General features: G+C 36.0%; 7 protein-coding genes and 2 long non-coding RNA genes across 9 annotated transcripts in view; 4 read left to right on the top strand and 5 right to left on the bottom strand.

Annotated features, from left to right (window-relative positions):
- Nucleotides 1–14,092: 14,092 nt before the first annotated feature.
- On the top strand, nt 14,093–15,066 carry LOC110855433. The gene is made up of 4 exons (XR_002548475.2): nt 14,093–14,369; nt 14,447–14,668; nt 14,728–14,871; nt 14,940–15,066. It is a non-coding gene; the product is annotated as an uncharacterized LOC110855433 (long non-coding RNA).
- Nucleotides 15,067–15,077: 11 nt separating this feature from the next.
- Nucleotides 15,078–15,667, top strand: LOC118437204. The gene is made up of 3 exons (XR_004835942.1): nt 15,078–15,146; nt 15,216–15,375; nt 15,454–15,667. It is a non-coding gene; the product is annotated as an uncharacterized LOC118437204 (long non-coding RNA).
- A 4,329-nt stretch (nt 15,668–19,996) lies between these two features.
- Nucleotides 19,997–23,655, bottom strand: LOC110855410 (carboxypeptidase B). Its single transcript, XM_022103832.2, has 9 exons — nt 23,504–23,655; nt 22,902–23,111; nt 22,641–22,722; nt 21,678–22,062; nt 21,159–21,316; nt 20,924–20,983; nt 20,763–20,847; nt 20,229–20,351; nt 19,997–20,127 (listed from the first exon to the last, which is right to left on the bottom strand). Exons 1-9 carry the CDS (start codon nt 23,587–23,589, stop codon nt 20,075–20,077), a joined length of 1,242 nt encoding a protein of 413 aa, XP_021959524.1. The 5' UTR covers nt 23,590–23,655; the 3' UTR covers nt 19,997–20,074.
- A 1,022-nt stretch (nt 23,656–24,677) lies between these two features.
- LOC110855203 lies at nt 24,678–25,439 on the top strand. The gene is made up of 3 exons (XM_022103619.2): nt 24,678–24,742; nt 24,816–24,971; nt 25,060–25,439. Exons 1-3 carry the CDS (start codon nt 24,691–24,693, stop codon nt 25,437–25,439), a joined length of 588 nt encoding a protein of 195 aa, XP_021959311.1. The 5' UTR covers nt 24,678–24,690.
- A 298-nt stretch (nt 25,440–25,737) lies between these two features.
- On the bottom strand, nt 25,738–26,651 carry LOC110855447. Its single transcript, XM_035856040.1, has 3 exons — nt 26,438–26,651; nt 26,164–26,365; nt 25,738–26,097 (listed from the first exon to the last, which is right to left on the bottom strand). Exons 2-3 carry the CDS (start codon nt 26,257–26,259, stop codon nt 25,789–25,791), a joined length of 405 nt encoding a protein of 134 aa, XP_035711933.1. The 5' UTR covers nt 26,260–26,365; nt 26,438–26,651; the 3' UTR covers nt 25,738–25,788.
- A 1,771-nt stretch (nt 26,652–28,422) lies between these two features.
- On the bottom strand, nt 28,423–31,863 carry LOC110855259 (carboxypeptidase B). The gene is made up of 9 exons (XM_022103675.2): nt 31,707–31,863; nt 31,144–31,353; nt 30,990–31,071; nt 30,045–30,429; nt 29,342–29,499; nt 29,210–29,269; nt 29,049–29,133; nt 28,665–28,787; nt 28,423–28,573 (listed from the first exon to the last, which is right to left on the bottom strand). Exons 1-9 carry the CDS (start codon nt 31,790–31,792, stop codon nt 28,521–28,523), a joined length of 1,242 nt encoding a protein of 413 aa, XP_021959367.1. The 5' UTR covers nt 31,793–31,863; the 3' UTR covers nt 28,423–28,520.
- Nucleotides 31,864–34,159: 2,296 nt separating this feature from the next.
- Nucleotides 34,160–35,813, bottom strand: LOC118437279. Its single transcript, XM_035856205.1, has 3 exons — nt 35,611–35,813; nt 34,941–35,213; nt 34,160–34,345 (listed from the first exon to the last, which is right to left on the bottom strand). The coding sequence occupies exons 1-3, from the start codon at nt 35,644–35,646 to the stop codon at nt 34,160–34,162; spliced, it is 495 nt and encodes a 164-aa protein (XP_035712098.1). The 5' UTR covers nt 35,647–35,813.
- Nucleotides 35,814–39,376: 3,563 nt separating this feature from the next.
- On the bottom strand, nt 39,377–43,895 carry LOC110855201. Its single transcript, XM_022103618.2, has 4 exons — nt 43,713–43,895; nt 42,916–43,185; nt 41,313–41,783; nt 39,377–40,950 (listed from the first exon to the last, which is right to left on the bottom strand). The coding sequence occupies exons 1-4, from the start codon at nt 43,779–43,781 to the stop codon at nt 40,441–40,443; spliced, it is 1,320 nt and encodes a 439-aa protein (XP_021959310.1). The 5' UTR covers nt 43,782–43,895; the 3' UTR covers nt 39,377–40,440.
- A 22,554-nt stretch (nt 43,896–66,449) lies between these two features.
- LOC118437278 (TRPM8 channel-associated factor 3-like) overlaps nt 66,450–66,621 on the top strand; it is a 6,100-nt gene continuing 5,928 nt past the window's right edge. Inside the window, exon 1 of the mRNA XM_035856203.1 lies at nt 66,450–66,501. Within this exon, the coding sequence (XP_035712096.1) occupies nt 66,450–66,501 (52 nt within the window). The remainder of the gene's footprint in view (nt 66,502–66,621) is intronic.

The following is a 66,621-nucleotide window of genomic DNA, read 5'->3' as shown; positions in this document are numbered from 1 at the left end:
AGTTCAGGGTAGAATTTCTATGCTAGGACATTTAAAGATTTTTGAACGATCAGGTTTAACTGCAACTTCAGTGTTTGTATCTTAAGTATCTTGGATCTTGGTGCAGACTAACTCATCGTCATAATTTTGAAATACTTTTAAATTTGTCTAAAAGTCAGGATGGTTTAGGCTTGCTTTATTAAAAATTTTAGTATGACATGGCAGTATGTCTAAATAATTTGTGTAATATCCAGTATATGATATACCTGTTTTATTCATTATTGACAATTATTTTTTTAATTATTTATTTCCAAAAACAATTTCCCGGCTTACAAGTTAAATATTGTGTAAACAAGTGGCGTGTATTGTACCTATTAAGTTAAGTCATTTAGTATTTGGGTTTACGGTATACCAGCCCACTGCTACCATCTACGTTTAAGTGTTCCAGTATGTCCCACACGGACACAGTATTGTTTGCCTATTCTTCATTAAACTACTTCCAATGAACCATCCACTCTCTACAATGTGCACAAACCAGGCAGCTACTAACCCAATTCTCAACATCGAAAATAACATCGCTAGGTGTTTGGAAGATATGGGTTTATTCTTCTTTGATGAGTGAACTTCACTATGACCCCCATTATACTTTTTGTTTCCTTGACGTATAGCACGTACTCCTGCTGCATCAACATATCTTTGCCACCTTCTAGCCCAAAATGAATAAATCCCTGATTCGTGTAAACATCCCAAGAAATTCCCAAACACTTGACCGACCCTATTTCTTGTTGAAATCCATACAGATCTGAAATTTACGAGATGATGGTCATCGTTATTGAGTACGACAAACCTGCCAGTTTCCACAAGCAATGTCGTGAAGGTTCTCAAATTTCCAGAATTCTGCAAGGCTATAAACTTCTGCGATATACGGGTAGAATCGACGAACCCATGATAAGCGAGTGAAAGAATGGTCTTATCAAAAACAGATCTGTCATCAACGCTTTTCACTGTCTCAACTATTTTTTTCCCGTCAACTGTAAATTGGTCAACCCTCTCAATCAATTCATCCACCCTGGTAGTAAATATACCATACTGATCCTTAGGACGTTGAAATGTATAAACCTTAATCCCGACAATTTTCAAAAGCTCAGGCAAATTGTTCGGCAAGCTAGGCTTAACCGTGGTCATTAACACAGAATAAATCAAATTTGAATAGGAATAGGTTAAGACTATCATCATCGTTGACCACGTTACTATAATTAGTGACCCTACTTTGATCTTACGTCTCAAACTATTCTGAAAAATCTTGTTTGTTTGTAACAAGGAAATAGAAAAAATAAAGAAAATAATTGAAAATAGATGCGTCCATTTTTCTTCAAGTAGGGCCCACAGTGCCACTGAAAGAAGTACCCCAGTAGAGACGAAGGTTATCCAAACGTAAGTGTTAAACGGTTTCATGAGATTTAAATTTATCCCTAGCTCAGATTTGTTGATAAAAACGGAGTAGAATAGACCATCATGAGTTTCCGCATGTGGATGAATATCAATCCAGTTTGTTTTAATCTTTCTACCAGAGATATCATTCAATTTTAAATTCTGAACGGGGATTAGTTTATCCCATCTCTCAAGGTCAGTTAGGAATACGGAGACGTTTGTTTCCAGGATAAAATGAAACAGTACGCACACTTTAGTTGGAAGGGCAAAAAATTCTCCAGTTCCCAAACGATATCCTGAAGGTGTATCGCTACAGTATTGGACATGAGACCGTCTTATCAATTCTAGTCCACCCCAAAACGTCCCGCCCGCGGTGATATATTCAGGCAGTGAAACGTACTGATTGCTTAAATCACGATTAATGGGTCTTCGCAGTATTAGCGTTTGTTGTAATTCAGATGTATTGCATGTTGACGTGCTAAATAATTGTACAAACCTTGACGATGTTAAACTGTATACACGATGTATGTCAAGGGCTGAATTTTTGATTTCAACGAAAAGATTCTGGGTAGTTGAAATCCCTCTAATGCTCTGGGGAATTGTATGCAACGAAGATGGATTTTGAGACGAACGGGAATACACAAAAATACGAAATCCTAGATGGGTTTTGGTTGGGGAAGATATAATAAAATCTACAAGGTTCGGGAAGGTCGTTATAATAGCGTCTAAATTAAATAATTCAGCAGTGCAGGTGTTACAGATTCCCCTCCTGGAATTTACAACTAGAGAAAGTGATTGGCTACTGGTCAAGTTGAAAACATGCGTGTTTAACAAAGGAGCAGTGATGCACCGTTTATCTAGCGGAATGTCGTAAAAATTGATAAATTCTAAGCAACAAAGTTCGAAGATCTGTAGAAATGGGCAGAAGGCCAACATTTTCAGCGGTTTTTAGTCAGTTGTTATTCCAATATTGTTTTGCCTTATATATGGCATCTTTTATTGGTGGGCAAATTGAGAATAGTAAATCAAAATTTAAGTACTTTGTTGTTGTTTTAACATGCCACACGAAGGATGTCAAAACGTTGAATAAATTTATGGATTGAGTATTTTTGTTCGTTTATAGGCGAAAAATTATAACAAAGGATATAAGTGGATTTAATTCAAACTTTATGGATATGTAGTACATAACAACTTGAGAAGAATCTTCACCTGTGCCCAATTGTGTTTTTGCTCTTATAAAACAAAACTGTTTTTAATCCCTTAATCACACCCACCGAAAACATGACTAGTGCATGAAATTATACGAAAAGCATTTCAGTACAAATTGAGAAACGTTGAAATTTATTTATTTTGCATATTCGATTGATTAAGAGACCGGTGAGCTAATGTATAATGCTTCATTCATTATCCTAGCATTAGTATTTTAGCAAGCTATTTTCAATTTTTTAGGTGAAAAATTAACGAATTTTTTTGCAAGAATTGCAAAAATTATAACTCGACGATTTTCATAAAAATCTTTACAAAAACGTATTGTGTTATAAATATATGAAACTTGATGTCTTTATTTTGTTCGTGATGAACATAAAGCATCGGTGATTTTGTCATATTTTCTATCTAATCAACATTATTTACTTATAAATGTAGGTAATGTAACTATTTCAAAGAATCCAAGATTTTAATGGGAATTTGGAAAATTAATGTACATCGTGTTCATTTTAATGCATTCTCGTGCATTTCATGCATTCATGTGTATATTATACGTTTTCATGCATTTCATGCGTTTACACATATCCATTTTGTGCACTTTAATGCATAAAAATAATATTTTGCGCATAACAAAAAACACTAATGCCCAATCCATTAATCGATCCGAATATATGTAATTTGTTGTGAAACTCCTTAAATTGGTGGAAAAATTGCAATTGGCTTCAACGTAGAAGAAAGGCTTGGATATGCGCCCAATTTCATACGAACGCTAATTCAGTCGAAGTGTAGTTAATTTTATTCGACATTTAAGTGACCTTGTGAACAAGGTTAAATATGTATGCCGAAAACACTTGAGGTGATTCAATTTTAGGCTGCGAACTGTATGCCTATATGAATAATGCGCTAAGAATTACCTTGGAATGTGCTTGTCCCCCAGGGAAATGTGTTAAAATTCAGTCTCTTCAAGAGCATGCTAAATTAGCTAAACAATTCGCCAAACAAATCCAATTTTGCTCAGACTTTCATAATTTTTACACCTGTATTTATGTAAGTTTAATTGCGGGGCCACGTTATTTTTAATTGATCCACGAGTTAAGCTTTTTATACAATAAATGTATTCAGAAATAAATATGAATGAACGAATGAAATTTTGGTCACAAAATCTCGATAAGGACTTGTTTTTAAAATGACTGGCTTACGCAATAAATATGTAAAGGCTCAGTTTTTGTTTTCTTTAAAAATTTATTGGCGTTTTGTTAGTATTGATTTATTAATGAAATTTAATTGATTAGTACATTAATTAAATTATTTAAATTTGTGCGATGTTTTATTTTTTTATAGATAGGCTTGAACTGCAGTCTAGACTTCCATTTTTTGAATTATAATCAAAAATGACAATTAATCAAATCAAATTTAATGTTCAGTGTTACCACATGAGTGAAGCCAGTACTTAATGATTAGTAAGTAGCTTAGCTAATTATGTTTGTTTGAAATTTAGGGGAATTTATAAGATATGCAACGTAGAAATCGCGTGTTGAACCACACTATAAGATATACAGAGGTTAAATCCTGCCCAGTCTCCAATGTCACGGCTCTAGTAATAAAAATATTATCGACACCGGGGGCAATTTCACACCCTATAAAAACCATTTGTTACTATTTATGGTATTACCACCCGGTAGAATCGCATAGTACCTCTGCCGGTAAGAATGCCATCAAAGAATTATTTAGAACGTAATTTTAAAGTGTTCAGTTTTGCATTTTTAAAACTTGTGAAGATTTTAATTCTGTTGGTTTTTGAAACTTTCATTCTACAGTTTTGTTACTTTAAATGAAAGAAAACTTTGAACAGTTTATCGAGAAGAATGACCGCATTTATTTTGACGAAGTGAAGATAAGGTTTGCTTCTCTTTGAATGATAAATACGAACGCATACTTATATAACCACTTTAAGCAAATTTATTGGTAAATTAGATTGAAATTTATGAGACAATTCACGTCAATCCATTCTGTTAAAAATTTATCAAGATTTGCGTTTTACAGAGTTGTACTAACAATCGTAACCACTATCTAATGTCCACATCACTTCAACAATCTCCGACTGTGCGATAAGCACTATTACATAAACAAGTAAATATGTACATGTTTATGTCGTTACAGGGCCCGTTTAGGGGTCAGGCAACCTAGGCAACTGCCTAGGGCGCCAAATCCTAAAGGGCGCCATGAGGCGCCCAGCTGTACACTAGATAAAAACGACATTTGCGAAAATTGATAAATGATTTTCTTATATTCGTAAAGATAGAATGGTCAGTAGAAAACTTATAAAAAATGTTGTGAAACGGTCTGAGGACTATTTGATAAACTTGACAAACAAGTATTGTCGTCTACAGGCAAGCTCCTAAATTTGGTAGAAGCAAATTGCTGAAAACTCCAAATTATTCCCAGAATTTGAGGCGCCGCGCGCTCAAAGGTAATTGTGTATACGAAGGCGCACAAAGAATTCTTGCAGTCAAAAACAGGTTAATTTATATTAACCAAACTGGTCCAAATTTAAAAACTGTAAAAGCAGTTTTAAAAGTTCACAGATATGCATCTCGTATCCCCAAAACAATTCGCAACACACATAATTATTAACTCATCGAGTTCTTACTTGGCCCGTGAAGGGGATAAGAAGGCCGGACAGTTGAGGGCGCTAAGGCGCCGCTGAAAATATGAGCGTGAGGTGCGAATTTTAAACTGCTTTCCGGGCAAAACCTTGATTTCTCATAAACGTAAACTTTTCGAACCTTAGCGTAAGTTCAAAAATGCGAAAATATGATTCTATGAACAGGCTCCGAAATTTGGGAGGGCAACCAGAACAATTGCACAGGGCTCCAAAATCTGATGGCGCCTCGAATTTTTCAGCCAAGTGAAAATTTTTCAAAACGCTGTAAACTATCCAGTTTTATTCCGATTTCAAAAAAACATGTTTGCTGATAATGTCATTGAGTATTTGTAATATACAAAACCCAACTTTTACAAAACTTTTGATTTTTAAAAGACTTTTTATTTAAGGTTTTTTATTTTAAAATTTTGGAACTATCTAGCATGAAGTTTGAATAATGTTTGGAAACGTATTTTTTAACTGCTAGAAAATAATTATTTTCATTTTTGAAATCAGGTAATAATTTAATGGTTATAGCGTTTAAAAAAATAGATTTTTATTTAAACATCATTCTAGACAGACCTTAAAACTCTCAGACGACCTGAACTAACAAAAATAAAGACTAACGCGGAAAATATTTTAGATGTCCATAGTTCTGACTCAAATTTGGTATTCGTCAAAAATTTGAGGTTCAATCAGTACTGAACCGAACGGTACCCGAACCGTACATTGTTGCGTAATGGGTGGGGTTCGGTCAGATTAAAAAGAATCAAGGTAAGTTCCGGTGAAGTTCGGACACGGTTCGGTCAGGTTAAAAAAATTGAAAGTACGGTTCAGTTAAGGTAGTGTGAATTTTCGTGCACGGTGCAAGTTAGGGCTGACAAATTCAAATACTTCGAATTCGAAAAATTCGGATTTCTACTATGTACTTCGAAATCCGGATTTCGTTTAGAAAGGAATCCGGCTTTCTTTTATTGTTTTATTGTTTTGTTTTATTGATATTATTCCTACAAAGTTTTTGCTTTATATCCAACATCAAACTCAAGTTTTTTGTAATGTCGCATTTTTTTCATTTCGTCAATTGAACAATACGATCAGAAATTACCTAGGAAACAAGATCAGAGAATTTAATTTCTCTAAAAAAAGCTGATATTGTAATTGAATGTGATAACGCAACTATCTATACACATCTGGCATCTGCCCGATGTGTTCAAATGTCAAGGAAATCGATACTACTTAATAATAAGAAATTCAAATCCGGATTTCTGTCCAGATGAAAACGTATAATCCTAAATCCGGAGTTGAGAGCGAATTTACCAGTCCTAGTGTGGGTTCGGTAAAAGTTAGAGTAAGGTGCGGCGGGATTAAAACAAATAGGTATAAGGAATCATTCATATTTCCGTGCAAGGCTCATGTTCGGGGCCTTGGAGGGGCGCCAAGCTTAAAAATGTTGATCTTATGCTAATTTTAAATCTCTATGACTTTTGCCGTTTCCCTATGATTTTAAACATCTTGGACTTCAAACGCCAACAAAATTCGAAATTTTAAGAAAATTCCAAAATTAGACTGTTATGTTAAAGACGGTTCCCGTTTTTCACAGAATGGAAACCTGGCTATTTCAATACTTAATAAATTTCAATTTTCGCATGGATAGTAAAATAATCTGCATTTGTCCAGAAAACCAAAATATCCCAAATGTACTGAAACTTTAATTTCCTATCACAGTTCGTCATATTTTAATTACTTTCGCCGAAAACAATCAATTTAATTTGGGGTGTCCTTGTTTTACTGGCCACCTGATTTTGACATATTCTTAAATAAGTCCAACGCCTTTGCACCAATTTTAACGAAATTTTGCGACAAGACTACTAGGAACCGTAGTACTTAAGGGCGAAAGAAACAGCTATACATTCCGAAGGGCTTTTGAGACATTGGAAAAAATGTTAGGTGTCCTTGTTTTACCGGTCGCAGTGTACATACGTAGGTGCGTTTAAGTACTTAATTGAATCGCTGTCATATAGTATCATAATAATATAAACATATTATTGCATTATTATTGTGTACCCATATTATAGTATCTTAATAATATAGTATCATATAATATGTTGAAAAATGGAACTTGCTATGTAATGCGTGATTAAACGCTGGATGTACAAATTATAAATATAGGCACATAAATATACGTACATACTATCAAATTTTTAGACTTCGGCACTTCATTTGCGTGGTTTGACGCATTTTCGAGAGATAGTTTAAGTCAACATGGAAATCGACGAAAATGGCCATACTGAGATTTTTGTAAATAAGGTGCAAAGCTTAAATACGAAGATATGACATACATACATGCATACTTAGTTGTAAAGGCTCAAGTGTCAGTAATTTAGAGGGCTACAACTTTTAGCAATACAAATTTCTGATTTATTGCATTTAAAAGCCAGTTAAATTTGAAGTTGGAAGCATTATTTAGTTTTCAAAATTTCATCCTTTGCTTCAATACAACGCTGAAGACGAGACGACCACTCCTCGATGGAATTACGCACAGATTCTAGGGACATTTTGTAGCATTCCGGGGTAAGAAATTTTTTCCAAGCCTCCGCACTTCTACGGGGCTTAAAACACACCTTTACCCCAACTTTAACCATTTTCCATATTCCGGTGATTCAAACCCAGCAAGGATGATGACCATTTCTGATTGGAGATAAAAACCGGACTTTGGTTTTTTAACTACGCTCGGGTCACTCTAAATTTGTGCTGAGTCCTGCTCAGAGATCCCATCGATTCCATTGAATTGGATTTCACTTAGGGGATGTATCACGGACTCAAAAACATATTTTAAGAAATTTAATTGACCTACCACCCCCCAAGTTTCAGCAATATGTAGAGAAATTACCCCAATTAGCTCCCACCTGCCAAAATCATCAAAAAACCTGGATAATGTGACTTTCTGACCTTTTGTCTATATCGGGTGATGTCTCTGACCGATTTTGCGTAGATTAGGACAACTCGCTTGTTAAAAGAATTTTCCGATCTGAAAATGTCTTCTTTTGTAAAAAGAATCCTGCTTTTTTTGAGCGTACCGCTTGAGGTGACTCATGCATTCATTTAATCTGGTTTTCCTTTGGGGTACGATCAGGATGTGGCTAGTACCACATTTCAAAGCCTTAAGCCTAAGCTTCAATTTGAGCACTTATTGGAAAATTTTCATCGACACTGTCAGAAGTGAGGCCAGTTTCCGTTGGAATTTCGTGAATTTCTTCGGATTCCATGCTTGAGAGGCTTCACGATGTGTGTGGCCCTTGGAGGTTTTCAAAAAATTATTCTTTGACTGTTCCTAGTCGATTCGGTCCCCATGAACCTTTTTGTGTTCCGTTGGGCTAAATTATAGTTCACCTTTGACTTTTTCAACATATGTCAAATTCACTATTTTTCTTAGATTTCTTTTTGTGAAAAGCTATCGCCGCCCGCTTGTCTTCAATTTCCTATATATTTATCCAGATGTTCAAAAATTACAAAGTCCATAGTGAATCATAATGTAAATCGCATGGGCTTTCCAATGCACGTATCCGTTTTTAATTCTGACAGGTAGTTTTCGAGAAATTATCTGGTGACTCTTGATCCTTTACAACTAGGTATTAAACGTTAAATCAGGTTAATGGTTTGCCCGGATGGTGAAAGTTGTGGAGAATAGTTACGCATCAAACAAAGTGTACATAACTAACGTCGGAAATTACTAATTAATAACATATTTAACTACAAAGTCTCGAGTACTACTATCATAGGTTTACAAAAGCTCTGAAATTTGTACTCCTGTATTCAGGTTTTTTAGCTTGAATTTACACCTATGCATTTACGAATACAGAGTTTTAGTGGAAGAAATAAAACGTTAATGAAATGTGACGACGGTAGTAAAATACATATTCACTGACCGGTTACGTAACGACAGTATGCACTTAGGGAAATTAATACCAAGGCTGAAATGATTACTCTTCCCTAAATTGACTAGGTACTTAATATCTCAAAATAATATATTAGTGATAATAATAATTACTATAATATGTCTGATGCAATAAAGTTAGCTCCAATTTTTGTAGCCAACGCCTGAGACCTGGTTACTAAAAAAGCTTCGGCGTCGCGGAACCATTTTTTTGCCCTGTCGTATTTATGTAGTTAAGCACTGTAGAATTTGGTTTTGTAAAGAACCGGATTATTTAGGTAGTTCTAATATTAGTATTCAATCACGCTGTGAAACTTGGGAAAGTGATTGACTCACTTTTTGTTGCAATTGCAACATCTACTCTCTCTTTTCCTGACCAACGGGTATAATCTAGGTTAGAAATAGGTACGAAAACCATATATAAGCAACAACAAGCGAGACGGAGAACAACGAGCCTGGGAGATGGACTCAAGAGGAGAATCTTGCTGCTGCTGCCATTACTTTGTCCAACACTCAGTCGATTAAGAATAAAACCTGTCCTGACTTTGTCTCACCAAATCTCACCCTGCCTACGTTCCTCCAATTTATTTTGCGATGCACAACAACGACGGCGATCAACTTGTCCATCATCTCTTCCCCCCCCTAGCCGACGAAGTGGGGTCATTGTTAGTTCATTACATTGGTACCCACGGCTACATCGCCCTGTCATAGGGTGAAGAACCGCACCCCCTGTCTTCCCCCCCATCCCCACATCGGTGTGACGGACTGTAACCCAGGTACGTAATAAACTTTTTAAATGCATTCTTAAATACTCCACTCTCCCCACCTCCACCATTTGTCGCCCCACGATTGGTCCGCACCCAGACAATTCTCATACGCCCCCCCATTAGAACAACTAAGACGTGCCGGCATATTTACAAATAAAAACTTAGAAAACTGAAAAAAAGAGAAACAGATGTGACAGGTAGTCTCGCGTCAAGGGTCGCTCCCTCATTATATTGCACTTTTGTTAGGACATGCCATGCCCCGACTGTACAGCGGGTTGAATTCATATAGGCCAGAGTAGCCCCCTTTTTTGTTGTTCGCCAGTGAGCCGACCTTTATGCATATACATACCGCCGTAGAGCGATTATGCATATACATACCGCCGTAGAGCGATGATAGGCCAGAGTTGCCCCCCTTTTGTCCGCCATTGAGCCGACCTTTATGCATACATATACCGCCGTAGAGCGATGATAGGCCAGAATAGCCCCCTTTTGTCCGCCAGTGAGCCGACCTTTATGCATATACATACCGCCGTAGAGCGATGATAGGCCAGAGTAGCCCACCTTTGTCTGCCAGGCACTCAGGGCAAGGTATATTATTCAACGGTAAAACGCCGTATCATAATAATTTTGGCAACAGAGGGGACTAACCTCCTCACCAGGGCCCGAATGCCCAACAATATAATTTCGATAGCATAGGAGATATAGGAAATATAAGTGCAGAACCCCCAATCTGCCACCGAAATAATAATAATGATAATAGAAAATTTAAGGGCAGAACCCCCAATCTGCCGATTACCATAGGAAATATAAGTGCAGAACCCCCAATCTGCCAATCACGATAGGAAATATAAGTGCAGAACCCCCAATCTGCCACCGAAATAATAATAATGATAATAGGAAATTTAAGGGCAGAACCCCCAATCTGCCGATTACCATAGGAAATATAAGTGCAGAACCCTCCATTTGGGGCTTATCCATATTTTACGTCATCAAAAATTCTCGATTTTATCACCCACCCACCCAACGTAAACATTAAGGGATTGGGATTTTTAACATGGGAAAAATAGGAAGACCAAAACCACCCACCCACTAAAATGATGACGTAATATATGGACGTTCCCTTGCCAACGTAATCATAATAATGATGCAAGGAAATCTCAGGATGGTAAACTCATGCATATGCTGGAGATGGGGAAGAGAGTCATCGACCCCCTCAACAACACAACTACTAGTCATGCAAAAACACCATATAACCGCTATTTAATAATTCATAATCCAGACCCGATAATACCCCCATTCCAGCGGACCTTCGTATAATTGCCCCATTACCAGGTTTAACTCGAGTTCACGGAACTCTTCGCCTAGTTTGCATTTTTCCAGATCTCAGGCTCCCCCGCCATTGACTCAAGCCAAACCCCACCCAAATCCATTACGTCATCCCACAACCAACGAATTTCCTGCCAAATCTGTATACACTGGGTCATTCTGCTGCCTACCGATGCCAGCAACAAAATTTATCGCTCACATCACCGTTCCATCTTGGTTAATTGACCCCACTCTCAAAGATCACCACTCGAAACCATTTCCTTTTCTCGAACTCTGGCTTATTCCCAAATCTTTAAAACCTTTTTTTCCATCTCGGGCACAAGGCCCACACACGGACGATCAACCTCACTTCAGTTTTTCGGGCCTAACCCATACAAACACTACATTAAAAAAAACTACTTAAAAAGATATATTAGTTGCATATCTAGACATAGTTAAAAAGTGCATTCCTGTCTAACACACGATAGTGTATCATACAGTATGCAGATTTTTTTTCTCTTCCTTCAGGTTTAGCTCATATACAAAATTATCTCTCTCCTAGGTGTCATTTTATACCTATATGTAAGCATATTCCACCAATAAAAATTGTTCGTACACCAGAGGCTTGCCTCAGTTGCACGAGACAATTTTTCTGGTTCCCGTGACCCCTCTTCTAGATATATATAGGATAACGTAAGTTAGGGTATTTGAAAACTCATCGTAGAATTCTTTTTGCATTTTTTAAAAATATACATTACCCATAATTAGACAGACATTAGTCATTTTCAGTCCCTTAACTCAACCCTTCATAGCTACTTCTTATCTCCACGTCATTTCCTTACCCAAATTCAGTCTCCTCAACAATCAATATTTCAGGAACCAATTACTTGGCTCAGAAATTTGCTCGTTATATAGTTATACATTCTTCCTTAGTTATAAATACTAACCCCGAATTTAAAAAATTGACTACCAACCCCATCCGACATCCCCGAAGTCACCCCGAATTTCCAAAAACTTGACAACCAACCCCATAGAACACCCCGAAGTCACCCCGAATTTCAAAAATTTGACTACCAACCCTATCGGACATCCCCGAAATCACCCCGAATTTCCAAAAACTTGACAACCAACCCCATAGAACACCCCGGAGTCACCCCGAATTTCAAAAATTTGACTACCAACACCATCGGACATCCCCGAAGTCACCCCGAATTTCCAAAAACTTGACAACCAACCCCATAGAACACCCCGGAGTCACCCCGAATTTCAAAAATTTGACTACCAACCCCATCGAACGCCCCGGAGCCACCCCGAATTTCAAACACTTGACTACCAACCCCGTGGAACACCCCGGAGTCACCCCGACTTTCAAAAACCTGACTACCAACCCCCCAAAACAACCCGGCGTCACCCCGACAGTTTCATATCAACGCTACAACCCGACAAACCGCTCCAACATCATGTCCCATTCGTATGCAATAGTTTTTACGGCCTCATCGCCGCACGTCCCCATACGCCGCCACGGCGACATACGACGCAACACCCCCATACACACATTGAAACGACACGCAGCCGCGCTGACAGCCCTTAAAAACAATTGACGCAGCCGCCAAATCGATCGGCGTGAACCTCTGGTTTCCTTTCTCCCTGATCCACTCACCCCGGCTCTCAAATCGATTTCAACCTATTTATTTAAGCCAAACCAGCTGTGGACTCTCCATCACCAACCGCGTCAGACGGCGAAATTCTACCGAAATTCCTCGCATCACCAAGCAAAATAATTTTAAAATATTACTAATTTGCTACTCTAAAAAATATCATGAATTTTCCGACCCAGCCAAAAACAATAAAAAAAAATATATAAATATATATATTTGAAAATTAATTTCGAAGATGAAGTTAATAAATTTGGTAATTTCGGTATATTTCCATACTATGTTAAGAATTAAGATTTACAAAATCCTATGTCTAATAATAATTTGGCAAATTATGCTCAAAACTTGTAACATAAGTACTCCTTATTGTCAAACTCTGTTAAAATAACACTATTTTAAAATCGCTAATAATTGTAAACAACAATAATGCAGACCAAGCAAATCTAACATTTTATTTCTGGACCGGGGCCCGGTCTAAGAAAGCCGGATATTGTAAAGAACCGGATTATTTAGGTAGTTCTAATATTAGTATTCAATCACGATGTGAAACTTGGGAAAGTGATTGACTCACTTTTTGTTGCAATTGCAACATCTACTCTCTCTTTTCCTGACCAACGGGTATAATCTAGGTTAGAAATAGGTACGAAAACCATATATAAGCAACAACAAGCGAGACGGAGAACAACGAGCCTGGGAGATGGACTCAAGAGGAGAATCTTGCTGCTGCTGCCATTACTTTGTCCAACACTCAGTCGATTAAGAATAAAACCTGTCCTGACTTTGTCTCACCAAATCTCACCCTGCCTCCGTTCCTCCAATTTATTTTGCGATGCACAACAACGACGACGATCAACTTGTCCATCATCTCTTCCTCCCCTAGCCGACGAAGTGGGGTCATTGTTAGTTCATTACAGTTTAGCAGTCAGCCAGTCCGCTAATATATACGAAAATTTCCGATACCAGAGCACATATGGAACACTTTCATTTGCCTCTTCTTCAAGATATTTAAACCAAGAAACCAGGCCATTTCTAAAATCTGTACACAACATGCGGCCACTAATCCATTCCTCCATAGATAAAATTGCATCATGAGCTGTATATAAGAAAGTGGTTTCTTCTTTCGTGAAGAATGAACTACTCGACGAGACTGCGAGGGTGGGAGACCACCCTCGCAGTCTCGTAAATTCCCTGTTAATTTAATTCCCTGTTAATTTATCTGTTGTCTCAATGTCGCCAAAAAAATATTACATAATTGAATTCCCCCCTGATAAATACAATTCAGTGCCTGTGGAGCTTGTTCCAAGTCACTGGGTTATCCCCGCAGAGAAAGTTTGTCTCTGGCCACCAAACTCTGGGCCAAGTATTAGAAATTTGATAAAAAAAGGGCACTGCTATTCCTGATGTCAAGTGGGGAAGAGTTAGCTACGCCAGGATTATTGGGAATTACGGTAAATAGCTATTTAATTCAAATTATGAGAAGTCATTCCAATTATTTTACATTTACTAACAAATATCATTATTTTAGATGATTATGAAGTTGCGACAAAAAAACTTCAAGTAGCCGAGGACACTTCCAACTTGGAAAGTGAAACAGAACCAGAAAGCAGATTAAGGAGCAAGAAGATAATTCCCGATATTCAGCCCAGCAGCACACGAGGGGATGTAACGTCTTCATCCGATGAGGAGGATAGCGACGCGAACAAAAACAGTCCTCCGTCTGGCTCACTTCTGGATAATTTGGAGCTGGGTAGGCTTATAATACTGCCACAAATATTTTATACTAATCATTATGGTGATGCTTTTTAGACCAACCATTGAGCATTCCTGAAATAATTCCCGAAACTGAAGAGCAAAGCAATCTACAAGTAGGAAATCAAGTTGAAACTGGAGACACCTCTTTTGTTGTTGTAAATTCGCAGGAGTTAAATGATTTACGGCTGTTGATTTCAAGTTAGTACAAGCAAAATAATTTTATTAAAATTGATGTATTATGTTAACGCTTTGTAATCACGTTGCAGGGACAACGCAAAGTGTGCTAACTTTGTTGGAAAAGCAGGCTGAAGACATTAAAGACATTAAGGCTTTACTGATTAATGTGAAACAAAGGCCGGATGGTAGGAAGGCTCCCAATTTCAGTGCCATTCCAAAATTTTCCCCTCGACAACGAGGTAGCACTGGCGGAGTTTGAATCTTGGCTCGAGGTGGATTCAAATCGCGAATTACTGGTACGATTTAATCGAGATATTTTACATGCATAATTAAACTTTAATGTCTTTCCTTATATTTGATACTAGGTTGAATATTTGGCATTTTCAACTGCGACACAGATCGAGGCGAGGACTAGAAAAATCTTGAAAAAATTATTTACGAATGAATTTGGCAGGCGAATTAATTTTACGGGTAAAGGAAACAAGACATCGATGAAAAACCTAAAACTATTGGAAGTCGTAAAAGGTAAAATATATTCTAAAATGAAGAAAATTTTCTAATTGTTGGTCTCTATTTAATGTTTAATTGGATTGCAAATTTCAGAAACCGTGCGAAACGTCTTTACAGTTGAGTCCGTTCCCGATCCCAAAAATCCCAGCGGCCGTATTCCCACCGATGATATAATTCAAACTGCAGCAATGAATTGGTTTCGTTCTTCAAAAAGTAGGTGCAACGACGACGCTCCCTCGGGAATTGCATCATAATCATGGATCGAGATGGAAAATCACCGAGAAACATTAATCGAATAATTGCAAAACGGGTTAGAGAGAATCTCACTCGTACAAAAAACATACCTGCTATTAGTAATAATCTTAAAATTAAGATTATTAAGATTATTATTACGTAAATTTAGATATATGTGATTCTGTCGTTGAGGATAGCGATTCAGGTAGTAATATTAGCAATAATGATAGAAGCAGTAATGTTATCCATAATAGTGACGAGCCATTAGTTTCCGATTCACTAAGCGACAATGGTGTAGTAGAAAATAATAGGAATATTTTAGATTTAACACGGGACTTGAGGGACTGGTCGCTTCGACATAACATAACGGGAGTAGCTTTAAACGATCTTTAAACTACGCATATTTAACTTTTATCAAGAATTTAGATTTCTTCCATTGGATAGTAGGACATTGCTTAAAAACTCAATTAAATACTCTATGAAAACTATCGGTCAGGGTCAATATGCACACTTTGATGTTATTCAAAATATAAAACGGCAAATAGATTCCAATTGTATTCTTGCTTCTGGTAGCGAAATTAAATTAAACCTTATATTTAGTTTTGATGGATTGCCCATTTCTAAGAGTAACAGTAACCAGTTTTGGCCAATTCAAGCAAAGTGTGAAGAAAGTACGTACGGCGTATTTGTCGTGGGTTTATTTTATGGCAAGACAAAACCAGAAAGTATTGACGAATACTTGATGGATTTGATAGCAGAGTTAAAAAGTTTGCGAGTTGGGATTAGTTACAATAATTTGAAAATATTTTGTAAGGTTTCAAAAATAATAGCTGATGCGCCAGCCAGGAGTTTTTTAAAGCAATGTAAAAGTCATAATGCATACAATGGATGCGAGAAATGTATAGATCCAGGTTTCTGGAAGGGACGTGTAATTTTCAGAACATTCGATAGTCCACTTCGATCAGGACAGATCAAGATTTTTATGTTCAAAAAGATAAACACCACCATGTAGGCATTTCCCCGTTTACGGAGCTTAAAATTTTGATGATTTCTTCGGTTCCTCTTGATTACATGCACCTCATTTGCTTAGGTGTGGTTAGAAAACTATTAAGAAGTTGGGTAAAAGGTCCATTGCCATTTAAATTATCTTCTCGTGATATTTCAACTTTATCAAGTAAATTAGTATTATTTTCGCATAGTTGCCCTAAAGAATTTTGTCGTAAGCCGAGGTCAGTAAAAGAGTTAGATATGTGGAAAGCGACAGAGTTTAGAACTTTTCTTCTTTATACAGGACCCGTCGCTTTAAAAGGATTATTGTCGCCGAAAAAGTATACACATTTTTTAAATCTTTGCGTAGCAGTCACGATTCTTATAACTACCAAGGCGCAAGCAAATAATTGGAACGATTATGCACGACAGCTTTTATTGAAGTTTGTTAAAAATGTTCCCAATTTATATGAAGAAGAGTTCTTATCATATAATATGCATTCTCTTATACATATTAGTGATGACGCTTTAAAGCATGGCCCGTTAGATTCTTTTAGTGCTTTCGATTTCGAAAATAATATGCAAGTAATAAAGCGCTCGCTACGAGCTCACTATAAACCTTTTGAGCAAACTGTGAATCGCACTGCTGAGAGAGAAAATCATAAGTACCAGTCCCCTGTGAATTTAAATAGACACTGTATTATAAAATCGAACGGAAAGGATCATTGTTTTATATTAAAGGATGGGAAAGTAGTTGTTATAAGTAGTATAAGTAAAGATAAAAAACATATAAATTGTAGAAAATTCAAACACTCGGACAACTTGTTCACTTGTCCGTGTGAAAGTAAAATTTTAGGAATAATTAAAGTTAGCAAATTATCAAATAGCGTAACCATAATAGGTATTAATGATATTGATAAGAAATGTTGGTTACTCCCGTCGGATAAAATAGATGAAAACATTTGCATTCCCTTGTATAATGTAACAATATAATTTTTGTTATGAAATAAATGATTTTGATAAAAATTAATAATTCGTGTTATTTGACTGCAGTAATTGCATGGAGTTTAACTGCAAGTTTTGCATCAAATTATTCGTTTCTTTTGCGCAATATTCTACGCTCTAAATTGCATTAATTTGACGGTTATTTCTACGCAATATTCTTGAGGCTAAATTGCATGAATATGACTGTCAATTCTATGCAATATTGACAGTTTATTTTACGTTAAATATCTAGTATATTTTCACGGATTTTTGCCGGCCATCAGTTGCTGCAATTTAACTGTATGACTTTTGCGTAAAAGTGATAGCTTTTGTTGATCGGGCTAGAATTCATTTTCCGTAACTCGACTCAAACTCATTATTTTTCAACTCACTCATTTGAAAGTGAGTCGAGTTATACTCTCGACTCAAACTCAACTCAACTCACTAACTCAATGCGTCAAATGAGTTGACTCGAACTCATTGGCAGTCCTAACGAGAATGTTGTGTGGAGTTGAAATCCTCGTTATGCTCTGGGGTACAGTTTTAATCGTCGATATTAGGTCTTCACCCGAGCGGGAATACGCAAAAATACGAAATCCTAGATGAGTCCTAGATGAATCCTAGATGGGGAGGAAGAAATCATGTGATCAAAAAAGTTCGGGAAGTTTGATTGAATTTCATCTAAATTGAATAGTTCAACAGTGCACATATTACAAATTCTGCTCTTGGAATTTACAGCTTGAGATAGGGTTTGGTTATGGATCAAATTAGAAATATGCGTGTTTAATACGGGAACAGTGATACACTGTTCATCCAGCTGGATATCGTTAAAATTGAAAAATTCCAAACAACATTGTGCAAAGATTTGCAGAAAGGGGCAGAAGGCCAACATGTTTGGTGGTATTTGTCAATTTGTTATTGGTTGTCTTATAAATGGTATTTTTTACTGGTTCACCGAATTGATCAAAGAGAACCAAAATTTAATAACTTTGTTGTTTTGAGTAATCACATGCCACACGACGGATGCTAAAAGTCTTAGTCGAGTTATGCATGAATTAAGTAGTTTCGGTAGTACGTGGGCGAAAAATTATTATGTACAAAGAAAAGAAGTAAATGTAATCGACAATTTTTCGACACGTGAGCTGACGCATTTCCTTTATTGCAAAATACATGCATGAAATTAGTGCATAACAATGTTTTTACATACTTACCAAAAAGTGGTTGAAATTCAAATATCCATTTTCCGTCGGTCCAAGATACTATTACGGTGTCGAGTTAAATATGTTACCATTTTTCGCAGTCGACAACATTAAGGTCAATTTCATTAATGAATGTGCACTTGTTTTATACGTATAGAATATTTAATTCACATTTATGTATGCCGCATGTACAAATGTACATAAATCAAAATAATACTGTGCACATAAAACGAAACACTGGTGCGTAATCCGCTAATCGATTTGAATAATTTGTTTTAGGAAATTCTTCAAATCGATACCAATTGGCTTCAACATACCAGCAAGACCTCGGCACATGCATATGTGCCAAAATTTTGCTAGTTACGTTACATATACGTTATGCATAAACACAAATTTTCATATGTGCGTTATTTGTACATATGTATGCGCGATAAAGAAGTTATTCAGCAAAATATTGGTCACAACCAGTAAAAAATTGGTTGATAATATTCCCGACCAACAGCTCCTAGCCAAATTCGAGATATAGATTCAATGATAATGTAAAATGCAAATATCGTAGCTAATTTTCAGGCCTCATGTCCCAATTAGTTTGAGGATTTCTGACCACGTAGTAAATACATACAAAATATAAACCTTTAGATACAAATTCCTACGTAAGGTGCTTTCTTTTTTGAGGCAGTGAGAATTTTTGCATATCGTCGTACTAATTCATAAAGGACCTAAGTGCAGTCGAACCTAAATTAAAAAAAGACCTAAGTGCAGTGGGTGCTTAATTCAGATTTGACCTAAGTGCACAGAAAAAAAGACCTATTTGCGTGCAAGTATGTATTTACTTATGGCTAAATCGTGCGATATATGTATGAAGAATCGTTTTGGCAAGATATAGCCATAAGTATGTAAATACATACTTGCACATAGGTCTTTTTACTTTTTTTCCGTACACTTAGGTCTTTTCTGAATTAAGCATCGCCTGCACTTAATTCTTTTATGAATTAGTACGACGATATCTGATTTCGCATATTTTTCGCGTATTTTAGTAGATAAATAATCCATAATAAAATTTGGGCCCTTAAAGTTTCTGAGACTTATTTATGCCTTACAAAAAAATTCACCTAGGGGCTCTGCGATGACTTAAGCCCCACTGGTCACATCGTCTCGAAAGCACCCAACATGATTGGCGCATGTATGTATACATATGCAAAAAAAATTGCGTCAAGTTTTGCTCTCTTTGCGAATTAATTGATGCAGTTTAATTTCATAATTGACACATAATAGAAACAACTTAAGTGTGTAGAATTTCTTGAAATTATTTATGGGGTTTCGACAACTCGTTGGAAGTAGACTTGCACGGCGGCCCAGACCTCTGTTTTAAAGGAGGGAAGAACGAGAGTTATTTAATTTATGCAAATTTGCAAATTTTTAAATTTGAAATTTTTAATTCTGAAAAATTTTGTTCCCACAAACCTTGAGCATTTGGAATAATTTGGGCGGGTGGAAGGACAAAGCTGGTGCCACGCATTTCGACCGTGGTTGTGTATTTGATACCGTGATCCTTCGCCCAATCGTCGGAAGCACCACCGACTCCGTCTGAAATTTATGGAGAAGTATGTACGATGGTTTTTTTAGACCCTCTTAAAAATGTTTAATGGAAGGCTACCCCTTTGAAAAATAAGTTTGTAACTCATCTTAAATTCTATATTCTGTAAACTATGCTAAATCCGAAGCAATATTAATTTGATAAATATTAAGTTCATCATTAATTTTCTTGATAAAATATTTCGAGCGTATTTACTGTTCAGGAGAGCAACATTATTTTTAAGGCTGCAAGCAACATCGCTAAGAGGACGGATGGTGGACATGAGTTGGTTAAAAACCCGAGCCTCTCTACCCGGTAAATTCCTGATCTACATATATTCGGTAATTCGGGGTTTTTACCGGGTTAATCCGACCCACCCCTAACGACCGAACGTTGATTTATAAAATTTTCCATGGACTTACAAAGGAGATCAGCCCCTTGTCCGGTTCGATAACGGGTTCCGTGAACGGCTTGCAGCGCAGCGATGGCGGCACGGCCCAAGCTCAACTAAATATTTCGTAATTTTTTAAAGAAATTTATTAAAAATTTTGTTTTGTCATCTTATATTAAATTTTAGCTTCACTTGTTCATCATAATCTGGTGGATAGACGCCGGCAGTGTAACCCCATGGGAGAAGCCAGTCCTGATCAATGAGTAATTTATATAATTAATTCTGTTCAGAATTTGGGGGACGTTCAGAAATTACGTAACGTAAAAATGTGTACGCTCGGTTTTTCAAGCCTCAGACTCCCCACTCCCCACTAGCTCGTTACATAATTTATGAACGTCCTTATAAAAGAACAATTAAATATTCTAACATATCCGTAGCAATGGAAAGTCAAGTAGGCGAGGAATCGGGTACCGGCGGCCTCCTGAGCGACGATGTAGTCTCGAACGGTCCTGGTTTCGCTTTCCGAGAAGGCGGCAGATCCGTGGTAGAGGTTGTTGCAAGGATCTGGTGACGTCATTTCACCCCCTGTGTAAATAATTTGAAATGATTGAGGCGTGTGAGTCTCACTTTGTTACTTGTACATTAAGGGATAGGGAATTTAATATGGGAAAGATAGGAAGACGTGAAGCACCACCCCGCTAAAATGATGTCGCAATATTTGGACGTTCCCTTTATGTGTCGACCATTGCTGGCTAGTTTTAGTACAGATCCGATCCCATCGGTTTTTTATCCGACCATTTTTCTATCAATGCATAACATGGGTTGAATCCGGTCCGATCGGATCGGATGTTCTAGTAAATGGTGGATTATCCGGTCGGATCGGATCTTATCGTAAATGGTCGGCTTATCCGGTCGGATCGGATTTATAACACTCTGTACCCCTTACCGAACATGAAGGCGAAATTCCTGTTGGGGTCGCATCCCAAGCAAGCAGATCCGGCATTTACGGAGCGGGTCTTTCTCCAAAGTCGGTCCCCAGTATGACAGAATTCATACCCGTCTGGGTTGACCATGGGGATGATGTGGATATCAATCTCGTTAAGAACGTTCATGTACGCCGTGGTGTTGGTGATAAGCTCGTTGATAATCCAGGTCCCCGTGGCTCCAGCGATCCATTCTCGCGCGTGGATGTTAGCGTCAATGATGACGGATTTCTTGGGGGCTCCTCCTGTCGAGATCTTGACGGCGTGGATGTCCAAACCGTGGTAGGAGCGACCGATAACGGACACGGTGGCGTATTGGCTGGATAATCCGTTCAACCAAGTCTCAATCTTTTGAATGTGGTGGAAAATTATGATTTTAAAAGTTTCGAAAAAATGTATAAATATATTTCTGTATAAAAATATTCTCCAAATATGCATCAAGAAGCTTTGGCTAGTTTTAATTGGATCTTTATATTATTTTTAATCCGGTCGGGTCCGATTCAATCTGATATAACCATTTACTTGGCTAGACATTGATCCGATCGACATGATTATCCGACCATTTTCTATAAAATGGACCGATTTCCGGACCCATGTTATACATGATAAATGGTAGCATAAAAAATACCCGATCCGATCCGACCCGACGGATCGAAAATTATCGGATCTGATCTACGAACACTACATCTTACATAAATACGTAAAACTATTATTTTCTTAATGAACGAAAAATGCAAAAAAAATGAGCAAGTAAACTTTCAAAAGAATGACTTACATATGTATGTAATACCAAAAAAACTATTATTTTTTTAGTCGTAAAGATTTAAGCCAAATAATTTTTGTAAAACTTGACTAATACATAAATCTTTAAGCGAAATAATTAACATGCCAATTTATATTCCTGGCTAAAAAAGATATCGTCTTACCTCCGCAAATCGTGGATACCTGTCCCATGAGATACGTTCGCTACCAGCCTTCTCGTTTGCGACGCGTTCCTCTCGTACCAAACTGAATTTTGCAAATTTTAGAATAAATGTTACATATCTCAAATTTCATTTCATTTACATATGTTTTTTAAGTTTTACAGAAAATTTGCGTTTGGAAGCTTTTAGAAAATTTTTATTTTTCATGTCGTTTTCATGTCATTACGGATGGTTGTTGATTAATGTTTAAAAAATATTACTCACGTTTCAACATCGGCGATCTTAACGGTGAATTTGATGCCAGCCTTGTCCATGATTGACGTAAAAGCAGCGATTTGTTGAGGGGCTGCCATCACATCGGTGAATCCAAGACCGCGAGGGGTCGTCCAGAAGTCATAGTCTCCACCGAGATACAGAGTCCTCAAGAGTTCAAGTTGACCATGAGTGGTCGCCTCAACCGTGAACACGTGGTAGCTGGAAATTGTACGAATTACGTATTTGTGACTAACTTTTGTAAAAAAAAAGTAAAGAATTTTGTGACACATGTACAGATAATTTGGTGCATTTAATTTTGACATTTCTTTAAAATAAATAAATACATATACTTAAGTTAGATAAAATTTTGGGAACTTAATAGCCTTGGGGATACGAAAGTTGGCAAATGCATTTTTAAACCAATTGTTTTACGAACTTTTTTTGCGAACTTGCCAATTTCTTGTTGCTAAGGATGCAACCTCGTAATGAATACCCCCATTAATTTTACGGCATAAATCTCAAATTATTTTATGCATTTACTTGAAAGCTTCAGTTTTTTGCATATTTTTCTTGGTAATTCAAATTTGCACAAATTAACAGCGACGACTTACCCGTTGAACGACCTAAGCCCAGTTTCCCTGGATTGGGAGGCTGCGACAAGCGCGAGGACGGCGACGAGCGCGACGGAAAATTTCATCCTGCTTGATGATCCAGTAACCGAGACTTCCGAAGGAATGAGCTCAATCCACTCGTAATTACCCAAATTATATGAATTGGTCAAGTGTAAAGTGCACGGGTAAATTCGTAATAGATATCTAGAGATATTGGGTAAATTTGCAATTTAGAGATATGTACTGGGTAAATTTGTGCTTGTCTAATAATTGATTGATGGATTGGTGGATTGTTTGTTGTGTAAATTATGTAAATGTGTATGTGTTTATGACCATGGTGACGAGAACTTTTTACGGAGGAGAGCGTTGCATACAAATTTTCCATTGGAGATAACTAACTCGGGACAAAAAAAACCTAAATACGTACAGGGTTCCCCACGGCATGTTTTATTCCGTAATTAGTATATTAAAATTTAATATAGATATTCGAAAAAGGTTTTTTTTGTGTACGAAATTCGTGCCTTATTTAATTTTTGGTTGAAAGAAAAGGAAATATTCCAGTCCATTCGGAGAAAATATGCTTTCCACGTGTTTAGCAGAAACACACACGCGGTGTAATTGTTGTATTTTTGTTTGGGTCCGGCACTTTGGGGAATTTTACATACACTCTTAGAAATATATACGTATGTGACTCCACCGCCGTGGTTATAAATTTGTCATCGAGTCGTTACAATTGTCACCGACCAATTATACAGTTTCACCGACTTGGTATTAAATTGTCACCAGAGCTAATCAATTTATAACAAGTTGGTGACAAATTCATAACCACGGTAGTAGACTAACATTCGTATATTTTTTGGTTATCATCGTACCCCCATTTCTAAGAGTGTATAGTCATCAGGGTTTTACTTTGCCCACCTTTTGAGCTTAATCCCCAGCCCGGTGGGTAAAATGGAAAAAATGGGGGAAATGGGTGGGAAGTGGGGAAAATGGGTATGAAGGGTTATAGTGAGGTGGTGGGCCACCACCACCATTGCGGGAGGTTTATTTTCCCTGTTTTGTTCTGATCTTACTGTTTATTAAATAAACCACTCGATTTTTTGTTTTGCCGGTAAGTTAATTAATTGTCAATTTAGTAACCATCCCTCCTTTCGTTGCATTGCACATTCTGAAGTTTAACCTGCAACATGTCGAGAAAAAAGAATGTGCTTACTGACTCACAGATTCAAGAAATTCTGGGTAAATAAATATCCTAACAATTTACATTGATTTTATTCTCTGATGGTCGATAGCAATTTGTTTTTCTCATTAGATCTTGACAGTGATAGCGACAAAACCACAGAATCTGATTATGATCGTGAACTTAAATATGGGTCAACTATCCAAGATAATCTGGCCCATGAAGAAGGAAATGCAAACGATTTCGAAGACAGCAATATGGACACGGATTCCTTCGTGTCACGAGATGGTGAAACATTACTTTAAATACTTTAAAAGTGACTCTAGTACAGGTTAGCGACCATAACCTGACATTAGTGCACATTAATTGTTTTCAGATCAATTTAACGAGCAACCCAGCACTGATACAAACTCAGCTCCAGTGGTGTCATCTCCCATGCAACATAATCTTGAAATAACATTCATCGACATATCCAGTCCATCTCAGAAAGTAGGCAGAAATAAGTCTTTAGTGTGGGACTGTTTCGAAACAAAGCAAGTCAACGGAAAAATTATAAGCAACAAGTGCAAAATTTGCAAGGAAGAAGTAAGCGATAAAGTAGAGCGAATGAAGAAACATTATGAAAAATGCTCGAAGAAAGAAATGAAGAGAGCTGTACCAATGTCACTCCACAGTGCAACAGAGTCAGCTGCAGCAAATTGTTCGCCGTCGTCTTCTACAACCTTTCTGAAGCACCCAAAATCTAAAGTTTCGTAGCAAGCCTGGCAAAAAATAAATCGGAAGAAATAACATTACACTTAGGAAAATTTCTTTACGCCACCAACTCGACATTTCATATGGTTGAAAATCCAGATGTGATGTTTATTTGTTTATGTTTATTTGATGTTTGTGATGTTTATTTGCAAAATGAATAATAATCATTAAAATGTCAAGTGTGATATTTATAATTTATTGAACATTGTCGAATTCTTAACAAGCTTCGTAATGTCTCATATTCGGAGAACTATTTTCAGCCCATGGAATGTAAATCTCCTTAAAAATTTGCATTGTCGCTTTGGCATCTTCCAGGGCGGTGTGAATTTGTCCGCTTTTCTGAATCTCGGAATTAAAATAGTGACGATAGATTTTCTTTAGCGACAAAGGTTGATAATTTTTTCGACCAATTTTGTTGAAAGTTCCGTTCCATTTTTGAAAAGTATTTTAACGAATCGACGTCCCCTCCTCTGATGTCCAGACTGTTGAAATCTGCTGCACCGTTACAGGTCACCACCAATTTTCCATCCAAAATCGAAATAATTTTATCTCTAACTTTGTCCATATCAATTCCTCCAATCAGCGAATCTTCGCGGAATCCGTTCACGGAGATTGTCTCCTTGCTTACCAGAAAGGATCCCTTTTCATGGAAAATCATCTCCTAGAAAACCGAGTAATAATTAATTAATTGTGATTTTGCAATGGAAAATATGATTAAATTGCGTACCGAAAAGATTTCCTTTCCGTCAAAATCTACAATGCTAACGGTTGCTGCGCGAATGATGTGTTTTTTACGTCCATTTAGTTTCTTTAATGCAACCATGAAGTGGTTTCAAGTCGTCCAAATTACAGCAGTCGTCAATTATCCCTTTCAACATCCCAAGTCTGCTGTGCTGATCGACTCCACGCAGTAGATTTTTTATTGTCTCCTAAAAAATGAATCACATGAAAATAAATCACAATCAAGAAATTTGTCCATTATTATTTATATAGGAAATTACCAAATGGTTTAACATGTTTCCCGATTAATGTTAACGTCCAACACTTACACACAGAAGAGAAATATTTTGTATCAGATAGAGAGTCAGCAATTATATTTTTATAATCTTACAGGAGTCTCGTGTTATTTAATGTGCATGAATCAATTTATCTTTCAAGTTGGGAGCGAAAAAGTGAATCATTTCGCCCCAAAAAGTATTTTCCCCATTTTTTCCATTTTCCCCACTAATGAGGCTTTTTGGTGGGTGGCTAAAACCCATTTTCCCCACCCTATTTTCCCCACGGTAAAACCCTGATAGTCATTGTGAAACTGGATCTTTTTGCCAAAATACATGTATAACTTATATAAATATTTGGTTATCTCTTGGAAATTTTACACTGTGCCCTCACCCGTCTCCATTACCATGGTCAACTTCGTCCTTGTCAACATTTAATTTATATAACGCACAATGCACCAATCAATCAATCATTCATTTACATAAGTATAAATTTACCCCGTATCTCCAAATTAAAAATTTACGCCGTATCTCAAAATTCAAAATTTACCAGTGCGTTTTAAATATATGTAGTTGACCAATTCGCATAATTGAGTTAATTACGCGTCGACTGAGCTATGACATCCTCGGGTCATGAATCGCTAAGCAGTTTTCCGTCGCCATCCTCGTCACAACTTCAAACCCAGGGCGACTGGTGTTACGTCCTTCAACAGGTAAGTCGTGTTTAATATGTAAATTGTCCAAATTTTAATCATGGCAAAATAATATGCATATAAGCTTAAACTTCGGCGAAATAACGTGACTTACAGGTTTGAAGATAACTATAATTATTACACTGTGGTAACATTTATTTTGGCTGCCCGCCCGGCAGTCAAAAAACAATTGCAAAAAATTGATAGTATTAATTAATAGCATTATTTGGTTTTGAGACCCTTATGTCAAAATTAGCATATTGCAAAAAACTGTTAGACGATTCAATCTTAAGGTGCGATTGTATGCAGTATGCATCAAAATGGCGATCTTGAAACCTGTTCATCTCAGTGCGTTTTATTTACAAAAAGAAGATTTTGTTGCATCAGAAACTCGAAAATTTTTAGGTTTACAGAGATAGGAGGTTAGAATTTTGATTTTTGTCTTAAATGAGCAAATAAATTATTAGTAAGTACGGTTTTTCATCTATTTTATTTCTGCTTTTTTATATGTATCAGAGAAAAATTAAACTTCAAATCTCCTAACCAACATAAAATTTTCGATTTTGAGATGCAGTAAAGTGTAAATTTTGTAAAAAAACAACGGAAATGAATAGGTTTCAAATCGGCATTCGAATACGGAGACGTTCAGACAAATACATTTTCATATACTCCAATCCTGTACACATTAACAGGTTTTCCTTGTTTTGAGATTTCATCCCTTGATTAAGTTCGTTTGTAACGGTTTGGTATATTTAGGATCGCGCCCAATTAAGCGGGGACTCAGTCCGTCTGTCTGTCCGTCCGGGAGAATGGATGCGACATCATGCATATTCGTATCTTTTTTCATATACAAAAATTCATATGACGCAGGGGGAGGATCCCACATGTAAAATTTTGAAGTCAATCAGTCTGCCCTTGGCACCCTCGCGAGGTCAGTGGGTGTGACACATAATTGTGGATTTTTGAGGGACCAACCAAATTGTTCATACAATAAGAATTTGTAGAAATGTGCAATCATTCAACTTATTGAATTGTCTTAATATGTGGTTCATACTCATTTGGGCCAAAAAATTGAAAGTGAAGTGAAAAAAGTGAAGGATACAAGTTTGGAAAAATTAAGCTTAAATTTTTGAACTGAATTACACGATGTGTATTTATTGACAAATAATTTGTAAATTCTTTTCATTCGTGTGCATGCACAAATGTAATTATGTGCGATACTGTCCAGTGGCAAAAATGGCAAAATAGCAGCCGCTGCAAAGTGTCTAGTTTGTGCTAAAAAAATTAGACTACTTCAAATTTGAGTTCTCTTTGCGAATTTATTAATGCAATTTTGTAGTTAATTGACACGTCATGTTCAGAAACTATGTAAACTCTGTGTAATTGGGTGGAATTGTTTATGGGGTTTCGATAACGCGTTGGAAGTAGACTTGAACGGCGGCCCAAACCTCTGTTTTTTTAGAAAGACAAAAATGAGAATTAATCCATTAAAAAAAATATGCTAATTTTTGCATAAAACCGAAAAAAAAATTAGCACAAACCTTGAGCATTTGGAATAATTTGGGCTGGTGGAAGGACAAAACTGTTGCCACGCATTTCGACCGTGGTTGTGTATTTGATACCGTGATTCTTGGCCCAATCGTCGGAAGCACCACCGACTCCGTCTGAAATTTATAGAGAAGAATGATGAGATTTTTTCTAGATGCCCTCTTAAAAATAGTGTTACCCATTTGAAAAGTAAGTGCAAAACTATACTAAATACGGAGTAATCCTTAAAGTTTAAAAAGAGCAAAGCTTGCTTTGTGTTTTATATAGTTTACTTAATAAGTATAAAATCAAAAGTGGATCTTACTTTTGAAAAGGTTAGCACTATTTTTAACAGTGTAAGACGGACAAATAAACAGAAAACATTCAGATCAACTTACAAAGCAGGTCGGCACCCTGTCCAGTTTGATAACGGGTATTGTGAACGGCTTGCAGAGCAGCGATGGCAGCCCGACCCAAGCTCAACTATTTCGTAATTTAAAAAATACGATAAATTGATTACAAATTTGTTTTTTGTCGTTTTTTAAATTTTTTGGCTCACCTGCTGATCATAATCTGGTGGGTAGACGCCGGCTGTATAACCCCATGGGAGAAGCCAGACCTAATTAATTAATTAAAAAATTTAGATTAATTTTTGTGCCGGGAATTTATGGGGCAAATTAAACGTTCTCACATTTCCGTAGCAATGGAACGTCAAGTAGGCGAGGAATCGGGCACCGGCGGCCTCCTGGGCGACGATGTAGTCTCGAACGGCGGTGGTTTCGCTTTCTGAGAAAGCCGCAGAACCGTGGTAGATGTCGCTGCAAGGATTTGGTGAAGTAGATTCTCCGCCTATATAAATAAAGATAGATAATTAAGTGGTGTGTGTCATTTTGCCCCGGTTTCGAAATCTCGTGTTTTGTTTCTACTTTTCTTTAAAAACCTTCCTAAATACGATTCACGAATAATTTTATCAGCTATTTAGTTTTAATACTTTATCGACTGAAAATATTTTAAATTTATACAATTCTCAATTTCCCCTATTTTTGTAGTGTATCGTCACTTCCAATTTTCCTTATTACCAAGTAAAAAATGATTTGGTATTTTTCGTTTCATTCGAATTTCATAATTTCCAATTAATAATATTTTTAGATAATTTAATTGACGTCGTAGGATTTTGTAGTTGGGTGTGACACCCTTTTTACACCAGGTTTTGAATTTATTTGGTGACATTATTTAGTGGCGATCCCTAACTAGATTTAATACATTAAATCTGGTCAGCCGGATCGGATAGATTTTTTATCGGATTATATGTGGATCCGATCCAGAAATCGGACCGGATAATAATGTTCGGATATCCGATCGGATCGGGTGAGATTAACAAAATTACCGCTTACCGAACATAAATGCGAAATTCCTGTTGGGGTCACATCCCAAACAAGCAGAGCCGGACGTGACGGAGCGGGTCTTTCTCCAAAGTCGGTCCCCAGTGTGGCAGAATTCATACCCGTCTGGGTTGACCATAGGGATAACGTGGATATCAATCTCGTTCAGGACGTTCATGTACGCCGCGGTGTTGGTGATGAGCTCGTTGATAATCCAGGTCGCGGTGGCTCCAGCGATCCATTCTCGGGCGTGTATGTTGGCGTCAATGATGACAGATTTCTTGGGGGCTCCTCCCGTCGAGAACTTGACGGCGTGGATGGCCAAACCGTTGTAGGAGCGGCCGATAACGGACACGGTGGCGTATTGGCTGGATAGTCCGTTCAACCAGGTTTCAATCTTCAAAATTTCATGGACAAAATTAAGATTTCAAAAAACTTCGAAAGAATGATTTTCAAAAAAAAATTAGCCACAAAAATATTAGATAAATATGTATCATGCAACTTTTTTCTGTCTGGTGATGGTCATCCGATCGGACCAGACTATCTGACCATTTATTGTCTATAACATGGATCATATCCTACCGGATTATCCGATCTTATCCGATCCACACGTCTACTATATGTAACATCGATCCCATTAACTCTATTCGATTTTCGAACCCATGTATGTAATAGTAATTGGTCTGATAAAAAATCCCACTCGTCGAATCCACAATTGTCGGATCGGATCGACAAACACTACAAGTGTGCAATTCCGAATGCAAAAACATATGCAAATTCTTATCTTGACCCAAGAATGAGAAAAATTTGGGAGAATAATTTGCATATGAAGAAATGTCACAATAATTATGATCAGTTTAGTTATAAAATTGTGAATTTGGTTTAATGCATAAAATTAGTCTCTTTCGCATGTGAGTTTACTTTCTTATTTAGCTAACAAAAATTAGAATCTCTTACCTCAGCAAATCGTGGATACCTGTCCCATGAGATACGTTCACTGCCAGCCTTCTGGTTCGCGACGCGTTCCTCTCGCACCAAACTGGAGTTTGGATAATTTTAGAAATTGTATTTTGTTAATTTTAGTTTTAAAATTCAGAAATTTTTCATTCACGTTTCGACATCGGGGACCTTAACGGTGAACTTGATGCCAGCCTTGTCCATGATGGAGGTAAAAGCAGCGACTTGTTGGGGGGCTGCCATCACATCGGTGAATCCAAGACCGCGAGGGGTCGTCCAGAAGTCGTAGTCACCACCGAGATACAGACTCCTCAAGAGTTCAAGCTGACCATGAGTGGTCACCTCAACCGTGAAGACTTGGTAGCTGGAAATTATTTGCATATTATTTATGAATAAGCTTCGCAAAAAATTGAGAACAATTGAATGATTTTTGTGATGTCATTTAGTAAAAATAATTTAATGCATTTTGTATTAATTTTGTACACAAAATAATGCATTTCGTGACATCATTTAATAAAAAATGCATGCATCCTCTGGTGACACAATTTAGTAAGAAAAAAAATGACAGAATTTTTGTAACATAATTTGCACTTAATTTAGTCCCACAAAACTTGAATGAATTTTTAAACAAAATTTGGTTGAAAGCTTGCGTATTTTGCATATTTTTTTACGTATTGGAAAATTTGTAGCTTTCAAATTAACAAAAAAGCGACTGACCCATTGAACGAACGAAGGCCAGTCTCCCTGGATTGGGAGGCGGCGACGAGCGCGAGGACGGCGACGAGAGCGATGGAGAACTTCATTCTTCTTGATGATCCACGAACCGAGGGCGTCAAGGGAATGAGCTCATTCCACTCTTGCCTAACTCAATTATACAATTTGGTCAAGTTTGATAAGTTAAACTGAACAATGTTGAGATACGGGGTAAATTTGTGTTTGTGTAATTGATTGATTGATTGGTACATTAATTGTAAAGTAGTGATAAATATTTGGATGACAATGACGAAGTTGACATCCACGGTGACGGATCCCTCACGGGAATACTGTTTACGGGAGAGGGCGTGGCATAAAAATTTTCCAAGTGAGATATGTAACTAACTCGTGACGAAAATACACTTAGGGTTTCAGACAGCATGATTTTTATTTATACATAATGTTAAGATTTAACAAAAATCGGACAGTTTCCTTAAATTTTTGTTGCATAAGGTGAAAATATTCGAGTCAATCGGAGAAAATGTGTTTCCAAGTGACGGTCTTTCGTTGATGTTATTTATAAAGGTTGATGAATTAAATAATTTTATAACGAAGATGACTGACAATGGAGGTCTCCCAACACCGATTTGGACCAAACTAGCGTCAATCGATCGCAAATTTAATTAGTATGAAATTTGCAAATGGAACTATCTGCAAATGCGCAGGTTTCGCAGAGATATTTGCATAAAAAGAGGAGAAAACGCACCCCCAAGGCTGGCAAATTTTTCTTTTTCCAAATTTTCTGCGCATGTTTCCCGCTTTGGATGCAAATATCTCCGCCAAACTTGCGCATTGGCAGATAGTTCCATTTGCAAATTTCATACTAATTAAATTTGCGATCGATTGACGCTAGTTTTGTCCAAATCGGTGAGCATACGTTGGGAGACCTCTATTGTGAGTCTTTTGAATATAAATCTCAATTTGACACGTGTCAGTAAATCTGATTTGATGGCGTAACACAAAATAAGAATAAATTATGCGTGATAATTTTTTCCTTTGCCATAATGCACGAATTATTTTATTTTTCACTGGTTTTTGGAACCCTGGGAGATAGATATTCGGTACATATATTTGGGAGAAATTGAGTTATTGTTACATCAAGGTTTGGAGATATATACGTACACAATTTGCAAAATTACTACGGTGTGGTAGCCATGTACATATGCAAATAGATATGCACATCAATCACACATAATACATAAATACCACACTCCACACTATTAAAGAGAAAAACCTACTTGGATGCATTTCCTTGCTTATTAATATGTAGATGGCAGCTTGCGTACCTCAGTAACGAAAAATCCCGATTTTAATTATACGAATGACAAACCATTGTATCACGCAATTTATGAACGGACCCATGCCATGTGCAAAAAAAATGCACTGAAGAAAGGTTTGCATACGTGTGAAAGTAATCAGCTCATATGTACTTTTTTGCAGACGGGACGCCACTTTTTGCACCCAATTTCAAATTGAATGCTTGTTTGGTCAAGTGTTAAATAACTCGTGGATACATAATTTGAAGGTTGGAATGAGTGAGTCGAATGGAAAAAACTGGTTTAATTGGGGACACGTTTTTACCGTAGTCGGGTTATCTTTGTGTTGGACAGACCAGTTGATAAGTGGGAGGGGATAATTAAGTGACATAACGTGACAGTTGCGTAATTAAATAGATATAAATACAACGCAAATTTGGTTAAGTACATATATAGAGATGGGGAATTTAGCATATTAAAAACGTAAAATTTTATGAATTTTGGACATGACTACGGGTTAAAAATTAATTGTATGAGCATTAATTTAAATCGGGAAGGCCTTAAATGAATAAATATGTAAATGAATTAGAATGCCTGGACACACTTACATATTTTGTTACATGGGTTACATAAGTCAATTTTCAATTAATGTTATCTTTTATGTTATGTTACCATTTATTTATCTAGTATTTATTAATAACATAAATAACTTGTTAAATTGTCGGTCGATGAATACTTACTTATTTATTAAATAAAAATAAAATTAGTCCTTGAATTTCACCATATTTGGTACATATGTAGAGGGTTTTTATAGAGAAATATTCTGTTTAATTTGTATTTATTGAAATTTTAGACCAAATTTGAAAGTTTTTAAAATTATTAACGCCAATCCAAATATTATTCCCGGGAATAAGAATTTGGATTAAATACTTTTAGAAATTTATGTTAGTGTTAAAATACATCAGATATTTATGCACAAAGTCGAATTAAGCTATAATGTCAATTGTTTCAAATTAATGAATAAACACGAATAATATATAAAAATAAAATTAAAAGTAATTCATAATCCCCGAAAAAAAAATTTGCAAAAATACCCACCCATACAAAAATTCATTCCGACTGGAATCCATTAAAGCCCGACCCAACTCGTCTTCTTTGATTTCACTGTGACCATGACGATGACGATCCACCCACAGGGGACGATGATAATATCGCAAGTCTGGCGGAGATAATTTTTTTCACGCAGAAATCCATCACCGACTTGGCCTCGAAGAGTTTCGCCACCTCGTAAAGCTCGACGAGTTCCTGATTGTCCACGATGTAGTTCATGTGATATCCGTAGAAAAACTGCAAAAAATTATGATAAACATTAATAATTTGATATTTGATTTGAAAAATCATATACATAGAAATGTATAATTTTGAAATAAAATCAAAAACCTAAAAAGGAAATGAATAATAGAACTACTACATAAATTAGCAAGTAGCATACACTCTAAAAAATGCGGTGACCATTATAACAAGAAAGTAAACATGCATATATGCCATGGTCACCAACTGGTTGTAAATATATCACCAGTAGTAATAAATTTAATACCAGTGGTGGTAAATTTATAACTAGTCGGTGAAAAAGTTATATGTAACCATGGTGGTAGAGTCATATAGGTTTAGTTTATGAATAAAATACTAGCCACCATTTTTTAGATATAAAAATTTGACACTTTTCCATAATTTAGAAAAAAAATGGTAGAAAATTATGACAAAGTTTCCATTTTTTCCGTGGTAATTTTTTTGTCTTGCTCCCTTTTTGTTTCTAACTGCCAAACTTTGTATTGGCTCACAGTACTCGAAATAAATATCAAATAGCTTATGCAGTCTTTTATACGCATAATTATGTAACCACTCAAAATCGAAAAAAATATAAAAAACTGTATCGCCTTACGCCAAGCATTCTGCGAAAGTGGAGTTCCTTCAAATTGTCAAAGGCATCATTGTACTCGTACAACCTTCCAATCTCCGAGTTGATCAACCGATCCAAAACGGGCGACTTTCCGGACACGATTTCCGTGTGGAGTGAGACCAGGGCGTAGCAAAAGTCGCCAGACGGCGTCGTATTTCGCAAAATGAAGTGGCGGTCAACCAGCTCGTCGGACATTTCGAAAGCCAATTTGGCATCGTCGGGGTGAAATTTGGTGGCCAAGGGTCGGTAATTCAACTGCGAGGAAATGAGATATGGTTATTTTATTAAATTTATTTTATAATTTAGAAAATTGTTGGGTACCTAGCATTTCCATAATTTTATCAGTACTTAGCAAATTTTATGCACACCGGTAAAAAGTTGGAGATGGAAAATAAACAAATTGAAACTGTATGTAAAATTAGCACAGAATTTCGCAAAAGTTGGGCAGTTATAAATGTACAATAAAATAAACTTGGAAAAAAATTCTAAACCAATGCAGGTCAAAAAGAGATTTTAGAAAATTGTAAAATTTCCATATCTGCATAATTTTACGTCTATGTATTTAATTACTAAATATTTGATTACCATAAATTTCATTTACCGTAAAAAGCTGGGATTGGAAATTAAATTGAAATTTAAAATTTTTACTCACCCAGTTTTGCGATTTGTAACCGTTTTGCAGCGACATATTTATGAAATGTTAACGTATGTATGTAGTAGATTTCACGGTTTATGTAAATTTGTGTGTATTACAGGGTAGTTAGTGTCGCGCTGGTGGAAATTTTCGTGTTCACTTGACAGAAGCTGCAAAGGGATTGAAGGGCATAAAGGGTTGCAGGGAATAGTATTTTACGAAAAAGCACGTGCGAACGAGTTTATTTATACATTCAACCCTAAATATTTTCTGGTCAGTTAAACGCTTCTAAACAAAGGGCAGATGTATTTTTATCAAAAATTCGCAGAAATAGAATGTATTTAGTTAATATTTACGAAAGAAACCCAATATATTTGTAACCTGTGAAAAAACCAGGAGATAAGAATTTTTTCCAAAACTTGAATTTTTGAATGTATGTAGTTCTCTAGTTTTTTGGGTGTCCAATTACCTTAAGCAAAAAATATTTGCTTGAGGAATATTGATCATTGAAATATTTGCGAAATAAATCAAGTTTTATAAAACTGTTTAAGTATTTTAGCAATTATTTATACGAATGAAATATGTACATAAATAGGGACATATTGAGAAAAAATTTTGATCTGTCACAGTTAGTGAAAGCATGCAAAAAGATTGAGTTTTGGTGGTGATCAAATTAAAAATTTAAAAATAAATACATATCCGATTATATGTCACATTTTTGGAACTTTTTTGTCCTCAGTTGACTTTGAATTCGGAGAAATTACGTATTAGGAAATGGGATTAAGGTTTTGACTTCCAAAATAACGGCTAGACATTAAAAGGTTCAGTTTTCCCAGGTTATGTCCTTTTTTGGTGTATCTACATACATATGTAACTGCATAGACGCACTTTGGTTATTTTGGGACATTTTTGTCTTCCATTTTTTACGAAATGGGATTAACCCTTTCCTTAATAAGTTCCAGCAAAATGGCCCACTTTTTAAGATTTGGGTTCCTTGAGTTATGTATGTATGCCTTTTTCTATTCAGTAACCATTGAACCGTGTTATTTACGTGGACGGGTTTATTTGATTTTATTATTCTCACATTGTTGGAAATGTGGTATGGGCATGCAGACATCGACATATTTCTCGGAATTAAAGTTGCTATTCTGGAATTAATAATATACCAGTAAGTAAAAAAATTCATACGGATTTGATAAAACCTTACATATGTAATACCGAGCTATTTACCAATCAAAGCCATGTTTAAATGAATGGTACGTATATTATTTTATGGTATTATTTTAGTAGATGTTTATACAAAAAACGTAAAAAATAATACGCACAATTTACATATGTATGTATGTATGCATATATCTTCCTGCTGCAAAGTTTTGCACATTTATTTCTAATCTTTTTTTCTGTGTAGTAATAGCCGTTGTTCGAATATGTATGTAGTAGCCGTACATCTTTTCATGCTCTTATAAATTGTGACCTTCCGCTAGGGTTGCCGCGGGTAGCGAAAATCCTACCCGTTACCCGACCCGCTACCCGCCGCACAACTACCCGTACCCGCACGGGTACCCGTGCGGGTACCCGTTACCCGCTACCCGTTATGAGAATTAAGTTAAAGCTAGCCAACATTCAGAATAAATTTGATTTAATCAATTATTTGGGCTGTTCAGTAGTTTGAGATAATGCTATGCAAGTTACCAATGCCATAATTTGCTAGATGTCATTAGATGTTTCTGAAAGCAGACTTTTTGGCTTTTGGAACCTTTTTCAAACTACATCAGAATTTCTTAGCGAATTGTGTAAAAAATCAAGCCAAAAATTAGGAATTATCACTTATCTTTCCGTTGAATAGCCGGTTTAACGAAAACTATTGGGGGCAAAGTTCAAAGTCCACCATGGTTTTCGTCCAGTGGAGGAAAAACATGCAGAACATTTAAATACTTAAAACCTACAGTGCAGACTTGATATAGCCCGAGTCAGGCGTAAATCTGTTTTTAAACTAAAATTATTAAAACTTCGAATTCTTCAATTAAGAGCCTTTAGTAACCCATATACCAAAATTTATCCACCATCACTAAATGTAATCGGCTATCACTAAATTTTTGTTAGTGCACACATTTGTTTCCCTTGGTCATCAGTATCGACTGTGACCATAACTTTGAAACGAGTGTATATTTTTTCTTAAAACTTTCAGGATATTATGTTATCAATATTCGATGTAACATATGTAAATTCCAGCCACGCGGGTGACTAGGTTCATATACATTTGTTGGTGCACACATATTTTTCTCCCTGGTCTGGTCATCTTATTGGGTTGCCCAATAAGGTCCTCTAGATGAAAATTTTTCTTATTTTTCTTCGTATTATTCCATTAGGAGCTATTACCAACTTATCTACCAAATTTCAGCTCGATTTGAAGAATTGAAAAATTAGCATGGGTCACCCCATAGGGTCTGTCCAGGTGAAAATGTGTCGAATTTCAATTCATATTCTTCCATTGGTAGTCATTAACAACCTATGTACCAAATTTCAGCTTTATTGGCTAAGTTTTAAAAATCGGTATGGGTCACCCCCTAGGGTCCCTCCAGATGAAAATTTTTACAATTTTACTTTGTATTCCTTCATTAGAAACCATTATCAACCTCTACACCAAATTTCAGCTTTCTACAGCAATTTTGAAATTTTGATGCATAATACCCACCCAGATGACCCCCACCGGTCAACCACTTGACCGATTTCGCCCATCTTCGAACTTGACTCCTCCTTTGACCCTTACTACATTTGTGCAAAATCTCAAGTGGATCGGATTAGTTTTACGGCAGTTATCGCAAACCAGACAGACAGACAGACGGACATGACGGGTACATAAGCCCTGACTCGGGCTAAAAATTGCACTTTGCCGCCAATATTTTTTTTCAAAGTGGACATTCAGCGGCAAGTAAATATTCTTTATCACGCGGTTCCTAATTTTTAGCTTAACATTTTAATATACTCCCTAGACCATCGTGGTGTAGCTTGGTGTGTTTGAAAAAAGGTTAATTTTTAGTTTGATTTAAATGCAATTTTCATTTAAATATTGTCTACAAATAAAATTTTTGCTTTCAATCGAATTCAGGTTTTTCATATTCAAAGCACAAATGAAAATCTCGTGAGTCTCAAATAAATTCACACAAATACAAGTTAAAGTAATACTGATATTTTAGAGGAGGCAAATTATACTTGACTAACAATAATTTCTCCGCATTTTCTGGACGTGAGAAGCATTTGAGGCTGCCGTAGGCCTCTGTGGCTTCCGAAAAGACATGCTCGCCATAAATATTAGTTGCTGGCAAATAACAAATTTTGAAATGGATAAATAATAAATTGACCCATTGTGGCTAAATGGACTAACTTGCTGCTAAGTTTCTTTATGAACTAATTTATGTCGAAAATTAAATAAAAAAAGAACTACCCGTTACCCGTGCGGGTAGTTCTCGCTACCCGCAGATGACGGGTACCCGCAAGAATCGTGCGGGTATGCGGGTAACGGGTACCCGACCCGTTACCCGCGGCAACCCTACCTTCCGCATGCAATATGTATATATGAAGCTTTGCTAAAATAAACACTAGGTCCAAAGCACCGATTTTGTGCGAAAGTAGTAGCGAATTATGTAATGCAAAATATTGAAAACAAACGTTTGAACTTTTGAGATCATGCTTCGAAGCGGGGTACGAACAAAGTTTTAGTGCGATTAGGTTTAAAATGAAAAATGAGTAAATGAGATACACGGAAATAATAATTGAGCATGCATACATTTTATTACTGGAGTTAAATACATAAGTCTAATGGCCAATTAACTTTATCTTCTATATCTGTTTCTAGTTTAGGTTTAATCATATTTAGTATATAAATATAGTTGAAATATGTAACTAAGATAAATTATTATGTAAATTGTGGATCGGTAAGTAATTATTAGATTACGAGAACCTTTTAACGAAACAAGTATAATTTATTTGCCTTTTTTGTTAATAAAAAGAAGGAAAAAGTCTTTTTTAATTGTAAATATTTAGAATAATATGCGCACTTCGGTATCAAGACTTGGGTATAAAATATTAACGCACAATCTTTTTGAAAAATTCTAATGTATTTCGAAATTTAGGTCGTGTATGCGGTAGGGTTAAGTTAAAAGTTTTATGAGCATTTAAATACTTTACTAATTTTTAAATAAGGAATGCAGTTAGTCTATTTTTCTGTAGTACACACGTCAAGAGTTTGTTTTTATAGTGAAAAATTTTGAAATTAAGTAATCAAATTTGTCAATCTTTAAGATTATAATAATCCAATCCTAACTAATTTCGGGATAATAATTTTGATTAAGGCCTCAACGTACTTTAAAAAGACTTTTCGCCTTAGCTAATTCGATATTTACGTAACAACGCGAATTATGTAAACTACTAACAAACTAACTAACTAACAACTAACTAACTTGTAAGTTTTTTCAAATTACTAAATTGGGGGACCATAACTCCGATTAAGGACTCCATGCACTTAATAAATTTAGATATATTGACCTTAACTAATCCGATATTTATGTAAATAACCAAACTTTTTTTTATATATATACTACTAAATGCCTACACTCTAAGAAACCTGGTGATAACTACCAGCACGCGGTGGTCATATGTGACTCTTCCGGAATGGTGACAGCTGCAACCACCGCAAGGTGACAACTGCACCACCGCACGGTGATTGATCATCACTGAGCTGGTGATGGGCATCCACCATCCGGTGGTCTTCTGCCACCTGCCGGTAGAGTCACATATGACCACCGCGCTGGTGGTAAAATTTCTTAGAGTGTACAAAATTCCCATAATTTAGAAAAATTCATTGCGAATTGAACTAATCAAAGCCTCACCCAACTTTTTCTTAAGTTCGCCATCGTTCAAAAGTTTGGACCGAATTTCCCCCACAAGATCATCCTTCGTAGTCCCCCGAACCAAAATCCTGTCTTTAAGGTCTTCCTTAAATTCGGGTAAAGTCTCCCTCTTTATCTCAGAGACTAATTCCTGCTTTATCGAACCTGTTAAACTCCCATCTCGCAAAACCTCATTTCTAATGTGCCTCGGCAATCCGACGTTCAGATCTGGGTCATTTATTAGCTCGGTTTTTATTCCATCTCGTAAATTGGCGCTAATTTCTTCGGTCAAGGTCAAATCGGCACGGAGACGATGAGAAATTTTGGACTGCACTTCAGCCAAAAAGTCATCCTTCTTAACGGCGTCCTTTAAGTTGATGATGAGGTCCTTTTTGATCTCGGATTTTAGAGAGGCGGTCAATTCCGACACAAGTTCCGCTTTGAGGATCGACATGGGTGTCTTCTTGGCCTAATTTTGTAAATAAGTGGACAATGAGGATTCATGTAATTAATTAAAGCCAAGTACGTAATGAGAAGGTTAATGGTTTTCGAATTTTCGAATTTTCTATAATATAGGAAAAGTTGTGAATTTACTATAATTTGTAAATCTTCAAAATTCCCAAAGATTTTACACGCAAAAAATTATATAAACGAATCAAAAATTTAATAACGCAAAAAATTAATAAAAATCAAAAATGTATAAATTTTGCATAAAAATTTTGTATAAAAATTGTTTAACAATTCGTTCATATTGGATTTTTTAAATAATAAAATGTAACAATAAAATAAAAATCTAATAAAACTTTGAAATAAGAAATTTTTCAATCTTACCATTGGCAAAGATTTCTCCAAATTTGTGGATTCCAACCCATTCTTTTTTGGTTTTAGGATTTTCTTAATATAATCTGGAACCCTGGGTAGAATCATCGGTGCGAAATTCATGTCAAATTTTGCAAAGTCGCTCCAGTGACTTAAAGATTCTTCAGAACATGACGATGACGAAGATGATGACGAAAAATCCTTGTCAGATGACGATGACGATAAATCTGACGATGACGAGCATGACAAAAAATCATTTTCTTCTTCAGATGATGAATCTGAAGATGAGGTTGACGATGGTGATGACGAAGTAGCCGCTGCAGGGGTCGATGGCAACCTTAATGTGCAACCAAGTCTAGCGCAGATGATTTTTTTAACGCAGAAATCAACCACCGATTTGGCCTCGAAGAGTTTCGCCATCTCGTAAAGGTCCGTCAGTTCTTGGTTGTCCACGATGTAGTTCATGTCGTAGTCATAAAAAAACTGCAAAAAATTATGACAAATATTTATCAAAATTATTTGATTTTCGTTAGAAAACAATAACGTAGAAATAAACCACAAATTAAAAACTTTAAGACTTACGTAAAATTTACTAAAAAATCTTGAGTAAAAAAGAGAATGACCACACAATTGTTCAAAGTTGATTCAACAGTTGGAAAAATTGTACATAGATACATTTTACAAATTGTAGATTTTCCAAATTTTATCCAAATCCAATCTTTTTAAAATTTGGCAGAACTTTAATTTAGATTGTATGTATGTAATAGGTACATTGGAAATAAAACGTTGACTTGAGTACTCCTAATATTTACGCATGTCTCAAAATGGCTTATCTATTATGTCAGAAGCATACATAATTAACGCATTTATGATTCATCTCGATAATCAGCACACTTCTAATCATTGCTCCGCTCTTGGAATTTATTTTAAAATTTTGTGAACCAAAATTTGAAGTCAGTAAGTTGATTGATAGAATGTCGGTGAGGTTTTTTCAAACACGTTTAGAAACGTAGAAACTCTTAGAACTAAGAGTTCCAATTTTTCTGAAGGCTACATATTTAAACTTTAGGTTACCACCTTCAAAAACCATCAATATTTGGAGGGTACATAAGTTTTATAAGAAATTGGCAACCACCTGCACTATTAAATTAATTTTCAAGAATATTAAACCAAATTTCCAGAGCCCAGAAATGATTAAACATGAACTTATTCTGACGAACTTCGCTAAAAGTAAACGATTCCTAAAATAACCATCAAAAATCGAAATAAACTTGAAAAAACTGCATCGCCTTACCTCCAGAGCTTTCTAATTAATTCGTGAATATACTTAATTATCTAATTAAATAGCATGCTTAGACTAATTATTAATTACTAATTAACGTTAACTATTTAGTACTACCGAAGCTAATTTTAATTAGTAATTAATTAGAAAATCACTAAAAATTAACAATTAAGTAATTGGCAAATGTTCTAATTAATTAGCTAATTAATTGGTCTAATTATTAATCTGAGTTTAATTACTATGTAATTACCAATTAATTAGATGAAATATTTTCCTCCTAATTATCAATTATTAATTAATTAGAAATGTGGCTAATTAAAAAGCCCTGCTTACCCCCAGCATTCTTCGAAAGTGGAGTTCATTCAAATTGTCAAAGGCATCATTGTACTCGTAAAACCTTCCAATCTCCGCGTCGATAAAATGGTCCAAAATGGGTGATTTTCCGTATACGATTTCCTTGTGACAGGAGACCACAACGTAGGAGTAGCCGGATGGCTTCTTATTCCGCAAAACGAAGTGGCGGTTATACATTTCGCCCGAATTTACAAATGCCAACTTGGCATCGTCAGGATGAAATTTATCTGCCATGGGTCGGTTATTCGGCTGAAGGAGAATAATTTTATTAAAAGTTAATAAATCATTTAAATAAATTGTTGGGTGACTAAAAACCGCGAAAAATTACTCGGCGCGAGCTATAGGAAAGTCCATAGATATATTTCGTCATAAAAAAATATTGAGTGGGTGATTTTGCGTCGCCCACCTTAGGGGTATATGTATGTATATTACGTCATCAATAATTCCCAATTTTATCCCCCCCCCACCCACCCAACGTAAACATTAAGGGATAGGGAATTTTAACATGAGAAGGATAGTAAGACCAAAACCACCCACCCACTAAAATGATGACGTAATATATGGAAGTTCCCTACTCGTGTTAAGCTTAAAATTATAAGGATAAGGAACGGGTGCGTCGGTGGTATACATAAAAATCGACGTTTTTTGACAACGTAATATATGGGCGTTCCTAATGTTATACATGATAAATAAGTGGATATTCGAATTTCAACAATTTTGCGTCTCCTCAAATGTTTTGATTACTAATTCAAATTTTCAAGTGTTTTTTAACTTACCCAGTTTTGAGATTTGTAACCGATTAAGTGCTGCAAACTTATTAGTACTTTCCCAGGTATGTCTAGCATATTTATATGTAAATGTGTTTGTACTACACGTTAGTCAATTCTGCAGGGTTGTCGCGACGTTGGAAATTTTCGTGTTGACTTGAGAGAAACTCAAAAGGGACTGAAGGACTTGAAGGGTTGCAGTGAAGGGTATGGTAGAAAAAAATGTGTACGTGTGTTTATTTAGCTATTCAACCCTATTTGCTGCACTGTTAAATATCTAGTTAGGTATGTACATGTGTACAGAGGACGGCTGCGTATGTACTCCCCATCCACGCAGGATTGAACTTTTACAGAAATTGATAAATCTCAGAAACTACGTTAATGTCAGTCTCACAATGAGATGGTTTGAAGTGTAACGCTCTGATTTGGTTGAAATTTTGAAATTATGTGGTCCATGTCAATACAACCAACGTTTCTTCACGATGGTGTGAATTTGTCAAAATATTTGAGGTGAAAGTTGAGAAAGGTGCAACTTTTAGCACGGGAAGTAGAATTTGCTTCCTCCGCCTGGTAAAAATCGCCCGTTTTTCAACTTTGACCTAAAATATTTTGACAAATTCTGACCATCGTACGAACTGCCTGAAGAAACTTGGTTGTATTGACATGGACCACACAATTTCAAAATTTCAACCAAATCAGAGGGTTACACGTCACACCATCGCATTGTAAATTTGAGAATTTTGCTTATACTGAGGGGGGAATTTGAGACTGACAGTAGTGGCGTAGTTTCTCAGAATTCCCAATTTCTGTAAAAGTTCAATCCTGCGTGGATGGACAGTATGAATCTGGAGATTTTACGGATAAATTTATCTACAAAAAAAATCGTCTCATACCGCTGAGATATTTACAAAATGTATCTATGTCTGTATGATTTATGAAAATGTGAAAATATTTATAAGTATGTTTGAAAACTTAGAAATATGTAACAATATATAAAAATATTTTCAAATTTTTATAAGAGTTAGGGAATACACTGGTTATATAAAATGTCACAGTTAAAATTAAATACATTTCCGCACTCTGATTTTATCGCATTTACATATATGTAAATACCTTTTAATATGCATGTAGCCATACATATGTTTACATATACCATTTTAAAATTTTGTATTTAGTACACTACGATTTAGGAAAAGTTAATAAGAATATGGTATTCAGTTCCAACACAATGGCGAGACTTTAAAAGGTTCAGTAACCCCAAAGTGATTTTATTTTTGCTCTCTACATACGAAGTTTCATACCCTTCAGTTCTCATTTTAGGGACAGTTTTGTCCTCCAAAGGTTAAGAAAAAGGATTAACCCTTTCCGTAATCAGTTTGAGCACAATAGTCCGCTTTTAAAGGTTAGTTTTCCTGAAATTATGACCTTTTTCTTCCACGCAGTAACCAGTGAACCCAATTACATTTGCATTTCCAAGCCTTGATGTGTCAATGACCCAATTTGCTCAAATATTTGCTACCTGCAAGGATAAGTTTATTTGATTTCATTCTGTCTACAGTGCTAGAAATCGAACCCGTTGAGCCCAGTCTGGAAGAATATTTCGATACAACAGACGATACAGTGTAATCATGCATGCAATTTTATCAGAACTGATGTATGAGTATACATACTTAGTTATGAACTGGGGAATGGAGTACAGTCAATCCAAGAAGTATTGGCAACCCCCACGGAAGCTAGAAACAATTGGCGATAACTTTTCCATGCATTATCAAATTTGCATAAAACTTTGTCCGCATTTGGTAAATCTAATGTAGTGTTCGATTATAATCATGCTTTCGATTAAAATTAAATAACCAGCACGTTATCCTGATTTTGATACGAACGAGTCAGGTACGAACCTCTAAAAAGTATTGGCAACCTGTGTCATAATTATTTGTACGAAATTTTTATAACGACAAACCTCTGCGTCTTGTCAAGGTAAGTTAATCAGATCAAAGAATTTTACTTTATCTGCTTCGTAAGTCCAGATTGGTATTGCCTAGAGCCAAAATGTCGACACCAAACGGGCTATTTTTGGCGGAGCGAGGAATAATCTTGCCTCCTTCAAAATCAAGCTTTTATATCGATAACTCAGACAGAAAACATGCTCCGTGATATTTACTATTGGAAACGTATCCAAAGAACATGAAGCAATTATTTCAGTTCGTGGTTTCCTATGATCCGGCTAAAAATGCCTCCTAATCCTAAAATCAATGGATTAATCAAGCAAATTATCACTCGAGATCGGGAGATTTCAGCTCCCATAACCATGTTGAATTTGAGTACGGAATGTGGGGTCAACATAGCATGCAATTTGGTGATCAATCAAAAATCATGCCATGGGGTTTCAGGGTCCAGTATCCCGACAGGCGGGAAGGTACCCAACGCGAACCAACTCAATAAATTTGAACGGGCTAAATACCATCATTAACAGAATTCCAATGAATGAAAAAGGAGCTGATGGTCTCACATAAGCTCATTTTACCTATTCGGAGCTAATTAAAGGGTTCAAGTCTGCCGGATGCATTAAAAGGCTCGGAAAAACGAATATGTGCATATAGCAGTTAAACACAGAGGAGGAGCGATTATGGTTTGGGGTTAAATGACCAGGTCGCGGCGTACTTATGTGGTCATTATCGGTGAAATGCTGACCAGGGGGGTCTAGGTAATCATTCGAAACGATAATTTGAAAAGATTTGACAAAAACATGACTCAGGAAGGAATTTCATATTCCAAAATTGCAGTGGCCCCAAACATGCATCCAAATTAACGATGCACATTTTTGGAGACCGAAAAATTTCAGCATCTTTCGTTGGCTGCACAGTCTCCCGATGTGATTCTTATTGTCCGGGTTGAGATAAGAGCGACTGCTGGGAAATCACTCGTCGAAAAACGAGCTTGTCAAAAGTTCGAAAGAAGATTGGGAAGCAGTATGAAAAAGCGTTAGAAAGAAACTGGTCGAGTCAATTCCAAGGCGGATTTTTGCTCTTATTGCGTCGAGGGGAGGTGGTGCGCTGTACTAGTCGCAGTTTATCGAAACAAAATTGCAGTGTCTTTGATTATGATTTTTTTAAGTTAAGGGTTGCCAATACTTTTTGTGGGTTAATTTCGCAAATTTTCCAACAAATTATATAAAAACCGTGCCAATCTAATTTTAATCAACAAAGGATTATTATCATCGAATACCACATTAGATTTGTCAAATGTATGCAAAATTTCAGGCTAATTGGATAATGCATTCAAAAGTTATAGCCAATCATATTTAGCTTCCGTGGGGGTTGCCAATACTTGTTGGATTGACTGTACATACCGTAAATACTCTATTCATAGGGGGGGGGGCTAAAATCCAAAACTGAGGGTCACAGACCCAACCATAATTAGAGCCCCGGATAAACTTTGATCCACTCTAGTCTTTAATATTATAAAATCACGTATATTTAATATTGACTCAATTTGAGTTCTCAAATTTAACAAGATATGCCGCATCAGGATAACACTCACTTAAAATGGACATCTTTAAAATGGGTTTATCAGTTTTTTAAAGTTTTTCGTAACGACTAAATGCTTTGTTGGTCAAATAAAATAAAATAAATTAGTAAATTTTTAACCTCTGTTATGTATATATGATTATACATAAATAAGTGGTACACAGTGAGAAGAGACAGAGGAGAGTATTTATTAGTGGAGAGTTAAAGATGGAGTGATGTACAGATTCATAACTAATTACATATACATACCTACGTAGGCATACATATACCTAACACTACCCTCTCACGAAAAAATTTTTCTCCTGAAAAATAGTCTGAAAGAGTGTGTAGGTCTGCAAACTAAAAATTTCAGTAGTCACAATTTGAATTAGAAATTTTGATGGTTTACATATGAAAAATTCATTGAAAAATGAAAAATGAAATGACTCCGGAAAACAAACATTAACAAAGATTTTGCATGAATAACACATGGAACAATTCAATACACATATCGAATGACGCAGTAATTTTGCAGGGCTGGAACTTGAGAAGAAGGTATGGCTCGCAATCGGTGGTGGAATTGTGTCATCTCAGGCGTGGTGGTGGTGGTTGACTCAAATAAAACTTGCAGATTGGGACAAAACGATAAACAAAGAAAAATACATTTTTGTGATCGTGGTATGTGGTCCATCGGGACATCGGAGATACATAAATACGCAGACTTGTGAGGGTTTTATCTGGGTGACCCATAACCGGACAACTCGAAGACGCAGGGTTTTCTGTGGGTGACCCATAACCGTGACGCGTTAAAAAAGGGGAACTATGTACAATGTGGATTTCCATACTTGAACACGCAAATAATATGTAGACGTTGCTCATTACAAACATTAATCTCAAGGCGTTATATTTCATTCTCAGCCTGGGAAAGTGGTGACAACGCAGATCGAGCATAAAAGTTCAGCAGAATTTTGAGACAAGGTGAATCAGATTACATTTTTGCAACAAAATTTGATAAAGAATTGGGACAATTTTCCAGACGAAATGAATAAAAATGACATTTTTGCAAATATTTTGCAGAAATTTTGATAAATTTTGAACGAATTTTGATCAAAATTTTTCAGAAATTAAACGGAATTTTTTTTTTACAATTTACGATTTTTACGATTTTTTAACAATTTTGAAGGACAATTTTGCATATATTTTTTTGACGTGTTTAAAACAAATAACGGAATTTTGAATTTAGCATATTTGCTCGAATTATGAAATGTAAATTTTGGACTGGAGATTTGGAAATTTTAAGAATGGGGGAATATTTTCAGGGTGGTTTAGAACCAATTTACAGACCTGATAGCATCCGGGAGGATAATCCAATTTACAGACCAGATGACGAAAATTCACAAAAAAAGTTTCACAGGAAAATCACACAGTTTACGCAAGGTTTTGAGAAGAGAGATTTGGGAAGTTTCCCTATCGGAAGCAAAATGACAAGCTCTAAGGGGCGGTGGTCAAGCTGCTTAGTCGTCGCAGTCGTAGCAAATTTGGTAGGTGATATGTCTTGCGAAGAATTTTGAAAATTTTAAAATCCATTGTGAGTGGGAGGAGCGAAAGAAAGTACTCGACGGTACACCAATGTTATGTATATATGATTATACATAAATAAGTGGTACACAGTGAGAAGAGACAGAGGAGAGTATTTATTAGTGGAGAGTTAAAGATGGAGTGATGTACAGATTCATAACTAATTACATATACATACCTACGTAGGCATACATATACCTAACACCTCATTCGTCGATTAATCGAATGTGCGTCATTTTCCTGGGATGAGCAAACAAACGGGGACAGAACTGACAAGAGATGTCATAATTAGAGACCCGGCTATAATTAGAGACCCGCCTAAAATTTTGAAATCTTGGTCTCTAGACCCGGCTATATTTGGAGACCGGCTATAATTATAGGGCTATAAATATAGGTTTTACGGTGTATGTATGTATATGGTAGTACTAAATGGCGAAAGAAAGAGCTAAATATATTGAAAAGCCTTTGAGAAATTGGAAAAAAATCTGAGATGTCGTTGCTTTACTGGTCGGAGTGTATACGTTTGGTAGCATAAGGCCATAGGAACAAAATAAGGGTATTCAGAGCCCTAAAGTATCACCTGTTTTCGACTAAATCTGAGAAGTCATACATATGTTTTCATCAAAATTTGACTATTTTATTGTATTTCATATGCTGGAATACTTAATAACGATGCTAATGTAATTTATCACTGGCAAATTGTTTGTTCATTTAGTAGGTATTGGTGTGAAGAGAGTATTTGTATAACAAACGTAGATTATAATTATGAGGCAAAGTTGGTTGCGGTAATTATTAAATTTGTATAAATATGCACGTGAGTGTTTGCATACGGAGATGTCGTGTTTCGTTTTGGCTGCACAAGTTGAGTATCACATTCTAGAACCTCGAAAGTATTGGTTACTTGTTCACTTAATTATCTCGATGATAGCCAAATGAGCCCGAATCTCAAGTTGCCCCTTAAAATTGGTCGGGAAGGCCAGAGGTTTGAATTCCAACAGTTCCGGAGCTGTTGGGAGCGAATCTCACTTTACTCCATATAGGCGACATAAGTTTTTTTCAATGTTGTTGTCTCAGCCAGTCTCAGAGAACAATAATCATACATATAATTAATAATATAAATATTTATCTGCATTTTACTTATCGGGATTTGATAAGTCGATAGTGACCACCCTCTGCAGGTGCGGATTATAATTTTAGACAAATTAGTTGGAATCCCCTGATCTTGCCTGACAGAATATGTCGCTGTCGCATGTCTGGGTGTAGTTAAAATCAAAACGTCGCCGATAACCACGCCCCATGGGGGTGTCAGGTGACCGCTGCACATTGCTTAAGTTAATCCAGGCCCTAATAGTCCTCTTTGGACGCGGTTTAATTTTTTGTCTCGCAGGATACACTTTCTTTTTGTAATGTCTGATGACCACGCCCCGTTGGGGGTGTGGAACACTAATTTTATTCCACAATATCGTACGTTTCCAAGCCTATGCTTGTGGTTAATTTTGACATTTTTGAAGCTGTTGGTTATATAAATTATCGTAAATTTGTAATGCAAAATTCGAAAAGTGTAAAGCTGGTCGCCTTTTGGGCCCGTTTTTTCCTCTTTTTATGCAAATATCTCCGCCAAACTTGCGCATTGGCAGATACTTGCATTTACAAATTTCATACTACTTAAATTTGTGATCGATTGACACCAGTTTCGTCCAAATCTGTGAGCATACGTTGGGAGACTTCCATTGTGAGTGAGCATAGCCATGCTTTGGTTCTGTGAGGGCTCCCGCTTTCCGGCTTTCGCCTCACCTCAGAAAAAACCCAATTTTTCGAACAAGACACTAAATACGGGAAGTATTTCTGTAGTAGTACACGTATGAAAGAAATTCAGAGAAAGAATGACTGCAAAATTATGGTTTAACATTTTCATCTTTTCATTCAAGGTAGGAACATGTGCAGGTTAACCCCTTCGCTCCCACAAAAAGGACGTCAAAATTCGTTAGCTACCATTTTAACTCAGAAGTCAAATCTCAAAAATATGAAAAAGTCAGCGAAAATTCGAAAATTCCACTTTTTTTACATGGCGTTGGTATAGGAAAAGTTCAAATTTTTGGCAGAAAAACTCTGCAAAATTTCCACTTTTTACAATCGAGTTTTCCACTTTTTGCAATGAAGTTTTTCCATTTTTCCATTTTTTGCTTGGTTTCTGGTTGTCAACGAAAAATTTAAAACTACACAAATGTGTGTACTTGGTCCTTAACGGGTTAAACAAATAAATACAAATAATTATATTATCTCTCTTTAGCTATAAAACGGTATAAGAAAATAATTAATATGCCTTACATATTTACGTAGATAAATAAATACGTGTGTGTTTTAGTTTCTTAGTGTAGTATGTACGTAATTAAGGCATTTACTACATACCGATATTCCTGTGGTTTCATCTAGCAGGCTAAATTGGTTGTGCGTACTGCATATTATTTGGAAACATAATAAATCTAGTTTAATACAGTTGGGACCATTTAACGAAAAATTTGCCTCGTTTTGCTTATTTAACACAATTAAGTAGCACTGGTATGACATAGCAAACACATTGTGCAAAGAAATAAATGGTTTTCCCCGTGTAAAAAAAGTTGTATTACCACCACAAAGACCAATGTTAATTTAATACGATATCCGAACTTAGGAGTTAGTCGTACTTATCCTTAGTTATACTTAGTATTCTATTGAATGTGTAAATAGATTTTACTTCCCAAATTAAAAAGCAATTAGTCTAAACTTTTCTGGTTTCAGTAATCCTTGTTTAAGCTCCTTTAAAGTCATTCATTGCTTTTTTTTATTCCAGTGAACTTCAACCCATCAGACTCTGTTGTTTACATTTTTTTTAAAACACCCACAATGTTCAAACTTGCTGTGTGTTCGATAATTGTCATTTTAATTTCTCAACTAGAGAAATCAAGCCAACAGGACGATGAGAAACCTACATCTTTTAATAATAACCTTTACGAAGCCATCACTGATTTCCTTGAGGAACAGAAAGAAGCAAAAAAAGAATCACTTGAGCTCTTTGACACGAATAAGGATGGCTTCTTGGGTGTCGAGGAACTCATTGTTGCTGCTGAGGCTGGCAAATTATTTGAAACTTTTTCTGGATACAAGTTCCATGGTTACGATGTACAAGAAAAGTTGGACCAGTGGGATTTTGATAACGATAACAAATTGTCTTTCGAGGAATGGGTCAACTTTTAAGGAACTGGAAGGACCACGGTGAACGAATAAAGTAATAAAACAGATACATCAGAAGGCTAATTTTCGAAATTATAAATAGTTGTTTTTATAAATTGCAGGCAGTCGTATGATAGATATGCTAACCCGGACAATCTTTTTATGATAAGCCCCGTTCTCCAAGTTTTAAACAGTGTAACTTTCTAATCTAATTCTTAACAATAAAAATTGAATTATTTGCTAGAATTACAATAATGGTGTGGTTTTTAAATTTGAATTACTCACTCGGGATCCTGTCACCGGGCTGGGAAAAATGATACGTCAAAACACTGGTTTTATGAAAAAAAGAAAACTCTACGAATAACATACCCATTGTGATTGGGGCCGGTGAGCACTCTAAGCATTGCATTGCATGTAAAAGTATTACTGATGCATGTAAAAGTATTACTAAACGCATTACTGATAAGCATCGCATGTAAAAATGGGCCTAATTGTATCTAATGCCTCGACCGTAATGACGACCTGCATGTCCTGCGTGTTAGATATTATATCGGCATAAAATTTGATTTGGTTATTTAAATTTCTGCTGTTGGGACTAACTGTATTTTAACCATTATTGGCCATTTTGACCTTGTATCTGATTAATCAGTAACTGCAACAATTCTACTACTCATTCCATATGGACAGGATCAGAAGTTGGTAGAGGTGAGTCAAAAATCAGCCCGTGTAAAAAATAAAAATTAAAATTAACACTCGAATAAAATTTACAATCTTACACATTTTAAATCTGAAAATCCAACACCATGCAAAAATCCTCAAAAGCCAGCATCCCTCCTCCAGATAAAATTATTAGTTATCAGTGTGACCAGCGAAATTCTTCAAAACAATTTGTCCACAAGCAAGGACTTAGCCTTCGTCATGCTACGGTGCATAAATTGCTTCCGCGAATCGGAAGTTTTAAGTGCCGCATGTGCCCGGAATCCTTTAGACTTGAAACATCCGTGGGACTTCATTGTCGGGAAGTACACTCAGCAAAACCGTATAAATGCAATCAGTGCGATAAAACTTTAAGGTAAAATTACATATTTGAAATTATGGTGAAAATTTTATAATTAGATACTTTTTTCCATCAGTAATGCATACAGTAAAGGGGGGTCCAATTTTGAGATTTTAACCATAATATTAGTGACGGCAAATGATTAATTTACTTATTCTACTTATTTCTGTGTACATAGAGTCAGCTCGGTTTAAAAATCCACACCGCGACACACCTTGACATAAAAACAGTTAGAATTTTTCCTTGTAATTACTGCCCATACAATTACAAGTTAAAGTCTCCCAACAATCCCCAAGCTAAGGATAAGTGGAAATTAACTCCAGCTATATATCACCTAAGTGGAAATTCCATTGGAATTAATGGACCAATTAAGTAACGTAATCCTGTTAATAAATAACTAATCTTTAAAAAAATTGTGAACAGGGCACACGAATTATCACATCAAAACTGACGGAGACCGAAAACAACTAAAGTGTCCTCATTCTCATTTACGGTTAAGTTACCCTTGCCAATTAAAGCGGCACCTTGACATTTCTCATCGAATTGGAATCCCTCCTTCGAAAAAAATCGTTTGTTCCATATGTAGCGCCGCATTCCTCTTTCAATCTAACCGAACCAGACACCAAACCATGCACAACCGGAACTTGAGACAGCGTACCTGTTACTTTTGTCCCAAACGGTTTACGAATTGGTCACCCATATCCGCGTACACACTACTGAAAAACCGTTTCCTTGCAACCTGTGCAATCAAACGCTTTCCGTCATAGGCGCAGCCACGGATTTTTTCCAGGGTGGGCACTTTTTTGAAAACATATGTACCTTATGATACATTTAGATATGGTCTAAAATTATTTAGAAAACATGGAATGGTTAAAACAATATGCTGTATTTTCACAGCAGTATTTTGAGAAATGTGTTTACTTTGATAAGGGCCCTTATCAAAAGTTCGCATCGTTAGCAACGTTCACAAAAAACTAAAGTTATCAATTTCGAAGAAAATTTTGACTTGAAAAATTATTTGCGAACCTGCGCATCTCCAGGCTTATTAGTATTTGGCAAAATATTTTTCAATGGGAGAATTTGCAAATCTCCATTAGTTACTCATTTCCCTTTACCCTTAGCCATTTGAAAATTTGTATTTCGTATATTTCAGACGTAAAACTACTTGAGATCAACGAATTTTTCTCGTTTCAAGTTTCGAACAAATTTTCGTCGTTTATGTCGTTTCAAACGACATAAACATCCAGTTTGTTTCAAACAAACAAACGACTCGTTTGTTTGTTTTGCGTTTGTATTGACTTCGTTGCTTCCCAAATTCGTAATTTAGATAAAGGTTACGTTGCGATGCTAACATGCAAACTCGTAATGAATGCCATCAATGAATTTCTCCCGGATTGGGCAATTTCCATATGAAATTTGTCAGTGTTGCCGAGCTTATGTCTTGGAAGGGTACAGATTAAAAAATCCGTTTATCTTGGATTGGTTAAATATTACTTAGTACTGCAATTTAAACTCCTTTCCCGGTTTCTTAATGTGTACCCCCCTCCACCCAAAGTCAGTGCCTTTTGATTGTTGCCGAGCTTTTAAATTAAATAATTATTTTGTTTATGGACGGATTTGGATGAAATTTTCATGGTAGGTCAACATTTGCATGGGTTTGGATGAGGCGTGGAATCCTGACTACACAAAGAAAAAACCCAAAGTGCTTGTCGGTTTTTTAATGAGCACGTCTTAGACACGGAATGGCTTGGATTATGCAAAAATATCATCAGAACGTTCTCTGGGTATTTTTAGCCACAATTTAGTAGTGTTGCCGATGAGTTGTAAATGAGTTGTAGATGAGTTGGCCATAAATTCACTATAACAATTCACCAACTTGTGACATGTTGAAATTTTAAGCCTTTTTGGACACTCCCAGATAAATTTAGGATTAAATAAATGGTATGAATTTCAAATAAATATAAAAATTACAAAATTGACAATTTTTCGGGCAAGCTTGTTTAAAACTCATTTACAACTAATTCATGGCTCATTTGCAACTCGTTTAAGTTTGGCTTCAAACTAAAAGGGTACAATTTTTATATTTATTTGAAATTCGTAACATTTCATTCCAAATTTATCAGGGAGTTCAAAAAGGCTTAAAATTTCAATACAATTTTAATGTATGTCACAAGTTGGTGAATAGTTATAGTAATTTTAAGCCAAGCTCATCCACAACTCATCGGCAACACTACAATTTACATACGTAGTCACATTTCGCTGCGTGACAAGAATGAATATGTTGGGGAAATTTTTAAGCAAACTAATGGGCGTACTCACGTCAAGACATCTTTGCATATCTCACAAATTGAGCATGGCAATATAACTTTTACGAAATTTGAGAGATTTGGAAAACCTTTTGGAAAACCATGGGATGTTTTTACGCAAATTTCGAATGTGGCTTGTTCTTATTCTTTGTTCTTTGCAAAGTTATTTAGGAAACTCATCCTCCGCATCACCATCTAGAGAAATTACAAAAATCCGCGGAAGATAAATGCTATAAAAAGATTTTCTGGATTTGCGAAGTCATAGTTTTCGAATCCCCTCTATATACAAGTTTTTGTCAAGTTTGCTAATTGAGTTGCAATGCGAGATGAGACGTCCTCGTAAATACGCTCAGTGTATAATAATTTTATTACACCTCAAAAAATTGTGGTATAATCATTCATTACGACATTAAAAAACTTGGTTTTAGTGACAAAAACTTGCCCTAGGTTATCAAAATCACACACCCAAAGAAACCTAAAATACTTTCACACTTCGATTTCCTCCTGAACCTGAATGGTATTAATTGATAAACAATTTCATATAACTTAAGCTTTGAAATAGATCTTACTAAGATCTATTTCGGTCTATTTCTATTAAATAGGAATAGTAAGAAAATCTTAGTGAAATTTATTTCTATAAGATCTATCAGATTATCTTACAAATAAAATAGATCTTATAAATTGGCCTAGCCGTAATTTCATGCTGTTCTACAAACAATGACGGAAACATTTGCCAATTTTTTTGCAAATTGTGAAAATTTGAAAAATGTTCTAAACTTGAATTTGTCCTTTTTAATTCGAACGAAATCTAAAAGGTTGGTCATGCTTGATAAATATTTTTTTTATCTTATTGCAACAAAATGGACGGATTTCTTTAAATTACGATTTTGAATGAAAATAAGATTAGATGAGAAGCATGCGCATGTAAAAACACCTTGATTACAACCACTGGACCTACTGGCTGTAATCAAGTGGGCCATTACCCAGGGAGGGAGAAGAGTATCTGAGCTTGGCAGTGGGAAAAAACGAGAAAAACCCACTGCAGCACTGGGAATTGAACCCAGCACCTCCATTTAGCCCACCCAGATCGACGGTAAGCAGGAAGGCATTTTTGCCACCCCGCCTCGTCACCCCTCTCATGACCATAATTGTTTACTGTGTTTATTTTAGCAAGTTACAAAACCTCTGAAGTATCGTCAGTTTTTAACATACTCAAAGATTAAAATTCTATATCTCATTTTTGATTTTATGCTTTTTGGAAAACTGATCAAAAATAAGCCCGGGAGGGACAAACTAACGATATAAGTTTTCAAAATTTCTTGCAGCTTGCAAAAATAAATATATGTACATATATCAAAAAAATTGTTATATATTGAGAAATATCTACATAAAATAGACTTCCTATTTATGGTTTTTTGCTTTCATCAAAAAATTTTTGATTATTGTCGCCCGCTTGCTACAATGGGTAAGTTTTGGAAACCTCTGGTCTGCATAAAACTAATATACATTTTTTTATTTTTCATTGAAAGTTAAAACACGAAAATATTTAAATTCACGAGAGTTTAGACATTTTCGCAATTTGCAAGAAAAGTGCAACATGCATGCGCTTGTTTGCATGTTGGCGATTAGCACGAAATTATGGTAATTTACATAGGTAGGCATATAGTTTGTAAAGTTCATTTAGGAAGCCGTTGATTATGTTAAGATCTTATGTACGTATAAAAATGGCACGTTTCCCTACAGCCTCGCCGAAAATGAGATTTCCATGACAGAGTTTAAGTTACATTAAATTAAGAGTAGCAACAGGAAAATAGCGAAAAAGTTCATACTGCACGAGATTGAAAATTTTTTCTGAGTAAATTTATATAAAATTACAATCGAGCAAAAATATTGAAATTTGCCAGGAATTTTCCAGGGTGGGCATTTGCATTGCGTGCCCACCCTGGCATTTTCCAGGGTGGGCAATGCCCACCCTGCCCATGCGGTGGCTGCGCCTATGCTTTCCGTAGATAATAATATGAAGCGGCATATTTTCTCGCATACAAAAGAGGTGCAAGATATGTGGGAAAGGGTGTCAATTTAAGGGAGCCTTGACAATGCATATGGGAGTAATTCATGAGAAAGAGAAACGCTTTTTCTGCAATCTTTGCGAATATTCAGTGTATCTCAAATCGGGGCTTACAACCCATAAGAAACGGGTTCATTTCAAGATAAGGGAAACGTCTTGCAGGATTTGTGCCAAGACATTTTTTAGCAAGCGGGAGATGGCCCAAGGTGCACCATAAAGTAATGAAAATTTCCTTATAGAAACCATCAGAAATTGATCAATATTAAAGGGAGATAAGATTCCAGGTCCTTTTTCACATTTGGGCCTAACTTTCCGCAAGCATAAAACACGTTGCCAACCACATGTCCCGCCATATTTAGCAAATACTGTACCGTGTAAGAATGAGTGGATAAATTATTTGGCGACTGTGCATAGCCATAAACCGTTTTCTCTCCCTTATGGGTTAAAGTCCGTTGCGACGTGATCTCGCAAGAGAAGCCGCACTGATCCGTGTTGAATATGTAGTCCTTGTCATATTTTCGAGATATTGATTTAATTTCTGCTTGGAATTTCCTTGCTGACTCCAGAATTTCTTCTGCAGATTTCACTTCGCGTTTGCTAACCAGCTGGTTAATTTTTCTGCTGGATATCTCGATGTTTTTGTCCCGATATTTTTGTTTGAACCTGTCCACCCATCGTTCTGACGCCTTGAATTTAAAAGCAGGATTTTGAATTCAAGAAATTTTTGCATAGCCCTACTGATGAGTCCTTTTAATAAATTAAAGTTTACAAATTTGAAATACAAATATATCAAATACAAATAATAAATTTGTTGAGGTAAAACACATAAACCCAGTACGACTCCAATAAAATTATCCCGCCAAAAAATCTCATAATTCCTAGGTGGTGCAAATTAATAAAGTCTTGATGAGATTGCTTTTGAAATTTTTTATTAATATTTACATATATCATGCGCTTGAGGAAAACTTACTAATGTATATCAATTGTAATTCTTGTATTGCTTAACTTAAATAAATTATTTGATAAAGAGCTCGTCTCTTTTATGCTAGGACAATACAAATTTCATATTTCTTGAGTCTACTTTTAATTACATAAAAGCATTAAGCATAAAATTGCATGGCATAAGGTGAATAGATTTCCACTAAAAATTTCATTAATTTCATTCATTCATCTTCGACCCGAAAGAGTCATCAAGAGACCGGCATAAAAGCTGACAACGTATTCGGTTATATGCATGTTATAAATTGATTTACGTATGTATTTAGTTACCAGATGCACTAGTACATAATAGACACACCATTAATTTACTATTTACTGTTCAACGTGGCAAGACAGAAACGTACGAAACTGTGTAGTCAAATGCAGATTTAAGTAGGGAAAATATGGTACGAATATTACTGGTTGCTTGTCAGATTCTGAATACGACAAATTCCTATCAAGGCTACAGCGATTGAATTGATATTTTTTACCAATTATTCATGGTTACTTTTATAGTTTGTAAGATTTCACAAATTTTAACTTTTAAAATTTTGCATAATATTGAAGCCAATCTAACTTTCAATTTAAGCTTTTCTTCCCGTTGTCCAGGAAAAGTTCTGAAAAATCTATAATAAATAATTCATAAATTGAATCGAAGCATTTATTATACTCAATTACTAAAACTAGCGATTACAAGATTCAGGATTTACAAGAACACGCTTCGCACCTGTGTGAATCAAATAAAACAACTAGTAATATTTTCTCGAGTTGACAAAGTACATTATCTTATTTAAAATTAACTTAATTTAATTTTGACCAGATTGTTCAAATTTGCGCCTCGGGGTGTGATGTGTCTTGAAACTTTTTTCTCAGAGAGTAGACGTCGACCACGTTTAGCGCCTTTCTTCTTCCTTTTGTTACGACGGTGGACGGACTTAGAGAGGAAGAGGTCGAACTCGAGTACTTGATCCATGACAATAAAGGGGCAGTCAGCGCACCGACCTACCCCTTGTTGTTTAGTAATCCTAATCGAATCCATTAAGACCGGAACTTGAGCGAATCCGGATCCAATGTGAAACGACAACGTGATGGACAGATGATATGCCACGAAATGATATAACAAGACACGTACTAATTACACACTGGTGAATAGTGTATTCATCCCAACGAAAGATTATGTCGGAATCGTGAAATTCAATTAATTGATCGACTAATTAAGAAAATAAAAACCTACAGTGCAGATTTGCATAGCCCGAACAAGGGTTTGAAACGGACAAACTATGTATGAAAACAACTAATAATTGTAATGCTGAAATATTTAAAAATTTGGATAGTTACCACCATTTTCATAAATTGGTGTGCGTTATCCCGGTGGTCCACATGGTTGCAAAATTTTATCAATTTTACTTCAAAATTACTATGTATAAGTGGTAATTTACCACTATGTCAAATTTCAGCTCAATACGACCATTTTCGAAAATCGGTATGGGTCACCCCATAGGGTTCCTCATATGGAAAATTTTCACTAATTGACTGCACATTACCTCACTAGAAACTATCAGCAACCACTCTACCAAATTTCAGCATAACATGACAATTTTTGAATTTTGGTGCATATTACCCCCACCATCTATATGACCCCCACCGGTCAACCTCTTGACCGATCATGCCCATCTTCGAACTTGATTCCCAACTTTATCCCATATTAGTTTATTTATTTAGTTTATTTTATTTTGACCTTGCTGCAAAATACATCCGTAATTTCATTTTAAAATGTACTGCATACATTCCCCTATCATATGTTAGCTTCTATTTTTTAGAAAAGAACTGGAGAGATGAACCACTTGTGTGAGAAATGAATTTTCATCTCAACACAATTTGGTTCAAAACCCCGGTTTGAGACGACTCTCATCCGCCCCTTACGAGCGACGGTGTAGATACCCACGAGAACCCGGGTTTCTCTCGCTCTCTCTGAAAATATGGAAACCGCATTCGTGGTTCACTTTGTATGGGTTACCTCGTGTATACTATTTACTATAGAACTGGCTTAGACGCATATGATAAACATTCCAGCCAGTTACTTGTTCAAGAGCAGCAACGACACGGTTTCATTGATGCAAAATCCTTGGACAACCAACGGTGTCAAAGTTTCTACAAAGTTATTACCAAACTCGATTCTTATGGACATCAAGGATTGGAGCCTCCTACCCTCCTTTTTTTGAAGAACCCTCAACTGTCTCTTGATCCAGTCCTTGCTCATTCGATAAACTTGGGCTGCAATTGAAAAGTAGAACATTGTCGTAGCGAATATTGAGACATAAATGACTGATGACCCTGCTAGAATAGTCACGTTGGGGGAATTTGCAATTTGTATTATTGTATATCCAACCAATACTTGCACTAATGGACCTCCCAAGGCGATTGCTAAAAATATTCGATTTCTGATACACGCGTTGACAATTTTTTCCAATATCTTGAGATTCCTGTAAGACCTTAATTTCTTTGCATGTTCAGTTATTTCAAGTTCTTTGCAGTACAGCCACAAGGAAGCGATCCCAGTTCCAGTGGTTGATATTCCGTAATGGGCAGCTGAGACGGAGACAGTTTGATATCCGACAAATTCAACGATGGCCAAAGCAACCTGAATCAATAGCCACAAACCAGTCCACCCGCGGGATTCCGTGCTGCAAAGTAAGGAGGAAAGCAGGGATGGAAAACACGGCCAAAGCAGGGACAACGTCGCCACTGAAATGGGAACTAGCCAGCAGGCCAAATAAATCAGATGAACCAATATTGCCAGACATGTGGAAATCATAACTTTGCCGGGAATATTTTTGTCTGAAACATCAAATTACGAAGAAAATAATTAATTACAATAATAATTTTTAATTACATTAACAATTAATTATAAAGTTACTTAATTTTAATTAATTAAGGATTTGCAAATTAGAAAATATCATTTATTTCCTTTTAATTTGTACCTTCCCTTGCAGCAATATAGTTCATAAGTTGGCCCGGCGTGGAATCTTGCTTGATATCGACGAGCCAGAGACATGCCAGGAGGTAGGCGCCACTCAATGTCATCCCACCAACCGTGAGGACTAAGTCGGACGACTTAGTTTTAATTGATATCATTTGGCATAACAAGTGAAAAGCGTGAAAGGCAATCCAGAAATATGTTTTGATTTGTCGCCTTTTATCGATCGGAATTAAAACATTGTTCTTCCGATCAACCGTAAGAAAGAGACAGTTGTAGAAGTCGGCAATTTCGAAGAACCGCCTGATACCAAGGAATGCTTGTGAAAACATTTTTTTTACACATTTCAAAGCTAAAATTAGTAGATGATAATTTTTATTAAATGGTCAGAAAATCCTTTTGTAGCATGTTTGCGAAAAATGTACAAGGCTTGGCAATATGGGGGACAAACCACACCCCCCGTATCCAACGAAATACCTCGTCTTTAAGGATTAAATATTTTAGGAAATTCTTGCATCAAGGGTATGGGTCGAATGAGGCTTTATGCTTGAGAATAATACTTCTCCACGTACTCAAATATTTGTGCCTCCCTTGGGGCAGCTTAAATTCAAGTTTCCTCTGCTATGGCATATTCAATAGATAAACATCCGGAACATGTAATCTTAAACTCACATTTGGTTATGCTGAGAATCTATATTATAATTTCGAAAAGTCAGTCCCGTCGAATTTTCGATACATTCCTGCATTCTGATTGGGTGTGGCCTTTCTGGATCCAACAATCCGGGAACAAGTACGAATTCTGATTACCGTAAGGATTGTGATTTAAAATTTCCTTAGCAACGTCGATAAAATCCCTTAGCAACATCAAAAAATTTCATCTGGCCCGTCTTTAGGACGGGCATATAGGCTAGTTATTACATATTTATGTCCTTAAATTAATGAGTAGTAAAATACCTATCTTGACAAAATTTAATTTAAGCCAATGATTGTGTAGTTGTTATTAGTGCTACACTTTATTCACTCACATAACTCACTTTATTTAATATGCGAATATTACGGAAATAACATTTTCGGTTAATAATTTATGCAATGTTCTCGCACCCATTGGTCAGCAGCAGGAAGAAGCCTGTTAAAGCTCAAATGTATTAATTCGTCGCTTTCGCCGGAAGCGTGATAGTTGTTGCCTTATACCTGACTTATGTAATTAAATAAGAGATAAACGCCGAACCACGTCATTATAACAATCCACTTTCGAACCATTGAAGTGGCATAAAGGATATGATTTACTTCAAATATATGAATTGTGATACAGCGAATCGCAATTTATTAACGATGATTCAAAATAGAGAATCATTCTAAATAGTTATTATAAATTTTGACAATTCCGCTCACAAATACCAATATTATGCTTGAATATATTTATCTGTAACAGGGCGGTAACCAAGTTTGAGTTGTCAACGTGAACACTACTTTCGATTCGAACAGGATGTATTGATTTTCTACATTTTAGGGTCCCTCATCTCAAAGGGTCAAACCTAAATTGTTGGATAAGAATATTAAAGCACATGTATCGGGAGGTTATCTTAGAATAACAACCCGCCGTCATATTAAGGCTTCATGGAAATATCTTTAAACAAACCTTTACAAACAACTGAACCAATGGGTGACACAAAATTATGCATGTATATGCAAGCCAAATATGCCTAAAAATATGTCTAAAACCGTTGAAACAAAAATTTCGACATGTAACACCATTGACCTTATTAACGTGGCGCCGTGACCTTGGTCAACCTTTAACCAAGTCTCACTCCGTTCACTCCGTTCGCGAGTTATCGAACCAACAGGCGGGCGGCGTAGGTCAAAAGGTCACGGCGGCACTTAATAAGGTCAATGGTGAATCATGTCGAAATTGTTGTTTCAAAAGTTTTAGATATATTTGGGGGCGGGGATTTCAAAAAGCGACATGCTTTTGACGTACGTCGACATGGTGACCGTGTCGACAACTCGATTTATCTTAGGATGTTGAAATAATCAAGATTGATGACAAATTCATAATTGGATAGTCGAGACTCGAGAACAATTCAAATTTTATTCAATTAGCTTCCAAATACATGCATAACTTTGTTTCACCCAACCCACACCTCGAGAGTTTCACTAGTTAGTACTACACACGTCGTACAACACGATCGTGGACAGTGCTCGGATCGATCATATTTTCGGTTGTTTATCATAATTCATAATAATGGAATCAATATCGTCTCCAATCAAAATTGTAACCAAGGCGGTTAAGTCATATATATTGACACGGGCGGTGTTGATTCGTTAAATTTTTTTTATAGTGTAGTATATTCGACAATGTATGCATATACATACATACGTTCACGGTTCTTACATAATCTTGTTACATAACTTACTTTTATTTTTGGAAGTTTTATCTTCTGTTGTTATCATTGACGTACTATCGAATTCGCTGCAGCTCATCCTTTTTGCTATGCCCAAACGTAAATGATGATGCTCAATATATCCAGTGCTGGGGAAGTGGGGTCATAATTCAACCCTAACCCCCACCCCATTCCAACCTCACCCCACCCCCACCCCACACAAATTCACAAAATAGAAGGGGCAACGTGAGATTTTTATTATGGTTTAAGAGGGTTGGGCAAATTTATTTTAGGTGTAAGAAAAAGGGCATCATACCTTATCTACCAAAAGGGGTGTGGTAAAAAAGCTGAATATTTTTTATTTTTTCGTATATGGAATTTCAATGTAGATCAGTTCTAAAAATCTATGTACCACGTCCACAGCACTCTTTCTGCACCAATTTGCGCGAAATTGTGGTATGGCAATTAACCCATAAAATTATTTGCAAAATATTTCCACCGCTAATTTTATATGCTTATGTATAATGGTCTGCATAAATAGAAACTAATGGAACAAAGTGCAAAATTTACCCAATATTGTCCACTATACTTTTATATTTTTAGAAATTATGTTCATTTTTCATCAAGGTAAATTTTACATCTTTAACGCAATAGCATATTCTAGTCAGTTATATCGATCCGAAGAAATGCCTTGCGGCGTTTAAAAATATTTCTAACCAAATTGAAATCTTTTTTCTAGGTTCTTTAGCAGGTGCGTAATTGGTGTCCTGCAAATTGTTAGTGTACATAATTATGTTTTGAGTAGGGAATCGTACATTGCAACACAAATATGTAAATGTTAATGATAAAAATTATTTACGCAACATAGAGAATTACAGAGCTTGGATTAATCGGGATTAAGGACTGGAGAACTTTTTATTTTAAAATTAATCCCTAATCCTTGATCCATCAATTCTTAGAAAATAACTAAGCCTTAATCCTTAGAAGGTTCAGATTTTTAATCCTTTAATCACGATCGGGATTACTTTTTGGGATTAACTTCTCCCATCTTGGGGTAAGGCGAATAACAGATTTTTGTCTACTGGTTTTCAGTAAAGACTGTACTCCTTGTACACATTGTCTTTAACATTTTCCAATATTTTTTTACATAGTAATATTTCGAAAATTGGTACGGTTTCAAAAAAGGAGTTGCGGTTTATATTTAATTGCTGATATTGAAAGCAAAAGGTCGGTGAAAAAGTATCCGGCAAAAATCAAGTCAACATAAGTTCAACACTTCTTATTGTTACCTCCTGTCCAAAAAGCGTTCAGCTACGACGTAATCACCATTAAGCTAGCCTATCCTACTAATTATTGAACCAGATTGTGTTAAAAGTTAGCTACTAGAAAGAATTAAATTTATTTTTACGTTGTCAGTAAAAATTGGTATTATTACTATCCATTTCAAAAATTGTAATCCTTAATCACGAAATTAATCAATCTTAATCCATTAATCGTGCTTTCCCATAAGAAAATTTAATCTCAAATTAATTCAATCTTGGTTTGAGCTTAATTCCAATCCCAAAATTTAATCCAGATTTTAGAAAAAGTAATCCTTAATCCTTAATCCAGTTAAATAAAATAGTTTAATTTCCAAGCTCTGGCGAATTCCCGTCTGCAGTTTATGTAACATTATAATCAATCATTTTAACTTTGCAAGGGATTTTTGCATGTCAACCTCACCAATCAATTACATGACCAACAAATTGTGTAATTTGTTATTTTTACACGTTAAGGCGCGTGTACAGGTGGGATAAATGTACCGGATAAATTTTTGTAATTCGATGGTAAATTACAAATTCGCAACTTTTATCTGTTCATTTTTGTGTAACATTATGTTATACAAAACATTATGTTATACCCTTAAACTCATCTGTACACGCACCTTTAACTTACATAATCACGATTATCCGGTTTGTAACGGCATAAGAGTTATGCTGAGGGGAGGAAGAACTTTGGGCGCTTTGATTTTTATTAGTTTACGCGCCATAGACATTTTATACGTTCGCAATTCAAACCCATAGATGTAGCAGGGTCTTATTGACGCTTTGTACAAAAATTTAATTTATATGTATTTTTATATAAGACGATTACGGGAATCGAAAATTTGACCGAAAAGTTTTGTATGTCCACCATCCAAGGGAGACATACAAAAAATAAACCAAATGTTAGTTGTTAAGGTGATTCGACGCGACGGTCATGAAATACCTTTCACATGTACCTATCTCCCAACTTGGCATCTGACATAAAATTTATTTAACAAAAACATTTAAAGATATGTGCAAATATTTCTTTTGCCTTAGCCTTTCCTTTTGTTTGCCACAAACGCTAGTCAAGTTTTACTAGCTCTGACTTCAAACAAAGATTTAAAGCGATTCAACTTTTTCTCGCAATTTAACCTACCTACCAACATACCTGATGAATTATATAAATCACTCCCATGTACAATTGACCCATCCCAGACTATCAGAATATATTGTAGATAACATATTGTTGACACTCGAATAAAAGATTACTTACATAAAAGATTACTTACATAACAGTTATTCTATATATAGGATCTGCTAATAAAACCGAGAAAACTGACCAATTGTTCCCCATACCAATTAAATCATCACTTAATAGTAGCAGGGAGGCTAACCAAAAATGTTGCTGGTCCTTGTTCTTAGCGTATTTTTACGCCTTGCAGTTGCATCAGGTACTTGAGAAATTTGTATGTAGTTGATCACCTGCCGCTTTAGTGATGCCCATAAATCTAAGCGGCTACTTGCATTGCCATTATTTTAATTTTTCTGCAACCCCCCATTTAGCCTGTAAT

This window comes from Folsomia candida, unplaced genomic scaffold (assembly GCF_002217175.1).
Source record: "Folsomia candida strain VU population unplaced genomic scaffold, ASM221717v1 Fcan01_Sc012, whole genome shotgun sequence".
Lineage (NCBI taxonomy): Eukaryota > Metazoa > Arthropoda > Collembola > Entomobryomorpha > Isotomidae > Folsomia > Folsomia candida.
Note: the sequence above shows the minus strand (reverse complement) of the source record. Positions and strands in the feature narration are given on the sequence as shown.

Coding starts and splice junctions, on each gene's coding strand:
- LOC110855410 (XM_022103832.2), bottom strand. CDS start 23,589: ATGAAATTTTCCGTCGCGCTCGTCGCCGTCCTCGCGCTTGTCGCAGCC. Junction 23,112..23,503: donor GGGCTTAGGTCGTTCAACGG/GTAAGTCGTCGC, acceptor TACAATTTCCAG/CTACCACGTGTTCACGGTTG. Junction 20,848..20,923: donor CACCAGATTATGATGAACAA/GTGAAGCTAAAA, acceptor CGAAATATTTAG/TTGAGCTTGGGCCGTGCCGC.
- LOC110855203 (XM_022103619.2), top strand. CDS start 24,691: ATGTCGAGAAAAAAGAATGTGCTTACTGACTCACAGATTCAAGAAATT. Junction 24,743..24,815: donor ACAGATTCAAGAAATTCTGG/GTAAATAAATAT, acceptor TTTTCTCATTAG/ATCTTGACAGTGATAGCGAC. Junction 24,972..25,059: donor TTCCTTCGTGTCACGAGATG/GTGAAACATTAC, acceptor AATTGTTTTCAG/ATCAATTTAACGAGCAACCC.
- LOC110855447 (XM_035856040.1), bottom strand. CDS start 26,259: ATGGTTGCATTAAAGAAACTAAATGGACGTAAAAAACACATCATTCGC. Junction 26,098..26,163: donor ACGGAAAGGAAATCTTTTCG/GTACGCAATTTA, acceptor TCGGTTTTCTAG/GAGATGATTTTCCATGAAAA.
- LOC110855259 (XM_022103675.2), bottom strand. CDS start 31,792: ATGAAGTTCTCCATCGCTCTCGTCGCCGTCCTCGCGCTCGTCGCCGCC. Junction 29,500..30,044: donor GAATTTCGCATTTATGTTCG/GTAAGCGGTAAT, acceptor TTATTTATATAG/GCGGAGAATCTACTTCACCA. Junction 28,574..28,664: donor AATTATTCCAAATGCTCAAG/GTTTGTGCTAAT, acceptor CTAAAAAAACAG/AGGTTTGGGCCGCCGTTCAA.
- LOC118437279 (XM_035856205.1), bottom strand. CDS start 35,646: ATGTCGCTGCAAAACGGTTACAAATCGCAAAACTGG. Junction 35,214..35,610: donor GTTACAAATCGCAAAACTGG/GTGAGTAAAAAT, acceptor ATTTCCTCGCAG/TTGAATTACCGACCCTTGGC. Junction 34,346..34,940: donor ACTTTCGCAGAATGCTTGGC/GTAAGGCGATAC, acceptor AATTTTTTGCAG/TTTTTCTACGGATATCACAT.
- LOC110855201 (XM_022103618.2), bottom strand. CDS start 43,781: ATGCTAGACATACCTGGGAAAGTACTAATAAGTTTGCAGCACTTAATC. Junction 43,186..43,712: donor GTTACAAATCTCAAAACTGG/GTAAGTTAAAAA, acceptor ATTCTCCTTCAG/CCGAATAACCGACCCATGGC. Junction 40,951..41,312: donor TGGAGAAATCTTTGCCAATG/GTAAGATTGAAA, acceptor TTACAAAATTAG/GCCAAGAAGACACCCATGTC.